At 51.7% G+C, this 60,948-nt stretch overlaps 1 protein-coding gene across 1 annotated transcript; it reads left to right on the top strand.

Moving 5' to 3' along the window:
* Positions 1-3,491: 3,491 nt before the first annotated feature.
* Positions 3,492-26,103, top strand: MATN1 (matrilin 1). Its single transcript, XM_058040338.1, has 8 exons — positions 3,492-3,579; positions 7,243-7,589; positions 13,025-13,247; positions 17,269-17,394; positions 17,637-18,050; positions 21,218-21,370; positions 23,489-23,569; positions 25,744-26,103. Exons 1-8 carry the CDS (start codon positions 3,492-3,494, stop codon positions 25,791-25,793), a joined length of 1,482 nt encoding a protein of 493 aa, XP_057896321.1. The 3' UTR covers positions 25,794-26,103.
* Positions 26,104-60,948: the final 34,845 nt, after the last annotated feature.

The following is a 60,948-nucleotide window of genomic DNA, read 5'->3' as shown; positions in this document are numbered from 1 at the left end:
GAAATATTCCCAGTGTTCTGGGTTTCCACATTAAAGCATCACTTCTGGAGTCAGGATCCACGGGTTTGAGGGTGCTGGAGGAGAGGCAAAGCCTCCCCCTGCCAGGACACGTGAAGGCCACAACAGTGGCAAGGGCCATGCTGGGGCCAGCACGGGCTGTTCACAGTTTATGTGTTTACCTTGCAGGAGGCTAAGGAAGAGCTCAAAATGCATATTTTCCTCTTGAAATATTGACTCCAGTGTTCTCCTTCTCAGGAGCCTGGGGAGAAATGATGTTTCATATTTTAAAAATAAACACTGCTTTTCCAGAGGCGTCAATGCAGCCCCAGAGCTCCCAGCACACCTTTGCCTCTCGCCCTCTTTTCAAAGCTTTAATGCTGCTTGTGTGCCACAAGCTCTGCTGGTGAAAATATCCACCTGAAATGTATTTATCTTTGCTAATTAACAGCAGAATGACACAGAGCAACTTTATATTTTCCCCGCAAGAACAGCCATAGAGGCTTCATTTACAGAGGGCTCTGAATGATCCCCATTCATGGGGAGCAAGTGCTGTCTGCACCAAGAGATCCTTGTGTGCAGGGCAGGAAAACAGGAGAAACCCCAACCCAGACGGGTCCAGGGCAAAATCTCCCAAATTTCAGGCTTTTATTTCACTCTGGGCCCCGACAGTCATAAATGGATGGGGGCAGTTTTATTTGGGGAGCAAACTCTACGTATGTGAACACGGGAGGGGATTGTTGTGTTTGCACTGCCCTAAATCCCTGATTTTATAAATATATCCATGAAAGCATCCACAGAGGAAAGGAAGGGGGTGGAAGGGACCTGAAATCCCACCCAGTGCCACCCCTGCCGTGGCAGGGACACCTCCCACTGTGCCAGGTGGTGCCAGCCCCAATGTCCAGCCTGGCCTTGGGCACTGCCAGGGCTCCAGGGGCAGCCACAGCTGCTCTGGGCACCCTGGCACAGCCCAAACCTCTCTAACCAGGCCTTGCCAGCCTACAAACCCCCTGTGGCAAATGGCACTGGGGGCACCTGGAACCAGCCAGGAAATCATTCTTTCCTTTCCTTTCTCCATTTGCTGCAATGGGTTTTGGTGCTGGTTTCCATCCTTGGTTCAGGAATGTGAATGCCAGAGTGGTTTGGGTGGGAAGGGATCTTCAATGGCAGCTGATTGCAGCCCAGGGACACCTGCCACTGTACCAGGTGCTGCCAGCCCCAATGCCCAGCCTGGCCTTGGGCACTGCCAGGGCTCCAGGGGCAGCCACAGCTGCTCTGGCAATTCCAGCCCAGCCCCTGCCCACCCTCTCAGGGAACAATTCCATCACAATATTCCATCCAATCCCATTTTTTTCAGTTTGAGGGCATTCCCTGTGTCCTGTCCCTCCATCCCTTGTCCAAAGTCTTTCTCCGTCTTTCCTGCAGCTCCTTCAGGCAGCAGAAGGTCTCAATGAGGTCAACCCAATCCTTGTCTTCTCCAGGCTGAGCAATCCCAATCCTGCCACCCTTTCCTCATGGCACAGCTGCTCCATCCTCACCTGCAGCATTTCCTCCTCCTGGCTGAAAATCTGTCAGCTCCAGAGCTGGCTGAAAGCTTGGGACTGATGCTGTGGCAGACAGTGGGACAATTCCATGCTGATTTTGCATGAGAACATTGCCAGATTTTTATATTTTAATTAAAATCTTTAATGTCAAAAAATTAAGAGGGGCCTGGGAGCTTCAGTGAGGACAGGTCCTTCTTTCCCCTCATCAAAGAGCCTTTCTCCCAGGGAGCTCCCAGGCCGCTGAAGAGCTTTTGGAAGAAAGACTCTGGATAAGGGAAGAGAAAGTGTGCTTTGAGTTAAAGGTACTTTGCATGGCCCTGCACTCACACAATGCAGATTAAATGGATGAGGGATCCAAGGATGTGCTGCTGGGAAAGGTGAGCAGAACCCAACCCATGCGAGGAGCAGGGCTTTAATCAAGTGACAGCAGTGTAAAACAGTCGTTAAAAAACCAGAAAAAGATGCACTGCTTTGTGACAAATCCATCATTAAATCTCTCTTCCCCTGCTCCCAAATCTCCCTGCTGCTCCTCCACAAAGGAAATTTCGCCTCATTTGCAGCACCCTCAGCCTTGGAGGCTGATTGAGACTGCTGGGTTTCTGTCAGGAGCTGCATCTCCCTCGTGTGTGCGGAGCTGAACGCTGCACTGCCAGCTCAGTCAAAGCCCGCAGCTGTCTGTCTGTCTGTCTGTCTGTCCGTCCCCAGCCTCTCCTGTTTATCTGCTTTGGGCTCTGGAGCCCGCTCTGCTCGCAGGGACTCAGCCATACAGAGCAGCGCCTGTTCCCTGCAGGTGAATTCTTCTGCATCGCGGATTGTGACCGTGCTCCCAAACCCTCCTCTGCCTCCCTGAGCCTCTCTCCGCTGCTCTGAGGGCAGCAAAGCCCCTGGTCCCACAGGATGCTGTCCTGGGCTTGGCACAGGTGGGATTGAGAGGGCACCGTGTGACACTGGTGCTGTCCCCTCCCTGGGCTCTGCAGGAGGAAGGACACGAGCCTGGCACCCCGAGCCCTTTTGCTTTCCTGAGCCCCTGTCCGCTACTGCTCTGAGTCTTCCCCCAAGGCAGAGATGCCAAAGGGCTTCCTGCCCTTGGCACAGGTGGGACTGAGAGGAGACCCGTGTGACACTGGCGCTGTCCCCTCCCTGGGCTCTGCCGGGAGAAAGACACCAGTCTGGCATTGCCAGCCGTCCTGTGCCTCTCTCCGCTGCTGTCCCGGCCTTGGCATAGGTGGGATTGAGAGGGGACTGTGTGAAATTGGCACTGTGTCCTCCCCGGGCTCTGCAGAGGGAAGGACATGAGCCTGGCACCCTCAGCCCTCCTGCGCCTCTCTCCGCTGCTGCTCTGAGCCTTCCTCAAGCCAGGGATCTCCAGCCCTGCCCTTGGCACAGCGGGGACTGAGAGGGGCCCCGTGTGACGCTGCCGCTGTCCCCTCGCTGTCCCCTGGCGCAGAGCCTGGCACCCAGCCCTTCTGCTTTCCCGTGCCTCTCTCTCCGCGGCTGTTCTGAGCCAAGCCCCTGGTCCCACAGGATGCTGTCCCGGGTTTGGCACAGGCAGGACTGAGAGGGACCGTGTGACGCTGCCGCTGTCCCCTCGCTGTCCCCCCGGCCCTGTTCCCCAGCCCTGCGGGCGGACAGCCCCTCCCAGGGCTGCTCTCAGTGCTGCCACTGTTCCAGCCCCGCATTCCGCACCTTCCCCCGCTCCCCAGAGCTCCCGGTGCCCTCGGCAGCAATGGGGCCATTGTGGGGGGCTGGGGGCCCCGGGGGTAGGGCTGGGCTGGGCATCGCCCCCTCCCCACCCTGCGGCAGCATCTCCTCCTGCTCCTTCTCCCTGCCCCTCTCCCCTCGCTGCCCCCCCGGCCCCGCCGTGTCAGGGGCTGGCTCGGAGCCTCCGCAGAAGGGCAGGTTAATACTCGGGGCCAGCGCTCTGCCCCGCACTCGCAGCCCGGCTCAGCCATGGCCAGGATTTGCTGTGCCCTGCTGCTCTCGCTGCTGCTGCTCCTGCACAGCCCGGCCGCCTGCGGGGCCCCGCCGCAGCCCCGCGGTGAGTGGGGACCGGGGCTGGGGGGGCTGGGGGGGCTGGGGGGGCTGGGGGTCCCTCTGTGCCTCCGGGGGACGGGGAAGGGTAAGGAGTGCCCAGCAACAGCCAGGGAAATGCAGGAGCTGCGTCCGGTGTGTCCCCAAGGCAGCGGGGCAGGGGATGGCTCCGTGGGGACAGCACGGGTGGCTCCGTGAGGACAGCACGGGTGGCCCGGTCACCCCTCGGCGCTGGAGGAGGCCCAGGTGGGACAAGGGCTCTGCCTTCCCTCCCCTCTCCAGCTCCACAGGGGCTGGAGCAGGAGCTGGCCCAGCACCGGGGTCACCTCCCGAGCAGGAGGGCTGGCTCGGGTTGCTGGGAATGGGACTTTCCCTGGATTTCCTTCATCCGATCCTGAGCGAATCCTGCTCTGTTTGGCTTCCCGGGTGGGCAGCCAGGAGCAGGGGAGCTGCCTGCTCTGCAGCTTGCACAGGCTCCAAACCCAGCCTGGAATGAGGGCCAGCAAGGGATGGACACCCAGGGAAAAGGATGGACACCCAGGGAAGGGATGAACATCCGGGACAAGGATGGACACCCAGGGAAGGGATGGACATGCAGGGAAAGGATGGAGACTCAGGGAAGGGATGGACATGCAGAGAAGGGATGAACACCCAAGGAAGGGATGGAGACCCAAGGAAGGGATGGACACCCAGGGAAGGGATGGACACTGAGGGAAGGGATGGAGACTCAGGGAAGGGATGGACACTGAGGGAAGGGATGGAGACTCAGGGAAGGGATGGACACCCAAGGAAGGGATGGACATGCAGGGAAGGGATGGACATGCAGAGAAGGGATGAACACCCAAGGAAGGGATGGAGACCCAAGGAAGGGATGGACACCCGAGGAAGGGATGGACACCCAAGGAAGGGATGGACATGCAAGGAAGGGATGGACACTCAGGAAAGGGATGGGCGCCCAGGGAAGGGATGGACACTCAGGGAAGGGATGGACACTCAGGGAAGGGATGGGCGCCCAGGGAAGGGATGGATACCCAGAATAGGGCTGGACACAAAAGAAAGGGAGCGTCTGATCCTCAGGAGCATCTTTGCTCTTTCCCGGGTTCCAGGCAGCCCAGGGATTCCTGGATTTCTCCAGAAATCACTGCAGGAGAAGCAAACTCAGCTGCAAGGACAGACTTGTGGGAATTCAAAATGTTTGGACGGTGTGCTGATGATGGCTCAGCCACAGCCATGGGCAGCCTGAGCTGTGCAGGTGTGACAGTGACTGCAGAGGCACCTGGGGCTGAGGGAGAGGGGATTGCAGATAAACTGAGTCCTTTCTCCACAGGAATTTGGGAAAGGAGGGTTCTCTTTGCACAGCAAAGAGAAACAGAGCAGTGACTGAGCTGAGCCCTGCTGTGAGCAGTCAGCTCTCTAAAATAAACCTCTTTTACTCCTGGGTTACTGAACTGTTCTCCCAGTGCTTTAATGGATATGACAAAGATGCCCTGAGAGGAATTTTCTGCTAAGTCAGGGCATTAATTCAGCTTTTCCTGAATGATTCCTAGTGTGGATATTTGTAAATATAGAGTAAGATTTTATTTCTGGTTTAATTCCAGTTTGAACTAAACTATGCTGAGTCAAGGTGCCAATCAGAGCAAGCGACTGTCACCCCCTGCAGAGAATGGGCCTGTCCTGCAGACCCTGACTGTGGCTGAAATCCCAAAAATCTCCCACCTGATACCCCTCCTTTACTCTTCCCTTCTCTGAAATAAACTCCACTCTCTCATAAAAAGAGCTTGAAAATGTTATTTAGGGCCAAATCACAGAGCAGAAATAAATAAAATAGATAGACTTCAAAATTTCTATTGGCTCCAGCTGTTCTTACGGAAATAAAATACCTTCTGCTGCTTGGTTTGTCACTAAATCCAGCGATGATTCATCAGCACAAAGGCGGACCTGTGTTTTATTTCTGGAGGAATTAATTGAGCCTTTCCCTGGACCTTCATTTCTCACCTGTAAACTGGCCCCCCCTGGAACAGGGATTCCAGTGCTGCAGATGGATCTCCCTGGGAGTTTTCCTTCCCTTGCAATGAATTATGGGGGGAAAATGAAATTCATCCATATGGGAATATGTTAGATTGGATTGTGGTGGGAATTACAGTTCCTGACAAAGTGACCACTGCCTGCTTTGCTCCCACCTTCCCAGACCTTTCTGGAGCAGATTCAGCCTTGATGCCTCTCAGGAAACAAACCTGATTATTTCATTTACAGATCCATCACTGAGTATTTATTTTTATCTGCCTCAAAGACTGAAAGACCCATTAGATCTCACACTGAGGACCAGCTGTAATATTTATGCCATCATTTGGAGCAGATTTGTTGGCCCAAAAGCTCCCATTTAAAAATCTGTCCACAGAAATCTCCTTTATGACAGGAACTCCCTGGGCCCTGCAGAAATCAAATATTAACAGAGCACTTGACAGAGACAGGCTAAATGAGAAGAAAAAAATTAAAAAGAACAGGATGCCATAGATCTGCTGGAGGAAATGGGGCCATTCATTTAGGAAATCATAAAAAAACACCAGGCTTTTTTTTTTTTTTATGTCTTGCCACAGCTGAAAATGAAGATGGAAAATGGCATGAAAGCGAGAAATTAAAACAATAATAATAATAACAATTTATTCAGTTTGTTGCATTGCTGATGCCTCCTGATAGCCTCTCCTTTTCACTGTGGGTATTTATGGGGCTGTAGAGATTAATTATCTATTATTAATTATCAATTATGGGTTCCAGATTTCTCTGTTGTTTCCCCCTGACAGATGTGAACCAGCTCTGTGCTGTTACTGGGGTTTATTATTGGTGCCATCATGGGGGAACAGGGCTCTGGCTCCTGCTGTGCTGGGAATGTTAACCCTTGACCTGGGAATGTTGTTCCCAATCCCAGCTGATTGCTGAGTCTTGTGCCTGGTGCTGGTCCCATTCCCATTGACTGACACCTGTGGGGATTGCTTATCCAGGTCTGAGGTGCAGTAATTCCTTTCCAGCCTTTTTTTGGATGCAGAAATGCAGCTCAGGTTTCAGACCACAGCTTTATCCTTCCTTCCTTCCTTCCTTCCTTCCTTCCTTCCTTCCTTCCTTCCTTCCTTCCTTCCTTCCTTCCTTCCTTCCTTCCTTCCTTCCTTCCTTCCTTCCTTCCTTCCTTCCTTCCTTCCTTCCTTCCTTCCTTCCTTCCTTCCTTCCTTCCTTCCTTCCTTCCTTCCTTCCTTCCTTCCTTCCTTCCTTCCTTCCTTCCTTCCTTCCTTCCTTCCTTCCTTCCTTCCTTTCTTTCCTCCTTTCCTCCTTTCCTCCTTTCCTCCCTCCGTCCCCCCATGCTGTCATTCCACAATTTTATCCCTCCCTCCTCTCTGTGCTGCCCTAGGCAGATGAGGTTTCCTCAGAGACAGCCTGGGTGACAAGAGACACCCTGCTCACCACATGTCCATGTCACCCCCCAGGAACTCATCTTCTTCCCTAGAAAACCATTAAGAACATTTAAAATATTCAGTTAAAGCTGTGAAACAGAGAACGGACCAAAACCTGATCCTCATCTCCACCCAGTGCTGCTTTACCAGCACCAATCCCTTCTTCTCAGGACACTTTTCCTTTGACACTTCCCCTTTGATTTCCCCTCTGTCCCTGCTGTCCCCAGGCACCCTGTGCAGGACCAAGCCCACGGACCTGGTGTTCATCATCGACAGCTCTCGCAGCGTGCGGCCGCACGAGTTCGAGAAGATCAAGGTGTTCGTGTCGCGCGTGATCGAGGCGCTGGACGTGGGCCCCAACGCCACCCGCGTGGGCATCATCAACTATGCCAGCGCCGTGCGCAGCGAGCTGGCCCTGCAGGGCCCCCAGAGCAAGGCGGCGCTGCTGCAGGCCGTGCGCAGGATCCAGCCCCTCTCCACGGGCACCATGACCGGCCTGGCCATCCAGTTTGCCGTCAGCCGCGCCTTCAGCGCCGCCGAGGGCGCCAGGGGCGGCGCGCCCGACTTCAAAAAGGTAAAATGGGGCTGGTTCCTCCAGCTCCTCGCTTGGGACTCGTGGTGGAGTGGTTGGGAAAAGCAGAAAGGTGGTTTTTTTTAGGTTTTGGTTGTGTGTGACACCTGAGGGTTGATTGTCGCAGGTGGAAACCTCTGGGAGGAGCAAATGGGAGGTTTGAAAACCTCCAGGAAGTTCATGTCCCTCAATTCTTATTGGAAACCTCTGGGGGGTGCAAACGGGAGGTTTGAAAACCTTCAGGAAGTTCATGTCCCTCAATTCTTATTGGAAACATCTGGGAGGTGCAAACGGGAGGTTTGAAAACCTCCAGGAAGTTCACACCTCTCAATTCTTCTTGGAAACCTCTGGGAGGCGCAAATCCCTCAATTCTTGAAAACCTCTGAGAGTTTCACACCTCTCAATTCTTGAAGACCTCTGGGAGGTTCAAACATCTCCAGTCTTCTTGGAAACATCTGGGAGGTTCAAACATCTTAATTCTGCTTGGAAACATCTGGGAAGTTCAGACCTCTCAATTCTTCTTGCAAACCTCTGGGAGGTTGAAACCTCTCTATTCTTGGAAGCCTCTGGGAAGTTCAAACCTCTCAATTCTTTTTGGAAACCTCTGGGAGGTTCAAACCTCTCAATTCTTGAAGACCTCTCTGGGAGGTTCCAATCTCTCAATCCTTGGAAACCTCCAAGAGGTTCAAACCTCTCAATTCTGCTTGCAAATCTCTGGGAGGTTGAAACCTCTCAATTCTTGGAATCCTCTGAGAAGTCCAAACCTCTCAATTCTTGGAAACCTTCAAGAGGTTCAAACCTCTCAATTCTGCTTGGAATCCTCTGGGAAGTTCAAACTTCTAAATTCTTGAAAACTTCTAGGAGCTTCAGATCTCTCAGTTCTTGAAAAATCTCTGGGAGGTTCAAACATCTTAATTCTTCTTGAAACTCATCTTTGGGGCTTAGTGAAAGAAAATACAAAACCCATTATAACACAGTCAGTCTTTGTCTCAGTTTTTGTTCTAAATGCAGTCTGACAGCTGCACACAGCATTGGCCGCTGCTGCAGATTGGAGAGACATTTCCACTGAGCTGTCCATGAAAGTGCTGGGTCCTCATCTCTGGAATCTCTTCCACACCATTCAACATCCCTCTCTCTTCATGCACTCTTTTCCTGCTGTCAGACAGCTCCCCCAAGCCCTGCTGTCTCCTGTCACTTCTGGTTGTGTGGAACAAACTGCCCTGGATTTCCAGGGTCTCCCTGAAACCTTTCCTTGACAGCTGAAAGAGCTGGAGCAGTGAGCTTTGGAATGATTTATCTGAGGCATTAAAACAAAGGGGAAAAAAAGGAAAACACTCCTTGTTTCCCTCTTGCCTTCCACTCTGGAGCTGATCCATGAGGCAGAATCACAGAAGGAGGTTGGGAGGGGGTCTCTGGAGCTGACCCTGATCTCCAGCGGGGCTGCCCAGGACCATGCCCAGGTGGCTTTTCAATGTCTGCAAGGTGGAAAACTCCACAACCGTTTGTGTTCTTGGTTCCCTGATTATTTTTTCACTTTTCCCCTCTGTCTTGAATTCCAGCCATCTTTTCCCTTCTGCTCAAGGTGACCCCATCCCCTGCCTGGGAAGAGGAACAGGTCGTACAGGGATTTAGGGAGGTGAAGCTTCCAGAAACACCGGACACGGTCCTTGCTCCTTCCCACAGCAGAAATCCAACAAATCCTCGTGCAAATCTGGTTGTCAACATCCCAAAACATCACACGGTGCTTTGCTCTTGCTTTGTGCAGCAAATGTCACCCCAGGGCAGGGAAAAGCACAATTTGTTTCTGGAGGAGCTCCGAGAAAAACCTGCTCCCACCTTCCTCAAAACCCGCAGGAAGCCCAATTACTTCCACCTTATCTTTTAGGGAAGAACAACAAATAAATTGGCAAATTGCTGAGCAAATCCAGGGCTTTATTCAGCTTCCTGCCTGATTCTCCTTGGAGCCTGCTGGAACATCACGTTCCCAGGGCATAATGAGCCATCACTCCCTCATTAGCTGGGAAATGCCAGCCCGGGCTGGGGATAGCTGGGAATGCTCAGGAATGCTCAGGAATGCTCGAGTGTCTGAGATAACCAGGAATAAATTGTATCAGACCACGTGGGATTTCGGTCTGACAGAAGGATGAGGAATCCAGAATGTCAGGAATTCACAGGGAAAGCTGCTGGTTAAATGAGCAAAAGGTTTGACCTTGAAAAGCAAAATTTCTGAGTTTTCCCCGGGTAAAACTGAGGATCAGGGCAAAATCCAGCTGTTGGAGGCAGCAGAAGCTTCACTTTTCATAATTCCCCTCAAATGGCTGAGCAGTGCCAGCCTCCCCAGGATCCAGAGACTGCTCCTTCCCTCCAGGCCTTTCCCAAACCAGGCACGCACCAGGACTCAGCTTTTTCAATGGCAGAGATACTCAGACTGCAAATAATTTGGAGGTAGGTTTGAAAATAGTAATAATAAAAAAAGGGACATTTTTTCATATTGACTCAGGCTGGATGCAGGGAAAATACTTATGGTAGGAATCCTAGGAAAAAAAAAAACAGGAATTCCTGATGATTGGGTTAACCAAATGTGATATTAAGAGAGATTTTTACACTCTTTCTGTCAGGTTGTCACAGACAGGTGCCCTGGCTTCCTCTCACTGTTACATTCGTTTTCCCCATGGGTTCTCTGATTAATTCCCAATCCCGACTCTGTATGCAGAAGTTTTGTTTTCTCCAACAGCAGAGCAGAAAGCAATGTGAATTTTGAGTCCTTTCTGGCAGATTTCCACACAGAGGCATTATAAGGATCTTCCCCATCACATCCACGTGTGGAATGGACTCTGCAGCCCCACCCCATCTGGGGTTTATCTGGGCTAGGGCTTATCTGGGCTTGGGTTTAGCTGGACTCAAGCTTAGCTGAAGATGGAGAGGAGCAGATAAAACCTGGAGAATTTCTTGATTTAGGAAGAAAATTGCAGGAGGACACATGGCTGCTGACAGGACCTGCTGGCAGGGTTTGGTGCCTGATTTGATAACTCTTCTGTTCCCTGATTTGATAACATCTCTGATCTCTGATTTGATTTGATAACTCCTCATTCCCTGATTTGATAACTCCCCTCATTCCCTGATTTGATGACTCCTCTGATCCTGGATGTGATATCTCCTCTGATCCCTGATTGGATAACGCCTCTCATTCCCTGATTTGATATCTCCTGTGATCCCTGATTTGATAATGCCTTGCTCCCTGATTTGATGACCCCTCTGATCCCTGATTTGATAACTCCCCTCATTCCCTGTTTGATAACTCTCCTCATTCCCTGATTTGATAACGCTTCTGATCCCTGATTTGATGACTGCTCTGATGCCTGATTTGATATCTCCTCACTCCCTGATTTGATATCTCTTCTCATTCCCTGATTTGATGACTCCTCTCATTCCCCGATTTGATAACCCCTCCAATCCCTGATTTGATAACGCCTCTGATCCCTGATTTGATATCTCCTGTGATCCCTGATTTGATAATGCCTTGCTCCCTGATTTGATGACCCCTCTGATCCCTGATTTGATAACTCCCCTCATTCCCCAATTTGATAACCCCTCCAATCCCTGATTTGATAACACCTCTGATCCCTGATTTGATATCTCCTGTGATCCCTGATTTGATAATGCCTTGCTCCCTGATTTGATGACCCCTCTGATCCCTGATTTGATAACTCCCCTCATTCCCCAATTTGATAACCCCTCCAATCCCTGATTTGATAACGCCTCTGATCCTGGATTTGATATCTCCTCCGATCTCTGATTTGATGACTCCTCTGATCCCTGGTTTGTTATCTCCTCATTCCCTGATTTGATATCTTCTCTGATCCCTGATTTGATGACTCCTCTGATCCCTGGTTTGTTATCTCCTCATTCCCTGATTTGATATCTTCTCTGATCCCTGATTTGATGACTCCTCTGATCCCTGGTTTGTTATCTCCTCATTCCCTGATTTGATATCTTCTCTGATCCCTGATTTGATGGCTCCCTGCCCTCCATGCTCTGGGGTCTCTCCCCGGAGCCCCTGGCGCTGCTGGCGCTGCTCGGGCGGAGCAGCCCGGCTGGAGCTGAGGCTGAGCCGAGGGCTCTCTCTCCTGGCAAAAGGCTCCACTGCACTCACGGATCCAATCCCACCCCAGGAAAACCCCGGAGCTCCTTGGGCACATCCGTTCCCCCACACCTGCCACAGGGGCTGCTTTGCCTTATTTTTGTCACACTAGAAGAGCAAGGCTTGAATTTGTTTATTTTTCCCCCGTGGAAGCACCAGTTGCAGAATTATGATGCTCCTGGGAATTTTTAATTGTGCAGCCCTTAGGAAGTGCAGAAAAACAGCTGAAATTAGATTGCAAAGCTCCACATTTTTCCTTTTTCTCCTGGTTTTTACAGAGGGAAAGCTCTTTCCCCATTCTGCATTCCAGCCCAAGCCATTCCTTTGGAGTCAACAGTGGTGTCACAATAAATTGGTTGTAAGGAAAAGTGGCAGGGGCAGTAGAATTGGCAAAGAGCAAGAATTCAGGTCTTGTGACAAAGTCTCTTTCAGAAGAAAAATAAAGAGGGAAAGGGATAAACCAGGAGCAGGACTCTGGGAGGCTTTTAGCTGGTTCAAGGCACCATTTAATCCAAGCTGAAATCCAGTTCCCACTTAAACCAGCTGCCACTTTAATGCTGGGGCTAGCAGGGGTGGGGTTTAATCCCTGCTGTTTATTTGGAACAGAGAATCACAAATCCTGGCAGGCCCTGACACACAGTGTGACCTCAGGCCTCTTCCCCTCTCTCCCCATGGAGATGGTTCCAGTTCCATCCTTCAGCTCCTCCACCTATAAATGGGATGAGCCCTTCATCTCACATTTCCGTGGCATTTCCTGAGAGGCTGTGAAGGCCCACACTCAGCTGGGCTTGTCCGGAGTGTCCTGAAGATCTTCAGTTTGGCTTGAGCTCAAGTTTGGCCATGAACAACATACATTTTAATTTAATCTTCTTAGAGGGGGATGCACCAGTTGTCCCTTGGTGAAACCATCAATCCCTGGCACTTGCCCCTTGGTGAAACCATCGATCCCTGGCATTGTCCCTTGGTGAAACCACCCATCTTTGGCAGTTTAACTTTTCCAGCTCAGAAAGAAACAAATTCCACCTCAAAAAACCATGGTTGGTGTGATCTCCAAAGAATGGGAAAAGCTGGTGGGATTCCCTTTTATCTTAATTTTAGAAATTCAAACCCTCCCCTCGTACCCCAGCCTGTCCCACCAGCATTCTGGGAGTACAAACAAGGATCCCAGTGCCCAGGCAGGCTGTCCCGTCCCATCCCATCCCATCCCATCCCATCCCATCCCATCCCATCCCATCCCATCCCATCCCATCCCATCCCATCCCATCCCATCCCATCCCATCCCATCCCTCCCCTGCAGGTGGCCATCGTGGTGACGGACGGGCGGCCCCAGGACGGGGTGCAGGACGTGTCCGCCCGGGCCAGGGCCGCGGGCATCGAGATCTTCGCCATCGGCGTGGGCAGGGTGGACATGGGCACGCTGAGGCAGATGGCCAGCGAGCCCCTGGACGAGCACGTGGACTACGTGGAGAGCTACAGTGTCATTGAGAAACTGACCCACAAGTTCCAGGAGGCTTTCTGTGGTGAGTCCTGGCCAGGGCAGCTGGAATTGGGAATGGTTTGGGTGGGAAGGACCTTGAAGCTCTGCAGAGAATCCTGGAATGATTTGGGTGGGAAGGGATTGGAGAGCACATCCCACCCCACCCCTGCCATAGCAGGGACACCTGCCACTGTGCCAGGTGCTCCAGCCTGGCCTTGGGCACTGCCAGGGCTCCAGGGGCAGCCACAGCTGCTCTGGGCACCCTGGCACAGCCCAAACCTCTCTAACCAGGCCTTGCCAGCCTACAAACCCCCTGTGGCAAATGGCACTGGGGGCACCTGGAACCAGCCAGGAAATCATTCTTTCCTTTCCTTTCTCCATTTGCTGCAATGGGTTTTGGTGCTGGTTTCCATCCTTGGTTCAGGAATGTGAATGCCAGAGTGGTTTGGGTGGGAAGGGATCTTCAATGGCAGCTGATTGCAGCCCAGGGACACCTGCCACTGTGCCAGGTGCTGCCAGCCCCAATGTCCAGCCTGGCCTTGGGCACTGCCAGGGCTCCAGGGGCAGCCACAGCTGCTCTGGCAATTCCAGCCCAGCCCCTGCCCACCCTGCCAGGGAACAATTCCCAATTGCCAAGATCCCATCCAGCCCTGCCCTCTGGCACTGGCAGCCATTCCCTGCCTCCTGTCCCTCCATCCTTGTCCCCAGTCCCTCTGCAGCTCTCCTGGAGCCCCTTCAGGCCCTGCAAAGGCTCTGAGCTCTCCCTGAAGCCTTCACCCTGTGCCAGGGCCTGCCCACTCTCACAAGGATGGATTCCTCCCCAGTATCCCATCTATCCCTGCCCTCTGGCAGTGGAGAGCCATTCCCTGTGTCCTGTCCCTCCTGTCCCTTTTCCAAAGTTCTCCTCCAGCCTTTCCCATGGAAGTTTTATCTGTGACCACCCTTCTCCCCTCTGCTTCCTTGCTTCCCTGCAGGATCAGAGCCAGGGGCTCTTTGAAGTTGCCTTTCCAGAACTGCAGGGTTTTGTTCAGGGGATTTCAGGTTTTGGTTAAAGAAATCTCCAGATTTCACTGGCACTGGAGAGTTTGTAAACACGATCCACACACTCCTGGAGGCACTGGAAAACAACCTGGAGAAGAGGGGTTTAGCACACTGAAATCACACCCTTTTGGGGCAGTGGAGAGAATTTTTTTTGTATTTCCCCCCCCCCCAGCATTGCCACCAGAATTCCCAGATCAGCTGGGGTGGTCCCAGTTCCTGTCAGAGGCTGAGCTGCCTTTGCCTAAAGCTGCTTTTGGGGTTGGAAGCCTTGTGGGGCAGGAATCTCTCCTGGCTGGAACAGGATCTAATTCCTGTCTGCACAGCACATCAAAGGAGCCTGAGCATCCTAAAAACATCATCTTCAAACCAAAATCTTATAAAAACAGCATCCTAAAACTGCCATCCTATGAAAACAGCATGCTAAAACCACCATCCTATAAAACCACCATCCTCCAAACTCAATCCTCCAAACCCCATCCTACAAAAACAATATCCTACAAAACAGCATCCTCCAAACCCCATCCTACAAAAACAATATCCTACAAAACAGCATCCTGCAAACACCATCTTACAAATACCACCCTACAAACACCATCCTAAAATGCAGCTTTGCTCCTACAGGAGCTGCTGAAGGACTGAGAATGTTTTATTGCTTCCAAATGTGCCCCAAGGCAGCAGGAATGGGCCATAAATTCCCATTTTCTGTCAGCAGGAGAGGCCCAGGGGCCTTTCCCTGGAAGGAAAAACGTGTGGCAACACTTCCTGAAAGGTGTGATCCACCTGGAACTCCAAACACACACGCCTGGGCCTGGAGATCTCCCAGTTTCTGACAGGTGTAAAATCTCCTGGTCCAGCTCCAAGGCTGAAAGTGATGAAGGGGAGCAGCTTTTTGTCATGGAAATTTGGCTCCTCTGTGGAAAGGAGGGAAATTTCAGCTACAGAGTGAGCCGTGGATTATCCTCAGGTGATAGCACAGAATGAGTCAGGCATTACCAGGTGTCACTGCAGCAGCAGCTCATGGCAGAGGGAACAAACACCTCAGACAAAGGGAGGGAGAGAGACAGAATTTGAGGAGTGGAATCCAGGCCGTGAATGTTTGTTTCCATGGGCTGCCCTGGGATCAGGAGGCAGCAGCAGTGCCGAGGCCTCACAGTGTGGTTTGAAGTTGTGGGGAAAATCCTTCCTGTGCCTCCCTGTGCAGATGGCGAAGCTCTTCCCATGGGAAAGCCCTGGGAGGTGAGGGAAGCCCTCGGGGCTGATGCAGGGAGCAGAGGACAGCCCTGGGGGAATGCCCGAGTCCCTGTTACCCTGCTCTGCATGTGCAGCTGCCCTAAACCATGCCAGGGATGGACCCAGACCCCCTGCTCGGACACAGCACAGGATCTGTGGGACTGAGAGCAGGGAAAAGTGCTTCCCACAGTGCCCAGCAAACTCATGGGGACACGGGAAACCCTTGGTGCTCCAGCCTGTGGTGAGATTAACCAAAGCACTGAACCACAGGCAGCTCCAGGGGCACTGAAATTCCCAATGATCTGGGCTGGGACAATCTACCAGTGCTGGCACAGTCACTGGAAGTGGAAAGGCCAAAAAAAATGTACAGAATATGAGTAGAGCAGAACACAAATGGCTCAAAATAACAAACCTGAGCTCAGAAAGACTCAGCTCCACCTCCCATTCGTTCACTACAACCCAGTGCCTGGATTTCTGCACATTTTCCCTGGCATTTGCAGCTGAATTTTCCTCCCCAGCCCTGTTTGCTCTGGAGTTTGTTTGCCATCTTCAGTGTGACAGCACTGTCACCCCTCAGCTCCCTGTGCTGCCACTCAGCTGCTGCTTGCTCAGCATCCCAGGAGCCACAGCAGGGCAGGCGGGGCAGCAGGAGGGTTTGGAGAGCAGGGATCTGAGAGCTGCACATGCAGAGAGAGCTCTGAGGTGAATCCCACACATGAATGCTGTGCAGGAAGGGCAGCTGAGCTCCCTGCTCAGGACTGTACTGCAGAGCTGCAAAAATTGGGCACTGGCCAGCCTGGGGGGCAGCTGGGACCCAAAGCTCACCCAGGAGCTTTGCAGAGTGAGGAGTGCTGTGATTTGCCCCACACCCAGCTGGGTTTGCCCTCAGGGAAGATTTCCAGTCCTGGCTGTGCCTTGGAGCATCGAGACTTGTGGGAATTTCTTCCTTGTCTTTGTGCCTGTCTTGGTTTGAACAGCCAGGTGTCTGCTGAGGAAGGCAGGAACCTTCCCTGAAATGGAAAATGCAAACCTCCACCCTCTGAATTATTGGAATTTTGAAATTAAGGGGCTCTCAGGCAAAGATATAGGAATAACAGTTCTTTATTAGGGAAAAATTAAAACTAAAATAAAAATAAAATAAAATGCAGTAATACAAAACAAGGCCCTGCCAGAGTGAGAGCAGGCCCTGGCACGCTGTGGCTCAGGCTGGTGGCACAGCCCCATGCCACGGGGGCTCAGCCCTCCTGCAGTGCCAGCTGTGGCTCTGCTGCAGCAGGGATCCTGCACAAGGGGGGAGTTTTCCTCTGCAGCTCCAGGGCTGCTGCAGATGGGCCTGGGCTCCCTCTGGCCATGCAGGGCAGCAGAAAGCTGCTCCTCTGGCAATGCAGGGGGCAAAGGCTGCTGTGCTGTGCCAGGCTCAGATTGCATCCAGGCAGGAATGCTTGGCTCCTGCCCTGGGCGCAGCATCTGCCCATGGGATGCTGGAATTGGATCAGCCCTGCAGGGACACTCAGTGGCCATGGACAGCAGAGATCTCCTGGAGGGAGGATTGGCTGTGGGAGAGATGAAGAAAACTGCCCCAAGAACAGCAGAGAACTGCCCCAGCTCTGACAGGTGGGCACAGAACACACAGCCCCATTTCCAGCCTCAGACTCTGCCTCAGCACTGTCCAGACTCAATGAGCTGTGTCCCATTGCAAAGCAGAGTTAATTATGGGGCCAATGTGGGGCTGTGCAGAGCTGGGTGTGGGTGGGGAGGCCCCTGCTTGAAGCCACCCCCTCCTCTCCTTGCAGTGGTGTCTGACCTGTGTGCCACGGGGGACCACGACTGTGAGCAGGTGTGTGTCAGCACCCCAGGGGCCTACAGGTGTGCCTGCAGGGACGGCTTCAGCCTCAACAGCGACGGCAAGACCTGCACTGGTACGTGATGGCTCCCTGAGGGGTGGTGGTGACAGCACTGGGATGTTCTGCTCAGGGAAGGCAGACAGGGAAACCCTTCTCTTACAAGCCAGAATCGCTTTCAAAACATTGCTGTGCTCTCTTGTTGGGTTTTCATTGATTAACCCTCAGCAATAAATGGCATTAGGGTTCTATTTTCCTACATCATTTACTGAGGCCTTTGCTGCTGTTTTCTTCTGCCTTCTTCTCATCTTTTCCTTCAGCTTGCAATGGTGGCTTGGGGTCTGCTCTGGATCTTGTGTTCCTTATCGATGGCTCCAAGAGTGTGAGGCCTGAGAACTTTGAGCTGGTGAAGAAATTCATCAACCAGATCGTGGATTCTCTGGAGGTGTCGGACAAGCAGGCGCAGGTGGGGCTGGTGCAGTACTCCAGCTCCGTCCGGCAGGAGTTCCCCCTGGGCCAGTTCAAGAGCAAGAAGGACATCAAGGCAGCAGTGAAGAAAATGTCCTACATGGAGAAGGGCACCATGACAGGCCAGGCTCTCAAGTACCTCGTTGACAGCTCCTTCTCCGTCATCAACGGAGCCCGGCCCGGCGTCCCCAAGGTGGGGATTGTCTTCACTGATGGGCGCTCACAGGATTATATCTCAGATGCTGCCAAGAAAGCCAAGGACTCAGGTAGGGCTCCTCAGCTCCCTGGGGCTTATTTCTCCCTTGGCCCAGGCAGGACTTTTTCCCTGGACCTGTGTCTTGGGACACACACAGATTATACTGAGTAATTCTGGGGAGATATTCCCTGGCTGTCCTTGCTCACAGAGAATCTGGAACACCTCAGTCTGGGTGTCAGGTGTACTTTGGTTTGCTAAGAGCTGGTTTTAGTTCCCCTCTGTGTCTTTGGAGGAGTTTCTGCTGGTCAGGGTGGAGTTTGAGATGGACAGGTTGGAGTTGGGATGGGATGGACAGGTTGGAGTTGGGATGGGATGGACAGGGTGGAGTTCCATCCCTTAGGATGGGATGGGATTGGATGGGATGGAGTGGGGTGGAATGGGATGGGATGGGATGGACAGAGTGAAATTCCAATCCCTGGAATGGGATGGACAAGATGGAGTTCCACCCCCTTGGGATGGGATGGACAGGATGAAGTTTTGCCCTGTGGAATGGGATGGACAGGGTGGAGTTGCACCCCCTGCAATGGGAAGCACCCAGGTCTAATTGCTCCACACAAACGTGGAAGGAAGCTGCGGGGGGAATTTGGAATTTGGAGGTTTCAGCACCATTAGGGTTGGACAGGGCTTGGAGCAATCTGGGACGGTGGAAGATGGTGGAGCAGAGGAGCTTTAAGGTCCCTCCTAACCCAGCCCTTACCCACTCTGGGATTTGTCTGGGGCTGGTCAGGAAGCCCAGCCCAGCACCAGAGGCACACAATGAACCCCAAAGCAAGGACAACTAACCCCAGGGTTTGTAGGGCCAGCACCAGAGGCCCAGCCCAGCACCAGAGGCACACGGGGGCAAACACAACCAACCCCAGGATTTGTAGGGCCAAGTGTGGCTGGGCTGCATCAGCCTCAAGGCCTGGAAAAGGCAGAGAAAAAGCAACAAAACAATAAACAAAGCCCAGACATGGGTTAAGGAGGAACCTCAGGCACATTAATAAGGATTTTTCCTCAGCTGCTGTTGTAGGAAAAACACTCAGTGGCCACACACTGATGGATTCCTGTGCCTGAGCCCCATGAAATATTAATGACTTGAGAGCTGCCCTCTGCTGACCCTCCGAGCACATTCCCAGGCTCTGACACCCCGTGTTAAATGCATCCAGCCCCTGGGAATTTACTCAGGAATTGCTGAATCCTTCCCTTCCTTTTAACTTCGCTCTCCACCACTAGATGGGACTCGGGGCCAGCACATAACCAGAAAGGTCAGGGAGCTCGTGAAAAACCAATGTTTACAAAGCAGTCTGACATCTTATGGGGCTGTTCAGCTCTTATAAAACAAAAGGTTCTTATGAAGTGCATTTATAGAATTTATTCCTCTCTGGTGATAAAACTTTGTGCCTTGTCTCTCTCTCCTCTCTTGTCCCTGCAAGGAAATCTCTTATCTGTCCATGAGTTATTGCTGTGGGATAAACAAGTGCTTAAAATGAAACTGCAAAATTGTTCAGTGAGCTGAGCCTCGGCAAAACAACACATATTGGATATATCCAGAGAAAGAAAGGCACAAAGGGGATCAGGGAAACATTTCCTGTGCCTGGGCATGGACAAGTAGAGACAAGTATTTCAAATCAGGGCTAATTAATACCACCCAAAATGGGAAAATTACATTTCAGTTCAACAGAAACAGGTTTAATGCAGATCAATCTCCTGACAGAGCAGGACAAGTTGTGAACTCTCAGTGGGGGCAATTTTGGACAGAGACTCAGCTCAGTTCTGCTCCACTGCAGGAGGACTTTGCCACTCAGGGGCTCGTTAACAGGGATGATTAACAGTGGCTGAGCTGTTCTGGAAACTCCCACAGGTCCCTTTTGCTACATTATCACTTCCACACCAGAGGGATGGTGTTACCATCACCTGCCCTTTCTTGCATCTCCAAAACCTTGCTCTTGTTGTCATTGACTGGGAAATTCTACTTAAACTCTGTCTGCAAAAATATTTTGGCCCCTGTTTGACCTGGCTGAAAGGAGCATCTCCAAAATCTTGTTCTTATGGCCACTATGTCCATGGCCTGGTAAATTTTGATAAAATTTCTGCCTGTAAAATTATTTTTTGCCTGTTTGACCTGGCTGAAAGGAGTCTGGAATAGTGGGGGTGGAGGGGGTGTCACGATCTGTCCTCACAGACAGGTTTTGTGATGGTTCATGGATTTGATCTCAGGGTGCAAAAAACCAACATGGCACAGGGTATAATACTAAAGGTGCAGTAATAATCAAAACAAATGCACCTTTATTGAATGACCATAGCAAAATGCGATAGAGGGATTAAGGGAGAGAAAGATAGAGAAAGAGAGAGAGAGAGGGGGATATAGCTACCAAATGTAGAGACGAAATCCTTTGGTCCAGTCCAGTCGAGGATCCGCCTGTTTTGTCAGGGAGATCTCAAAATCTCTCCCTAACTCAGAGGTTTTTATTATGATAATTCTATTGGAAATTGTGAGGCGGGGGGGGAACAGATACAATAAGGAGTAGATGTAGCAGGCAGTCCATGTTCTCAGCAGTAAACGAGAGGCATTGTATTTGTGGTCCAGTGGTCACAACCTGCAGGCAAACAACCCGCTTTGGTCAGCTTGCCTCCCCCACACACCTGCCCCGGGCTGGGGGTTTCAGTCCCAGCCCTTGGAAGGAGCAGAGGAGCCTTTTCACATGGGGGTTCCATGTCTCAGTCCTTGATAGAGAGGCTCCTTACATCTCAGTCTGTGTGTCACGGTTGTAAAACAGGTGAGGGTCTTCTGTGGGAGACCACCTGAAACTCAGGAGAAGTCCAGCCAGGCCGAGAGGTGGGACAGCTCCCAAGGCTGTTGTTGCACAAAGGGCTGGGTGCCCCCTTCTTGTTGTCATTTGGCTCAGTGTAGCATACAGCAAACACCTGTGAACAATAGCTTAGCACTGTGCTCTCAGGTCTCAGGACCTTGTGGCGTGTGACTTTCTCCTACAGAGAAGACAGGGGAGTCTTCTCTTCAGTGGTCCTCAAATGACAATCGTGAGGCAGATGAGGGAAAATTCAGACAGACTCTCACAGGGGGCAATTCTCAGTGAGGATCTGGAGCTGTGTGGGGCTGGGGGCTCAGGGATGCCCAGCCTGGCAGGGTGGCCCCGTGCCAGCCCCGTGGTGCTCACAGGATCCCGTTCCTGGCAGGATTTCGGATGTTTGCCGTGGGAGTGGGCAACGCTGTGGAGGATGAGCTGAGGGAGATCGCCTCAGAACCTGTGGCTGAGCATTATTTCTACACTGCTGACTTCAGGACCATCAGCAAGATCGGGAAGAAGCTGCAGATGAAGATCTGTGTTGGTGAGAGGGGGCTGGGGTTCAGCCACAGCATCTGAAGGGTGGAGCAGAGGGGGAAATGCCCCTCCAGAACCCACCAGGTGAAGATCTGTGTGGTGAGAGGGGACTGGGATGGTGGGGCTTTGTCCCAGTGTTTGAAGGCTGGAGCGGAGAGATGAGAATGCCCTTGGAGAAGCTGCAGGTCTTCAGTCTGTGTTGGTGAGAGGGGATTGGGATGGAGCAGAGGGATGGAAATGGCCTTGGAGAAGCTGCAGATCCTCGATAAGGACCCTTGGTAAGAGAGGACTGGTGAGAAAAATGATCCTCACTTCCAAAAATGTAAAAGCTTTATTAAAACCTTATCAAATCCACAACAGCAGACTGAATAGAGAAAATATCCCAGCACCAGGAGCAGAGGATGTTTCCCACCATGTGCTCACCCACACCATGGAGGTTTCACCTTTTAACCCTTTATCCCCCCAAAGTTCTGTCCATGGACTCCTCCTTCCCTGCCCAGGGGTGGAGATCCCTGCCTGACACCTGGATTGGGGGGCAGCTGTTGCCATGGGCACGAGTGACCCTCCCCAATGTCCCAAACCCACCCAGGGCACCCCTGAGAACAACACAAGGGGTTGAAACACAACTATAAATCTATAAAACTTCTCTTAACATATTCATAATATTTGCCTTTTAGTTGTGAGAGTCAGCCATTTAGTGACTCATTTATCCCAGCTGGGATGGAGGGGTTCAGTCAGTGTTCAAGGCTGGACAGAAAGGGTGGAAATGCCCCTGGAGAAGCTGCAGCTGAAGGTCTGTGCTGGTGGGAGGGGGATTGGGGAGGGAGGGGTTCAGTGACAGCATTTGCAGCCTGGAAAAAAGGGATGAGAATGCCCTTTTAGGTGGATGTGATAAAAATCTCCAGCTCCCAGTGTGTGGAGCTGGCAGAACACACGGGAGCATCAGGAGACATTGATATTTTGGGTGGTTACCTGAGGCAAAGCAGCCTCCACACCTCAGACGTGTCCCCCTCTCCCAAATCTCCATCGCCTTCCTTTCTCCTCCACCTTTCTGCCCTTCTTTTTCTTCAGAAATGATGAATTTGTCTCCAGGTTCCTTAAGATGGGATTTCCTTTCCTCCTGGAGAAGCTGGAGAGGGATAATCCCCATGTCTGCAGAGCCAGGATTGCAAGGCAGAGACTCTTTGACAAGTCTCATTAAAAAAATTAGGATCCATCCAAGAACAAAGGATGGGATATGTATGAAACCCCCAACAAATTGTACTTTAAAATCATTCAAATACATTTAATCTTCAGCCTTCAAAGAAAAAAGTAAATTTCAGAAAAACTGTTTGTTCGTAAAATATTAATTTGGATAAATATGTTTACATTTAAGTATTAAAATAAAAAGGAAGGCAAGGAGATATTTGCATTTTTTCCATGCCCAGTGCCAGCTTGTATTTCTCAGCAGCTGCCATAAAATCTTCTGGTAATCTCCAGCTTTAGGTTACACCTGGCTAGTTTAGACCTGTTGAGTTTTGGTGTAAGTGATTAATTTCCTTTAAAAATTCTGTCTTTTATTTACTCCTCCTTTGCTCAGCTCAGAGTGGCCTTGTAACCCCTCCCTTTCTTTCCCAGGCATTTTTTCCCTTCTGTTCCAGTCTGAGTTAATTTTCCTTGAAGAACAGATGTAAATTAGTGACATAAATTAGCAAAGTGATTAACGCTCGTGGTTCCACCCCCTCAAGGAGTGGAGTTACTGAAGCAAAGCTCAAAGCAGTCCTGATGGCAGCAGTGCCTCCAGTTTTTATTGGATCTTGTTGGGGAGACAGAGGTTGGTTTTATTTGGTCAAACTTCAATTTTAGGGCAAACTTGAAGCATCAGGAGCAGAGCTCAGTGGGTTTCCAGAGAGATGGAAACCCAGGAAAGACTTCCATGGCTGGAATAACAGAAAAACGTGACATTCTCTGTTCATCTGAGGTTAAACTAGAAGACATCAATCAGATAACTAGAAATAATTATATTTTGATTTCCTTCCTGTTTCTGACATAGAAAATAAGAATTGTGCCGTTTCACTGGGCTCAGGGATTTTGATTAAATCCATTTTTTTTGTGCCACTCATCCTCTTGCTGTTGTGACCCGCAGAGGAAGATCCGTGTGAGTGCAAATCCATCATGAAGTTCCAGACCAAAGTAGAAGAGCTCATCAACTCCTTGCAGCAGAAACATATCCTTTGGGAGTGTGGCCAGGACTGGGTGGGCTGGCGATGCAGGGGGACCATGGGGAAGGTCTGTCCTGGGGGAGGGAGTTGGGTTGGGGCTCAGGAAGGTGGGAATGAGGCACCAGGGGGTGAAATCTGGCACTCAGAGCTCCAGGCTGGTGACAAGGTAGGGGATGGTTGAAAGTTGGATTTGATGGTCCTGGAGGACTTTTCCAAGCTTTTCCAAACTCTGGGATTCTGAGATTGTGGGGAGATGGGTCCTGAGGCAGTGGGAATGGGAGGCAGGGTGTTCCTTCAGAGCAAACATCCAACACAAATTCTTCACGGACTGCAGGGACAGAGGGATATCACAACACCTCAGAGTGTAGGAGGGTGGTGTGGATAATCCAGATGGACACATCCCCCTGTGATGGTGGTCACAGGGGTCTTAGGATGAGGGAAGAGACGTAGATCTGACTCTATGTTACAGAAGGCTGATTTATTATTTTATTATATATATACTATATTTTATCATATATATTTTTTATTTTATTATAGATATTAAAACTATACTGAAAAAATAGAAGAAAAAGCTCTCATCAGAAGGCTGGCTAAGAATAGAAAAGAATGATAACAAAGGTTTGTAGCTTGGACAGAGAGAGAGCCAGCTGTGCCGTGATTGGCCATTAATTCCAAACATCCACATGAGACCAATCCCAGATGCACCTGTTGCATTCCACAGCAGCAGATAATCAATGTTTACATTTTGTTCCTGAGCTTCTCAGAAGGAAAAAAATCTCCAAGAAGGATTTTTAATGAAAAGATGTCTGCGACATCCACCCATCCCAGGTTCTCCCCGATGGCCAAAACTCAGTGCTGGGAGATAAATCCTGATGGGATTGTTCCCTGGAAGCATCTCCAGCCAGGGGAGTTGGATCCCATCAGAACCCACCTGGTGGGACTGAGTCCTGCCATGCTGGGCCTTTCACTAAGTGGCAGAAAGAGAGAAAAATCCACCAAAAAATTGTGAGTAGGATTAAAACTTTTGAGAAACAGAATTCATGGAGCCTCGGGGTGGCTCGCAAGGGCAGGGGAGATGTCTCACCACTGAGGATCAGGAGAGGATCTAATTTTAAAAGGAACATTCTGATTTCTTCACACATTTCTGAGCCCTGCTGTGGCACAGCTCAGTTCCTCCTCCCAGGAGTGAGATCTGGGTGAGATTTGTGACCTGTGTGGTCCAGAGGCCACGGGAAGTCACAGCTCCCACCTGGTGGGTGGCTCTCCAGGCGCACCATGAACAGGAATCAGTGAGAGGAGCAGAAAATTGTTCTGGAACGCCAGGAAAAGCTCTTGCTGCTCTTCTCAGAGTCAGGGGCTCTGTCAGCCCCTCCTTTCCCTCCTCCTCTGGGAGTGAGCCTGGGCAGTGGGAGGATGTGTGAGCACAGGAGCTGCTTCCTGCAGGGAGCTCCACCAGCCTGGGAGCTCTGGGAAACCAGAGGGGATGGGCACAGATCCCCTCTGCTGCTGCTCCCATCCTTGCCCAGCCTGGGACTGGGGAATTATTGAGTGGTTTGGGTGGAAGGGACCTTAAAATTCCTCCCACCCCACCCCTGCCATGGCAGGGACACCTCCCATTGTCCCACCCCAGCCTGGCCTTGGGCACTGCCAGGGCTCCAGGGGCAGCCACAGCTGCTCTGGGCACCCTGGCACAGCCCAAACCTCTCTAACCAGGCCTTGCCAGCCTACAAACCCCCTGTGGGAAATGGCACTGGGGGCACCTGGAACCAGCCAGGAAATCATTCTTTCCTTTCCTTTCTCCATTTGCTGCAATGGGTTTTGGTGCTGGTTTCCATCCTTGGTTCAGGAATGTGAATGCCAGAGTGGTTTGGGTGGGAAGGGATCTTCAATGGCAGCTGATTGCAGCCCAGGGACACCTGCCACTGTGCCAGGTGCTGCCAGCCCCAATGTCCAGCCTGGCCTTGGGCACTGCCAGGGCTTCAGGGGCAGCCACAGCTGCTCTGGCAATTACAGCCCAGCCCCTGCCCACCCTGCCAGGGAATAATTCTTTCCCAAAATCCCATCTAAATCTCTCCTCTTTTAGTTAAAACCTTGGCCCATCACTCTGTGCCCACAGAAAAAGTCTCCCTCCCAGCATTCCCAGAAAAATTGCTGCTTTTCCTCCTTAATTCCTCCTCACTGGAAGCTGTGGCCAAAAGAATCGAAGCCCTGGAGAACAAGATCATCTAAAACCCCACTCCAGCAGTTTTTCACCTCCTTCCCAAAGTAACAGAACCAGAACTGCTCCATTTTTCAGGGAGGGCAGCTCAGCCCCAGGGCTCTGGGCAGCTTTTATTAAGGTCTAGGCTACCTGCATTTGTTTAAAAGGAAGAATTATTACAGTAGAGCAGACTTTGTATAAAGGGCAGAGCACAGGGTGTGACTGAGAGTTAGACCAGGCTCGAGTTTGCTGCATCCTATAGAGTGCATATATTCAAAGAAAAAAAAACCTTGAAAGATTTTTTATTTAAAGCTTAATATATATACAGTGTGTTACCGAGTACTTGATGATGAGTTCTGTGAATCCTCTGCTGCAGCTTTTGTTCCTATGCATGAAATAATTTAATTTAAAAGTCAGAGTGACTCAGAGTCACCCTCAGCTGCTGGGTGTAAAGGCCGAGGCTGAGCTCCTGGCGGTTGTCAGTGATTAAGGGGAGGTTTAGTCCTCATCTGAGTGTGCTCTGTAGGCAGGCTGGGCCAGGCTGCTCCTGCCTGGGCTCCTCCTGAGCTCTGGAACTGGAACGGGAAAAGCTTTCTCAGCAGTAAATGTGGCAGTGTCCCAGTGCCTGGGCTGAGCCTGCTCTGGGTGATGTGCAGGGACCTTCTGTGGCCCTGAGTGCCACCAGCCAGGAGATGTCCCCTCCTCTGGGTGACCCTGACATTGTGCCAGATCTGTGACTCTGAGTGCCATGAGGCACGAGATGTCCCCTGCTCTGGGTGACCCTGACCAGGCTCAGGGACCCTCTGTGCCTCTGTCACCAGCCAGGAGATGTCCTCCGTTCCAGGTGGCCCTGACATTGTTTCAGGTCTGTGGCTCTGAGTGCCACCAAGCAGATGTCCCCTCCTCTGGGTGATGTACAAGGACCCTTTGTGGCTCTGAGTGACACCAGCCAGGAGATGTCCTCTGCTCTGGGTGACCCTGACCAGGCTCAGGAACCCTCTGTGGCTCTGCCACCAGCCAGATGTGCCCTGCTCTGGGTGACCCTGACATTGTGCCAGGTCTGTGACCCTGAGTGACACCAGCCAGGAGACATCCCCTGCTCTGGGTGACCCTGACATTGTGCCAGGTCTGTGGTCCTGAGTGACACCAGCCAGGAGATGTCCCCTACTCTGGGTGACGTGCAGGGGACCTTCAGTGCCCCTAAGTGACACCAGGCAGATGTGCCCTCCTCTGAGTGACCCTGACATTGTGCCAGGTCTGTGGTCCTGACTGACACCAGGCAGGAGATGTCCCCTGCTCTGAGTGACATGCAGGAACCTTCTGTGGCCCTAAGTGACACCAGGCAGATGTGCCCTGCTCTGGGTGACCCTGACATTGTGCTGGGTATGTGGCCCTGAGTGACACCAGCCAGGAGATGTCCCCTGCTCTGTGTGACCCTGACATTGAGCCAGGTCTGTGGCTCTGAGCACATCTGACAGGAGATGTGCCCTGTTTTGGGTGACCCTGACGAGGCTCAGGGACCCTCTGTGGCTCTGCCACCAGCCAGATGTGCCCTGCTGTGTCCCCACACCCTCAGCTGGAGCTCCAATCCATCCCCCAGCCCGGGAATGCTGCCCTGGGATCAGAGCCTTGGTCCCTGCACCCTCCCAGGCTCACCCCAGACCTCGCAGCACCTCCAACACCTCGGAGCACCTGCCAGGCTCAGCCCAGACCCTGCAGACTCTGCTGCTCCAGGATTCCCTGGCAGTGTGGGCTGGGAGCACCTCAGGCTGTCCCTGCAGCTGTACCTGGCCATGGATCCCCACGGATGCCTCGGGGGAGGTTGATGGGGCTTTATGGGTTTCTTTACGGGGTTTTATTTTTTGTATCAAAATATTTATACTTGAGACTACGTGAGAAAAGCTTTTTGGGGCGTCTTGGCCCGTTCAGAAGCGTCACCAGAGCAGATGTGTTTTGGTTTTGGGGGGAATATTAAAAGTTTGCTGGAAATTTGGGAAGCCAGTGTCGTCCTTTGTGTGAGTGCTGAGGAGGTTGCCTGACAGCAGCAGCTCCCCAAAGGCTCCTTAGCAGGAGGGAATCATCTCATGTCACATCCTCTTATCTCTGTGAAAGGGAAGAAATGGGTTCAGAGAGAAAGGCAGACCCTTCTCTCCAAACAGAGCCTCTTTTACAATAAAAATCATTTCCTTCACTCCTGGAGATGCGGGGATGAGTCGGGCCCTGAGTCAAGGGCTGCAGGCAGCTCCTGATGGCCAAACCTCCCCCTGGCAGGCAATTCCTGAATATCCCAGATCCAGGGTAACCCCTCCAGCCCCTGAACTTCTTGGGATGAGTTCTTGTCTATTTTTCTACATAAATTGCAGATGTTTCAGATTTGTGTCTCGACAGGAGCAGATCCTGTTGTGATCATTTGTGGGATTATTCCAAGTGCACCTTTGGGAGCCCATGAGCCATTTCTCTTTATAAATTAGAACAAATTCAGATTCAAATTGCTCTGGTAGGCCAGGGAAAGCTCTCGCAGCCCTCTCCCAGGGGAGCCCTCTCCCAGGGGAGCAAGTCACCCCTGCTGCCATCCAAGGAATCCTTTTCCTCATGTGGAATCACTTTCCATCTTAAATATATTTAAAATGGGAGCAGAAAAACCCCTGCAGACAGTAGGAGTTATCTCTGCATGTTCTGGCTCTCAGCTTTTTTCCCATCCTTCACTTTGTTTTTCTCCTCTTCCATTTTCCTCTCTCTTCAATCAGCTGATCAGAATTCATCCCCAGCTGATGAGGTTAATCATTGATTAATTTTCTTTCATTTCCAGCCATAACCCCTTTGTCCATCATGGAAATGAGCTCCCGTGGGTAATTTCCTCATGTGCTTATTTATTTATTCTTTAAATGCCCTAAAAGTAAAAATTTAACGTCCTCAGGATCTGGAAGATGGATTTGATTTTAGTTCTTGCCGTGGCACCATGGAAGTGCCCACATTTGAGGTTTTCACTGTTGCCATCCTGCAGCTGAAGCCCTTTCCCTAATTTTGCAGGAAATGGGAAAAATTCCTGGCTGGATCTTTGCCTCCAGCACTCAGCCCACTTTGAACACATCAACTTCCATAAAACTCATTTTTTGGGGAAAGAAAACAATTTCCAGCCTTTTCTGGGGAGGCTGAGCCAGGCAGGGCCATTCCTGGGGCAGGGGTTGCAATCCCAATTCTTGGGCCGATCCTGAGCTTTGTTACTTCAAGGCACCTCCAGGCAGGACCTGGGGGATTGGATCCTCTCTAAATCCTGCAGTTCCTTGTTTCAGGAGTGCAGACACAGCAGATCTTCTTCCCTGTGGTTTTTTTGGGGGGGGGAGAAGACCATTCTATCCATGTTTTGCTCAGCATTTCCCCCACTTTCTCTGCCCATCCATCCCCTCCATCAATCAGGGAGCAATCTCGAGATTTCCCTGGTTATTACTCATTAAAACCCCAATCCCAGCTAAACTCTGGATCACCCCTCACCCAGGAAAATCCCCTTCAAGGAGCCCGACCTCAGAAGTAGACATAAAGAACAAAAACAAAACAAATTTTCCTCCCAGTGCTCCAGGGCCAAGATCATTGTCAGGCCCAGAACAGTTTCTGTGAGGAATATTGTGGTTCAGATAAAGCAGAACTAAACTAATTAACAATCCTTCTTCCTCCCTTCTCCCATCCCCTTAAAACAACAAAAGTCAGCGCAGAAGTCAATTAGTCACCGGGTTCTGATGTCCTAATTAGCGTCATTAATGGATTGCCCAGGGCAGGGGGATGGAGCTGGCAGAGGAGAATCCTCAGCTGGGTGTGGCTGATCTGGGAAACAAAGGATCCTACACAGCCAAACACAGCCTGATGTCCCCAGACATAACCTGATGTCCTGAGAAGAAAACTTTCACTATCCTGTGAAAATTTACAAAGTTTAACGTTTACAAGTTTTAAAAGTTTTAAAGTTAAAACTAAAGTAAGTAAAAGAAAGTTTAAAAAAGGACAATAGGAGGCAAAGACAATAAAGCAAAGATTATGGCCGGGTGCATCTTGGCACTCAACCAGGAGCCCCCCTGCTATTTTGGAAACCCTTTAATAACCATTTCTAGTGCATCAGCCTGTTACAAATTCATAAACAATTATGCACAGTAAACTGTTCCCCAAACTAGTTTCCATATTCCAAGAACTGTTTAGCCTGGCTCCTCCTCGGATCTGCCTTTTTAGAGCATGTGAGTTCCTTGGCTGTGGTTTCAGTCCATTCTCATCCCCTGCAGCTCTGGGCCCTGGCCCTCACTGCCTTCAGCCGGTGAGTGCTGATGGTGGCAGATGTGTCCAGGTGTGCTCATCCTGTGTGCATTGGGTGTTATCCCATCCCAGCAGGCATTTTAACACAGCACACTGATAGCAGCTATTGCACTGAGCTTCATGAACAACCAAAATAATAAAAACCATATAACAAAGTTACTTTAACACCACACAGATAAAATCCTTTTTAATATTTGTGAAAAGCCAATATTATAATGTGTATCTGTAACATCCCAAATCCTGCAGGGATGGGCTGGGTGCAGGAGGGTAAGATGATCCTGCTGCACACAGGGAGCTCCTTTCCCTTCCATTCGCTGCCTCATCTTTGAAGGACGTTTTCCAGAGAAAAATGTGGCTGATGCCACATTCCTGGAAATATTCCAGGCCAGTTTGGTTGGCGATGGAAGCAAACTGCTCTCCTTGAGGATGTCCCTGCTCACTGACCAGATGACTTTTAAAGGCCCTTTCCAATCCAAATCATTCCATAATTTCATGACCTTACACATGCCCCACTCCTTTTCACTTTTCCACCATGTGCAAGTTCCTTTAGACTTTCAAGCAAAATGAGTTATAAAATGTTGTCTCCAAAATCCCAAGTTCCTTTAGATCTCCAGGCCAAATGATTCATAAAATGTTGTTCTCAAAATCCCAAGTTCCTTTAGATTTTCAGGCCAAATTATTTATAAAATATTGTCCCCAAAATCCCAAGTTCCTTTAGATCTCATGGCCAAATGATTTATAAAATGTTGTCCCACCAAAAGTCCCAAGTTCCTTCCAGTCTGCAGGAAAAAATAATTTATAAATTATTGGTTTTTGGGCATGGGAAAAATGTTCTTGGCTGCTTTTCCCTTGCCTCCCATTGGTTCCTGAAGCCACAGGAAGCCTGAAGCTCCCCAAGGCACAGGGAAGCTCTTTTCCCTCAGGAGAAGCCATTTCCTCCTGCAGGGCACTGATATCATAACACAGGGCCATTAGTAATCAAATTAAAAAGTGCTTTCAATTAAACCCAGGGCTGGGAGCTCGCTGACATCTTTCAGCAGCAATTTGTAACACACACACTGTAATTGCTGCTAATGAACAGGCAGGGAGCACCAGCACTGTTGTGGTTTTCCTCCAGGCCCTGGAATCAGGCTGGGATCCCAATAAATGGAGCAGTTCCCTGTCCTCTGGGGTTCCTGGGGAGGATCAGGTTGGTTTCCCCATTTCCTGGCTGGAGAAAGTGAACTCCAGGAATTCAGAGCATCAGGAAGTGCTGGAGCATCCAGGTTTTTCTCCAGGGCCTGGAATCTGTCTGGGGCTGGAGGAGTTTCCTGTTCTTTGGGAAGAGCAGCGAAGTTCCTCTCCTCACTCCTGTGAGGTAATTCAGTGATCAGGCAGCTGAAGGTGCTGCTGGATTTATGTTGTGCTGTCCTGGTTTGAACAGCCAGGTGTCTGCTGAGGAAGGCAGGAACCTCCCTTGAAATGGAAAATGCAAACCTCCTCCCTCTGAATTATTATAAATTTGAAATTAAGGGGCTCTCAGGAAAAGATATGGGACCAGGAATAACAGTTCTTTATTAGGGAAAAAATAAAAATATAAAAATGCAGTAATACGAAACAAATCCCTGCCAGCGTGAGAGCAGGCCCTGGCACGCTGTGGCTCAGGCTGGTGGCACAGCCCCATCCCATGGGGGCTCAGCCCTCCTGCAGTGCCAGCTGTGGCTCTGCTGCAGCAGGGATCCTGCACAAGGGGGGAGTTTTCCTCTGCAGCTCCAGGGCTGCTGCAGATGGGCCTGGGCTCCCTCTGGCCATGCAGGGCAGCAGAAAGCTGCTCCTCTGGCAATGCAGGGGGCAAAGGCTGCTGTGCTGTGCCAGGCTCAGATTGCATCCAGGCAGGAATGCTTGGCTCCTGCCCTGGGCGCAGCATCTGCCCATGGGATGCTGGAATTGGATCAGCCCTGCAGGGACACTCAGTGGCCATGGACAGCAGAGATCTCCTGGAGGGAGGATTGGCTGTGGGAGAGATGAAGAAAATTGCCCCAAGAACAGCAGAGAACTGCCCCAGCTCTGACAGGTGGGCACAGAACACACACCCAGACACGTCTTGCATTTCCAGCCCAAGCCATGCACAAATTATTATTTCTCACTTAGACTCAGGGAGAAGCTTCACCAGGGCTGAGAACACTCTCTGGAATTCCTGCAGTGAGGAACCTCCCAAGGATCAGAGCTCAGGCCTGAAACTGGAAGTGGCTCTGTAGTGCAAGCAGTCTCTGGCATTTATTGATGTTTTAGTCACTGCTCAGGGCAGAAGTTGTTCTGTGGGGTTTGCAGTGTTTATGGTGTTTGGCTGCTCCCCCCATCCTGCACAGATCAGTCTGGATCCCAATAAACAGGAGCAGTTCCCTGCCCTCAGGGCTTCCTGGGAGGATCAGGTTGCTTTCCCCCATCCTGGCTGGAGGAAGAATTCCCCAAGAATTCCAAATGTTTAGGGAAATGCTGGGAGTGTCCTCAAAGGGCTGTAGGGATGGGCAGGAAGGAGGAATTCCTGCCCTGGAGACCAAGGGCTGTCCTGAGGCAGCTCCTGAGCATCCTCATCCCCTCTGCTTCTCCATCCTGCCTGCTGGGACCTGAACATGTGTGACAGTGCTCACAGGGGTCTCAGTTTGAGGGAAGAGACGAGGATCTGACTCCATGTTTCAGAAGGCTGATTTATTATTTTATGATATATATTACATTAAAACTACACTAATAGAACAGAAGAAAGGATTTCATCAGAAGGCTGGCTAAGAATAGAATAAGAAAGAATGATAACAAATGCTTGTGGCTCGGATAGAGAGTGCCAGCTGAACTGTTATTGGCCATTAATTAGAAACAACCACATGAGACCAATCCCAGATGCACCTGTTGCATTCCACAGCAGCAGATAATCAATGTTTACATTTTGTTCCTGAGGCCTCCCAGCTTCTCAGGAGGAAAAATCCTAAGGAAAGGATTTTCCATAAAAGATGTCTGCAACAAACATGACCCCAGCAGCAGCTCTTGGCATGGTCTGAGCTGGCAGGAGTGGCCCTGGGGTCACAGATGGAACATCCCTGAGGTGACAGCAGGAATGTCCCTTTGGTGGCAGGGTATCCCTGAGGTCACCAGGGTGTCCCTGGGATCACAGCAGGAATGTCCCTGAGGTGACAGCAGGGATGTCCCCCTCCCTCCCTGTGTCCCCCTGGTGTGACCTTATCCTGGTGAAGCAGTTCCCATTCTGGAGAGAGGGAAAAGCAGAATAAAAGCTGCTCTGCCTTCCAGACCCAGCTGGTGTCAGGGCTGGAAACTGAGAACTCCACACTCCTCATGAACTGGGAACAGGGGATTTGGCACCCAGCACAGCCTGGCAGGGCTCAGGTGGCACAGGGAGCTCCTGGCCCAGAGCTCTGGGGAATCTCAGAGGTTCCCCCTGGGCTCCCTGGAGTCTCAGGGATTCTGTTGTTGGACCTTCCAGAAGAGCACAAAATTAATAATTCCCATGGGAAAATCACTCCCTGCCCTTTCCTGCACCTCCAGTGCAATCACCTGGATTTGGGATTTTATCAACATGCCCATAAATTAGCCACTGTCTCAGCAGCTAATTGGAAAAAAGTTAATTACTGATAGCAAGGTCTGCTTAGGGAAATAAAGGATTAATTTCAGACCTGTGTGGGGGAGATCTTGATTGCAGCAGGTGGAAAGGAAAAATTTAAGGTGGATGTGAATTGGGGCAGAGAGATAAAGTGGTAAAGGTGGAAGTGATTTTGGAGCTCAGTGCAGCCCTTAGGGCAGAGATGGAAAATGCTCAGCCCACAGAGCCTTTCCTGCTGGAAATGGGGGAGTGGGGTGAGAGTTCCCAGAGGGCAGGGACAGTGACAGGGACATGGGTTTGTCATAGCCCCAGGTGCTGCTCCAGGGGGCCACTGGGGCTTGGAGGGCAGCTCTGGTCCCACCTCTCACTCTGTGGGGTCATGGGGGGCACGTTCATTTCACCAAACCCTCCAGTTTGTCCATCCACCAAACTGCTCTGGAAAGAGCCATAAACTCATTTCTTGTTAGGGATAAGAACATTTTCACCCTGGCACATTTTGTCCTATTTCTCTGGACCCTGGCACAGATTCCCAGAGCAGCTGTGGCTGCCCCTGGAGCCCTGGCAGTGCCCAAGGCCAGGCTGGGCATTGGGGCTGGCAGCACCTGGCACAGTGGCAGGTGTCCCTGGGCTGCAATCAGCTGCCATTGAAGATCCCTTCCCACCCAAACCACTCTGGCATTCACATTCCTGAACCAAGGATGGAAACCAGCACCAAAACCCATTGCAGCAAATGGAGAAAGGAAAGGAAAGAATGATTTCCTGGCTGGTTCCAGGTGCCCCCAGTGCCATTTGCCACAGGGGGTTTGTAGCCTGGCAAGGCCTGGTTAGAGAGGTTTGGGCTGTGCCAGGGTGCCCAGAGCAGCTGTGGCTGCCCCTGGAGCCCTGGCAGTGCCCAAGGCCAGGCTGGGGCACCTGGCACAGTGGGAGGTGTCCCTGCCATGGCAGGGGTGGCACTGGGTGGGGTTTAAGTCCCTTCCCACCCAAACCATTCTGGGACAACAGCAGATGCCCAGCACAGGGAGCTGGGCTGTGACAGGGACAGTGACAGATCCAGGGGGGGAAGCTCCAGGCCTGGAGCAGCATAAAATGCAACAAGAGCTGGGTTTGTCCTCTGCAGGTGAGGCTGTGTGAGCAGGGGACATTTGTGGCAGCAGGGATGGGGGCAGCGCCCCAAACAGCAGCTGCGGGGTCAGAGGTGCCCAAAGGACACCCAGCTCCAGGTGACACTCAGCTCTTGGTGACACCTGGGTCCAGGTGACACCCATCTCCAGGTGACCCCATCTCCTGGTAACACCCAGTTACAGGTGACAGTCCTCCAGAGGACACTTGGCTGTAGGGGACATCCAGCTCCAGATGACACCCCACTCCAGGTGATCCCCAGCTCCAGATGACACCACGGCCCGGGCCGTGCACAGGACGAGGCTCAGTCCTGAGGGAGGCCACAGGAGCAGAGGTCAGGCTGACTCTGTGGAGAGATTTATTAATAGTTGGTTAGCTGAGAAAGGCCATACTGACATAATGCCACTGGTTAAGCTCAGAGAGGGAAGTCAGCAGTCAGTAAGCTGAAAGGAGAAGTCAGCAGTCGGTGACCAATGACAGGCAAGGCCAGAATGCCCTTGCCACAACATGAGGATAGGGAAGAGAGATTCTCTCTGAGAATATGTAGAAAGTATCAAAAGTAGAACCATAGGAATGCAGAAGTAGGCGTAGGTGCTGATATGTAACTAACCAATCCTGAGCTCAACTTTTGCAATATGTATGAAACTCATTATTAACTGTATTTAACCCGCCGTACTGATCAATAAAATCAGGCCTGTGATGATCTAATTGATGTCCTGGTCTCCTTCTGTCGACATGACTCTGCCATGGGGTTGGGATTTATCCGGAGCTGAGGGGCACTGGGACCTGCAGGAGTCTAACTGGGAGCACTGGGACCCTCGTGTTGCCCAGTATCACCCCCGGTGTGGTCAGTGGGGGCTCAGGGCTGTCCCCTGTCCCTGTGGCTGCCCCTGGGCACCAGAGGAGCCCAAAGCTGTGCCAGGCTCATCCCTGCCCCATCCCATCCCGCTGGACGGAGCCTGGCAGGGATCCCGCGGGGGTGGCACAGCTTTGGGGGTGCCCTGCCCCATGGTGAGACACCCGAGACCAAACCCATTTGGGGACACGGCCCGAGGGTGTCCTGGGGTGACAGGGAGCGGGAGCAGCAGGAATTCCAGAGCTGGAACGCAGGAGGCCGGAGCGGCTGCGATCCAGGCTTGCCATCCCCGGGATGCTCGCACTTGTCGCCGCTGTCACTAGATGTCCCCACGCGAATACAAATCACGGCTGGCGCCCTCCCAAAGCCCGCGCCTGGCTCCCGTCCGCGACACCGACGGTAATTAACGACAGCAGCAATTAGCCGCTCCTCATCGGCGCCGCAGCGCAGAGCTCTGGTTCGTTTAACCCGCCGCGAGCAAAGTGGAACGGACAGATAAATAAATAAATAACGAAATAAATAAATAAATAAATAATGAAATAAAGAAATAAATAAGGAAATAGGCAGCTCGGCGGGGTGTACGGCGCCAGGAGGCTGCGGGAGGCTGGGGTCGCTCCCGGGATCCAGGGATGCTCCCCGTTCCCTCCCGGGCCATGGGAATGCCCTGCCCTGAGCTGCCTCCTCAGCCCTGCCCGGGGAGCTGGGAAACGGTGCTGGATCCTCCCGGGATGAGCCAAAGTGGGCTGGATTGGCGTGGGAACACTGGGAACACTGGGAATGCTGGGGTGGGAACATTGGCAACTGGGATGGGAATACTGGGAATACTGGGAACTGGAATGGGAACACTGGGAACACTAGGAACTGGAATGGCAGTACTGGGAACATTGGGAACACAGGGATGGGAACACTGGGAACTGGAATGGGAGTACTGGGAACATTGGGAACACTGGGATGGGAACACTGGGAACACTGGGATGGGAACACTGGGAACTGGAATGGGAGTACTGGGAACATTGGGAACACAGAGATGAGAACATCGGGAACATTGGGATGGGAACACTGGAAACTGGAATGGGAACACTGGGAACACTGGGAACTGGAATGGCAGTACTGGGAACATTGGGAACACTGGGATGGGAACACTGGGAACTGGAATGGGAGTACTGGCAACATTGGGAACACTGGGAACACTGGGAACTGGGAACACTGGGAACTGGAATGGCAGTACTGGGAACATTGGGAACACTGGAAACACTGGGAACTGGGAACACTGGGCACTGGAATGGCAGTACTGGGAACATTGGGAACACTGGGAACACTGGGAACACTGGAAACACTGGGAATTGGGAACACTGGGCACTGGAATGGGAACACTGGGCATTGGGATGGGAACATTGGGAACACTGGCATGGGAATGGGAATGTTGAGTGTTGGATTGGGGAGCATTGGGATGGGAACACTGGCACATGGAATGGGAACATGGGAAACCTGGGAGTAGGAATACTGGGCTTTGGGATGAGAACATTGGGAACCCTGGGCACTGGGATGGGAACACTGCACATTGGAATTGGAGCACTGGGCATCGAGATGGGAACACTGGGAACGCTGGGCACTGGAGTGGCAACACTGGGCACTGGGATGGGAACACTGGGAACATTGGCATGGGAGCACTGGGCACTGGGATGGGAGGGGTGGAGTCCCCGTGCCTGGAGGTGTTTGAGGGAAGCCTGGATGTGGCACTCGGTGCCCTGGGCTGGTGACAAGGGGGTGTTGGGTCTCAGGTGGGACTCGACGATCCCAAAGATCTTTCCCAGCCCAGCTGATTCCATGATCCTGTGATAACCATGGCTCCCACGGCCCTGCCCGTGCCTGGAGCATTTGTGAACCCCGAGGTGATCAGGGCAGGCCAGAGAAGGAGGAGATGTGAATTCCCAGGGTTAGGGGACTGCCCTGGGGGCGGGAATGAGGATGGGCAGAGAGCAGGCTGGGAGGGAGAGAGGGAGAGTGACCCAACTGCATGGATTGGGCACAGGTAAAGGCTGGATGTGAGAATTCCAGGGCTCAGGGGTCCAGTTTTGCCTGGATATGGCAATTCCAGGGCTCAGGGGATCAGTTGTGGCTGGATGGAGATTTCCACTGCTCAGGATCCAGCAGTAGGATAGTAATATTGGACATTAATTGGATATTGGATTGGATATTAATATTAACTCCCAGCTCATTAAAGCTGTTTTATTTCCTAGAGGAGAGGACAGTGCAGACTGTGACTGGAGCTGATCAATCCTTGTGCTTTGCACTCCCCATTTCTCTGCTGGGGCTGCTGCTCTCATTTCTCCAGGCTGGGAGCTCAGTTTTCCTGGGAAACTGAGGATGATCCTATGGGAGATACTCCTCCTGCTCCTGCCCTCCTTGGGGTTGCTGCTCTTTGGGGTTGCTGATCTTTGTGGTTGCTGATCTTTGGGGTTTCTGATCCTTGGGCTCAGGGTTTATTCCCTCTCCAGTGCCTGATTTTGTCACACTCGACATCCCCAGGGCATATTTTGCTTCTCCCTCCCTCCAAAGAGAGCTCACAGAGGTGCTTGGGCTGTGTGACAAGGCTGACCCCATAAAAAGTCTGGGAACTGCATGACATGGTTTCCCACATCACAGGAAAATGGCCCACAGCCATCAGAGGGGAAAATATAAAAATTGAAATCCAAGCTGCTGTAACAGCAGCCCCTTATCTGCTGCCAATGGTTCTGGTAACCCTTGGGCCCTTCTGATCTGCCCAGAAATCCCAGACTCGAGCCCAAGGTGCCAAGGGGAGCTCAGTGCTTCTGTCCAAATGGAGAATTGGGAAGTGGGATTGGTCCTGCAGGCTCAGAGGAATGGATTGAAAAATGCATTTGGAAAGCAGGAATGGCCCCAGCCGTGCTGCAGGTGGGCTCATCTGGGATTCCAGGCAGGCTGGGCAGGATTTCACTTGCCAATCAACATCTGATTTATTTCCTGGGAATGCGAGATCTTCATTCCGTGGCTGCCTCTGCTCCGACATCTCTGGAGATTGCAAAATGAAGCTGTGTGCTCTTTTTTGTTTTGGTTTTGGTTTTTGTTGTGTCCAGAGCATCAGGAGAAGGAGGAAAACAGGGATTCAAGGAGAGCTCCTGGGCAGGGTGGGGTGAGAGCAGAGTCAGCTCTGGGTCACCCCTGTGCCTGCTCAAACACTGGGATCACCAGGGTGAGGCTGGAGCTCAGATCCCAGGGATCTGAGCTTGATCCTGGCTGGAAATCTCCACCCAGGAGGAGAAAAAAGGCTGGGAAAGCAAATCCACTTTTCCTGCCTTCCATTCCCTGCCCACATCAAGGGATCCCAGGTGGTTCATCCTGGTGGCTGCTGTGACAGGAGAAACCCAGGGCTCCTGCAGGGAATGCTCTGGAAAAATGGGGAAAAATCCCTTGGGAAGGGCTGGGGCTATACAGCCAGAGCCTGGGGGCTGTTTAAAGCCCAGCCTCTGCCCTGTGAGAAGCATGGTATCCAAGGAAACACAAGATCCAAGGAAATGTGGTGTCCAAGGGATCATGACATCCAAGGAAACACAAAATCCAAGGGATTGTGGTGTCAAAGGGCTGGTGGCACCCAGGGGAACCCAATATCCAAGCAATTGTGGTGTCCAAGAGATCATGACATCCAAGGAAACACAAAATCCAAGCAATTGTGGTGTCCAAGGAATGGTGGCACCCAAGGGAACCCAATATCCAAGGGAATGTGGTGTCCAAGGGATCAAGGTATCCAAGGGAATACAATGCCCAAGGGATTGTGGTGTCCAAGGGATGGTGACACCCAAAGGATGCCCCCATCCAGCCCCTGGAGCTGGAATAGCTGTGTCCCTTCAGGACCACTTGGATATCTTCATGGAGCATCCCAAGGCCTTCCTGGATGCTCCCAAAAGTCAGAGCCAGCCCTGGTGCTCTGCAAAGGCGAGGGTGGGACGAGGGGAACAGGCTCAGGTTGTGCCAGGGAGGTTTGGGCTGGACATCAGCAGGAATTTCCTCATGGAAAGAGGAGTCCATCACAGGAAGGGACTACCCAGGGCAGAGCTGGAGTCACATCCCTGGAAGTGCCCCAAAAATGGGTGGATGTGGCACTTGGAGATTCGGTTCAGTGGGATTCAGTCAAAGTTTGGCCTTGATGCTCTTGGAGGCTTTTCCATCCAAAACTGCTCTCTAATTCCATGATTTCCCCAGCAGTCTGGGCATTCAGAGGCTGGGGATTGTTTCAGGGAAGAACAAACCAAACCATTTCTAACAGAAACAACTCTTCTTTTTGTTTTGTTTTATTTTGGTTTTGTGCTTTTTAAAGCTCCTCCACCAGTCCCAGTGTGCGAGAGAGCATTCAGATCCTCATTTTCATTCTGCTCAAGACAGAAACCTTTTCCTGCAGTTGTTTCATCAGAAAAGAATCGGATTTTTTTTTCCCCCCACTCACCCTCCCTGAATCAAATAAAGAAAAAAGGTCATTTAAATGAAAGCCGGTGCTCAGAAGGTTTAATACATTAAATTAGATGCAGGGAAATAAAACCACACCGGAGCTGTTTCCTCAATGAAGGATTTGGATAAAAGAGCTCCCTATTAAAAATGTTTAGCCACTGTTTTGCTCTTAAAATATTTGAACTCCAGTACAAAAGAGACAAAAAAAAAATAAAACACTTTCCAGAAAGAACCATCAGAAAATAACTCAGAATTCAAATTAATGTAGCATGTTTTGGTTGGGATTTGGGGACTGAAAAAATGTTATTTGGGAAAAAGAAGCTAGGCTTGCAGACAATGGGGAAGAAGAGCACAGACAGAGACATTTAAAAATGATTTTTGCTTAAAACAAAAAATCAAAATGCACAGATTTGGGTGAAAACAAACAACCAGCACCATTCAAGGCTGGTTGGTAGAGCCAAGGGAGTTCTTTGTGTTTGGTTTTCCAAAGCTCCCTGTTCCTCACCCTTTAAAAAAGTGCTGTAGGTTAACAAAATATTCCCCTCACCTGGAACTCGCCCAGCCAGAGGTTTTCCTGCCTCATTTTCTTGGGAAGCTCTGGGATGGGCTCTGGGCTCTGCTCCAGACCTTCCACACCCCTACAGAGACCAGCACCAGGAATGGGAATTTCTGCTCCCTGAAGGTCTCTGTGGCAGGAGCTGGGAATTGCTCATTTCCTTCTGTTCCCCTCATCCCTCCCATCACCATTGCAGCACCGCTCCAGTGCAGCTCCATCCCCACTGCACCAGCTCTGCCTCCAGCCCTGCTCTGCTGCAGGGCCCAAAATGCTGGAGGTGCCACCCCAGGGCACCATCCCTTTCTTGGGACTGTGGAATCCCAGGATCACTGAGGCTGCAAAAGATCTCTGAGACCATTGAGTCCAGGCTGTGCCCGATGCCCACCTTGTCTCCAGCCCAGAGCTATGAGTGCCACCTCCAGGCTTTCCTTGGGCACCTCCAGGGATGGGCACTGCAAACCTCCCTGGGCAGCCCCTGCCAAGCCCTGAGCACCCTGTCCATGGAGAAATTTCCCCCCAATATGCAAAAATGGGACTTTAAGGACTTTTTGTTGTTGGCGTGAGGGGTTTGGAGCTGTGGGGAACAGGAAATGTTCCCTGCCAGAAGGGGCTGGGGCAGGGACACCTCTGCTGCTGGGCTTGCAGTGGATGGATATTCCCTTGTGGGAAAAGCCTTTGGGATTCTGGTGTTCAGGATGCAGAGATGAGGTGGGAAAAGAGCTCCAAGGACATCGAGTCCCAGCTGATCCCACCTTGTCCCCAGCCCAGAGCTCTGAGTGCCACCTCCAGGAATTGCTGGGGCACCTGCAGGGATGGGCACTGCAAAGCTCCCTGGGCAGCCCCTGGCAAGGTCTGAGCCCCCTTTGCATGGGGAAATTCCTGCTGTGCCCACCCTGAGCTGCCCTGGCCCAGCCTGAGGCCGTTCCCTCTGCTCCTGTCCCTGTTCCCTGGGGCACAGCCCGACCCCCCCGGCTGTGCCCTCCTGGCAGGAGCTGTGCAGAGCCACAAGGGCCCCCTGAGCCTCCTTTGCTCCAGAATAAAGGAGGATTGGAGGAGATTTCCTTTTAGCCAGGCCTTGGCAGGGGCTGCCCAGGGAGCTTTGCAGTGCCCATCCCTGCAGGTGCCCCAGCAATTCCTGGAGGTGGCACTCAGATCTCTGGGCTGGGGACAAGATGGGCATTGGGCACAGCTTAGACTCAATGATCCCAGAGGTTTTTTCCAACCTCAGTGATCCTGGGATTCTCAAGGCTACTCTCAGCTTGGGGAAGCAATGAAAACCAACTCACAGGAAGTTCTGAAGGGAAAAAACGCTCCGTCCTTTTATTGGGAGCACAAAATCCAGCCCAGACCCACCCCAGCTCCATCTGAGCTCCAGAAGCTGCCTGGCAAACCTTCAGTGGAGCCGGTGTGACCCAGAATTCCCATTCAGCGGGAGCCGGTCCCACCCAGAGCGGCTGCTTTCCCTTTCTTCCCTTTCACTCCTTCCTTTCATCCTTCTGGGAAGGAACCCAAGATGAAATTTCAGCCCCTTTAGAGCGCGGGGCAGGAGGGAAGGAGCCTCAATGCGGATCGCGAGTGCTGATGAGGAGGAAGCACATCTGCAGAGGAGCCTTCCAATGGAGCATTGTCTGCGGGGTGTCGCCGGCCCATTTCCTCCCATCGGAATTCTGCTGCAGGAAGCACTCCCGGGGAGCGGCCCCGCTCCACATCTGCAGCAGCCCCCGAGCTGCGAGCTCTCAATCCTGCCTTTCAAACGCCGGGCGGGAGGGAGGAGAGCGGGGGAGGCGAAATCGCCGCTTTTATTGATGAGATTCCCCCTCCCTTCCGCAGCCATCCCGCACCCGCAGGGGCCGGGAAGCTCCGGGCATCCTTTGGAGGAGCAGCCCCGGGGACTCAGTTTGGCAATGCCGGGGCTCTGGCGGCTCCTGGAGAGCTCTGCCCGGCTGGGGTGATCCACGATCCGTGGGCAGGACAGGGATAGGGGAGCGCTGAGCTGCGGAGCATCGGCGATCCCGGGGCCGTCCGCGCTCGCAGCAAAGCGGAGCTGCCCGAGGGCAGCGCGCAGCCCCGGGCGGAGCGGGCTGGAAAAGAGGCAGCTGTCAGGAAGTACAAGGGAAGAGCAAATCAGCCAGGCAGGGGCAAGGTCAGCAATCAAAGATCTCCTAATGCTCCCTGGCAGCGCTGGGAAAGCAGCTGCAGCTCCCTGCCAGGGAACGGATAAAATGAGGATGTCTGCGCAGGAATCAGGGCAGCGATGATGCTCTAGAGCTGGGGCAGGGATCAGCCTGATCTCAGAGCCTGATCAGCCGTTCCCGGGAACTCAGAGCACCGGGAACTCCTCGTGCGCTGTAGCTGGGACCAGTAAGGACCAGTAAGGATCAGTCTGAAATGTCCCGGTCACATCTAAGGGTGGCAGCTGCAGCACGGCAGGAGGAGGTGACCCGGCTGCTTTGGCACCACCCAAACCCATCAGCACCGAGCTGGGGCTGGGTTTGAGCCCGGGGATCCCTGAGCCTGTCCTGGGCTGGCTGCCCAGTGATCCTGGAGATGACACTGGGGACAGTGTCCCCTACAACCCCACAGTGACCCCAGGCCCTGAGCTCATTCCGCAGAGAACTGCTCAGAACTGCTGCTGCTCGCTGCTATCCCTCATCATTCCCACCCTTTTTTACTTTTTCCCTCTTTTTTTCCATTTTTTTTTTTTTTGAGATTCCTTTGACAAGCCAGTGGGCTCAGCTGCAGAGCAGCAGCTTCTCCCAGGCCTGCCAGGGAGGAAATTCCTCCCCTCAGAAAGGAGGCAGCTGGGAGACAGTCCAGGGATCAGAATGGGAATTTCTGCACTGCAGAGGGGCAGCAGGAGCAGACACAGGAGCACCCAGGATCCAGGGAGGGCACAAGGAGAAGGAGCTCAGGTCCTGCTGCTCCTCAGAGGGTGGAGATGCTGGAGAGCCCCAGACAGGCACCAGGGACCACTCAAATCATTGGAGGAGCTGATTCTGAAGGGTAAGAAGGACTAAGCATCAAGGGAAGTGGTTTGAGCACTTCTACAGGTAAAAATCTGCAGTGAAAAGGGCCAGACTCACCCCAAACCCCCCCAGGGCTCTGTGGCACAGATTCCCTCCAGCATCCTGCAAGGACTCCTCTGACTGAGGCACCCCATCCATTCTATTATTGAGGACAGAGCCGTTTGCAGCTGGACTCGAGGGTAAAAGGATTTGTGGAGCTCTGTGGTGTCAGCCAGGACCTGGGATTCCCAGCAGCAGCAGCAGCAGTGATGAACCCACAGCCCCAGGGGGATAAAACCCAGCACATCCCCGGATAAAAGTGCCCCCGTGTCAGGGATAATGCAGCAAAGCTTTTAATCAATCCCATTAGGGAGAAGTGGAATGGAGCCTGCCCCTGTGCCAGGCTGCCTCAGAGCAGCCTCTGCAGGTGCAGAGATTGCCCTGTGCTGAGGTGAGATTGAATTGAGCCAAAACAAATCCGAGGATGTTTCAGGCATTAAAGTTCCTCGGGAATGTCAGTGGTTATGTGGTACAAGCATCTCCTTTTCAATCTCCCCTCGAGTTTCAATTTGGAGGAAGATGGAGTGCTCTGATTGCTGCCTTCAGAGGGAAGTGGAACAAATGAGCCCTGGCAGGAGGGTTTGGATTCCCTGGAGCAGCTCCTGGGGTTGTGCTTGGAGCTTGGATCTCCAGGCTCAAAGCTCATTCCTGGCTGGTGGGAGCTGAAAGAAAACACAAAACCAAAGAAATTTTGCTGCACTTGGGTCCTTGACAGAGAATCTGGTGCTGCTCCTCACCCCTGGGGCCTTGGGAAGACCAGGGGGGAAGGAGAAGGGAGAGAGGGAAGGTGGAGACTGCAGGTGAGGCCTGAGAGACTTCAAACTCTTGCATGAGGTGCTGTAAGAAAGCTCCTACACTGACCCTGACCCCTCTGAGGAGCTGCTGGGATGGGAATGTGGCAGGGAATGATCCCTGGTGTGACACAGCCCCAGGGAGCCCTAGCAGAGGCTGGAAATCTCCTGGAGGAGGATGATGAGATGGAGGCACTGCAGGGGAACTCAGAGCAGTGCTCTGAGAATTCCATGGGAACAAGGTTTGCCTGGAGAGGGAACAGCTCCTGTCAGAGCAATTGGTGTCACTAGGGGGGAAATGGGCAGCTGGGAGCAGCCAGAGCTGGGGGACAGGAATGGGGTGAAGGATTGGGGCAGTGGAGGAAGGAGCTGAGGCTGGCAGGGGCCGTTCCCATCCCAGCCACAGCCCCACAGGGATGTCCTTGCCTCGTGTGGGTCTCCCACAGCCACAATGTCCCTGCCCCACGTCACCCACAGCCCCCAAGGTTGTCCCTGTCCCAGAGTGGCTCACTCATGGCCACAGTCCCCAGGGCTGTCCCCATCCCTATGTGTGTCACCCCCATCCACAGTGTCCCTGTCCCAGTGTGCGCTGCCCCCCAGCTGCAGTCCCCAGGGCTGTCCCTGCTCTCTGTGTGTCACCCACAGACCCACAGGGTCCCTGTCCCTGTCCCAATGCGTGTCACCCACAGCCACAGTCTCCAAGGTTGTTCCTATCCCAGAGTGGCTCACTCATGGCCACAATGTCCCTGTCCCTGTGTGTGTCACCTACAGTCCCCAGGGCTGTCCCTGTCCATGTCCCCCCAGGCCACAGCCCTGCCTGCCCTTGTGTACACCCTGATCCAGAGCAGGGCTGTTCTCCCAAATCCCAGTGAAGGTTTCCTACTCCCTTGTTGCCTTCTGGATCAAGGCAGGCGACCTGGTTCTGAGGTACAGCTCGACAGCCCTCTCTCTAGGGCCGTTCGGGCCAATGACACACGCAGACACCAATGTGGTGGACGGTCAAAAGGCATTTATTACTTCTTCTCATGGGGTCTTATAGTCTAAGGGGTCTCTACGTCAAAAGGGGTTTGTCCTTCTTACCTATGGTTAGTAGGGAATGGAAAAGTACTGGGTAAGGAGTGGAAAGTTACTGGCTTCAGTGGGGCAACATTCCTATTGTTAGTGGGGCCACATTCCTATGTTAATTTCTTATCTATGAGTAACTGAGGGTCTTATCTACGGGGAACCGAGGGTCCTGGCTTTCTGTGACATCGAGAAATCTTCCACAGCGCCTCTTCCCTAGCTACCACACTCCCTGTGGTACCCTGGGAGGGAATTGCGGCATTCCCACCCTCCGGCTGTCACCTCAGTGTGGTGACAATCGGCTGATGGCGTTTAGCACCCCTCAGCTCCTCATTAGGCGCCTAATTGAAGCCTGTCAGTGATGAGGTTTCCTTTAATTAAGGCAGGATAGTGGGAGCTGGATGTGGAGCAGGAGACTCTGGGTCCCTGCAGGGCTGAGGGCCCTGTCCTGTCCCCTCTGTCCCTGTGGCATTCACATTCTCTGAACATAATCCCTTTGCCCAGGGTTTTCCTCCTGGGAAGCTGAGAAGCCTCAGAGAAAAGGAAAAATTCTTATCTCATTCGCTTCTCCTGTGTTGTGCTCATGTGGAATGTGTTTGGAGATTGTTTACCCACAGGTGATTGTTCCATTGGATTCTGCTGGGAGTTGTTTTCACTCTTTGGCCAATCAGGGCCAAGCTGTGTCAGGACTCTGGAGAGAGTCACGAGTTTTCATTATTTTCTTTTTAACATTCTGTCTGTATCCTTTCTGTACTCTTTAGTATAGTTTAGTATAGCATTCTTTAATATAATATAGTATAATAAAGTAATAAATTAGTCTTCTGAGAACATGGAGTCAGATTCATCATTCCTGCCTGCCACAGGGCCTGCTGTGCATTTACGATATGTCCCCTCTGATTCTGCCTGCACGGAGAGTCTTAATTAAGAATAGTGTCCAAGGTTCATCAGCTGAGGCTCATTTTTAATTAGCAGAGCCCTGAGCAGTAAAACTGTCCCCCAGACGGGGTGTGACACCTCCCACCCCTCCAGCCTGGCCGTGGGACAGGAATGAGCCCAGGCGTGTTCAGCTGAACTGCAGTGAGAGTTTGGGACAGCCCTTCCTGCCTGAGTGTCCCCAGTGTGTGGATGGGGGACATTCCAGGGGTGTCAGTGTCCCTGGGACGGCTGGGGTGGCAGTGGACACAAGCTGGGCACGGGGAAAATCCTTTCCAGAGGGGCCCCAAAAGCCCAGAGCAGCCGAGAAAAGAAGGAATGCAGTCAGTCAGAGATGGATGTGCTGGGGCTGAAGTCTGTGATCTCTGCACCCGTCACCTCCAGGGGACAGCCAGGACCCTGCTGGGGATCAGGGCACAACATCCAGGTGTTCCAGCAGGGATTCGAGACAGAAATGTGGAATTAGGCTTGGAAAATGCTCTCAGGGACAGGATGGGATTTTGGGGTGCCTATGCAGGGCCAGGGGCTGGAGTCCATGATCCCTGTGGGTCCAGCTTAGGATACTCTGATGTTCTGGGATACTCCACCCCACTGTGCAGGGCCAGGAACTGGACAGGATGATCTCTGTGGGTCATTTTCCAGCCTGGAATATTCTGGTGTCCTGTGACCTGTGTGTGTCCCCCAGGTTGACCCTGTCCTGTGTGCAGGACCAGGGATTAGATTCCATGATCCCTGTGGGTCCAGCTTGGCATATTCTGATATTCTGGGATACTCCACCCCACTGTGCAGGGCCAGGGGCTGGACAGGATGATCCCTGTGGGTCCTTTTCCAGCCTGGAATATTCCCATATCCTGTGGCCTCTACCCAGGACCAGGGCTTGGATTCCATGGTCCCTGTGGGCCCCTTCCAGCCTGGAATATTTTGCTATCCCATGATCTCTGTCCCACTGGGGATGGACTCTGTGTCCTTCCCTGGCTGGGTCCCCAGGATAGCCCCAGGATGTCCCAGAGGTGTCCCCAGGATGTCCCCATGATGTCCCCAGGGTGTCCCTAAGATGGCCCCAGGGTATCCCCAGAGTGTCCCTACAATATCCCCAGGATGTCCCCAGAGTGTCCCCAAGGTGTCTCCAGGGTGTCCCCACGATGTCCCCAGGATGCCCCAGGATGGTCCCAGGGTGTCCCCAGGATGCCCCAGAGTGTCCTAAGGGTGTCCCCAAGATGTCCCCAGGGTGTCCCCAGGATGCCTCCAGGATGCCCCAGGATGGCCTCAGGATGCCCCAGGATGGCCCCAGGATACCCCAGGGTGTCCCCGGGATGCCCCAGGGCGTCCCCAGGGTGTCCCCACGATGTCCCCAGGATGTGCCCAGGATGGTCCTAGGATGCCCCAGGATGTCCCCAGGATGCCCCAGAATGGTCCCAGGGTGTTCCCGGGATGCCCCAGAGTGTCCTAAGGGTGTCCCCAGGGTGTCCTAAGGGTGTCCCCAAGATGTCCCCAGGATGTCCCCAGGATGGCCTCAGGATGCCCCAGGATGGCCCCAGGATGGCCCCAGGGTGTCCCCAGGGTGTCCCCACGATGTCCCCAGGATGTGCCCAGGATGGTCCTAGGATGCCCCAGGATGTCCCCAGGATGCCCCAGAATGGTCCCAGGGTGTTCCCGGGATGCCCCAGAGTGTCCTAAGAGTGTCCCCAGGGTGTCCTAAGGGTGTCCCCAGAGTGTCCCCAAGATGTCCCCAGGATGCCCCAGGATGGCCCCAGGATGTCCCCAGGGTGTCCTAAGGGTGTCCCCAAGATGTCCCCAGGGCATCCCCAGGATGTCCCCAGGATGCCCCAGGGTGTCCCCAGAGTGTCCCCAGAGTGTCCCCAGGGTGTCCGCAGAGTGTCCCCAGGATGCCCCCAGGATTCCCCCAGGATACCCCAGGGTGTCCCCAGCATGTCCCAGGATGTCCCCAGAGTGTCCCCAGCATGTCCCAGGATGTCCCCAGAGTGTCCCCAGGGTGTCCCCAGAGTGTCCCCAGGGTGTCCCCAGGATGTCCCAGGGTGTCCCCAGAGTGTCCCCAGGATACCCCAGAGTGTCCCCAGCATGTCCCAGGGTGTCCCCAGAGTGTCCCCTGGGTGTCCCCAGCCCTGCAGCCTCCTGTGCTGGCAGCTCCCCCATCCCAGGGCTGAGGATTCCGGGGCAGTGCCTGCGGCTGTGAATGATGGAGAGTGGCAATTCCCGAGCTCTCCGGAGGAATGCAAACCCTGATATGATATTCCAGCACACAGCCACCAAGCCCCTATTAAGAGGCTTCTCTTCATTATTCTTTGATTTGCATGGTGCTGTCTGAAGGCAGCCAAAATGTGATTATTCCTCGGTGCTGCCTGTGTTACAGGGAGCCAATGCCACGGGGCCTTGTTCAAAAACCGCCTGGATAAATATTGTTAAAAATAAATGCATAACATTAATTCTCCATCGTTCATGTCGCTGTTTATTTAATGCTCTAAAAAGCTAATTACCACTAATTTTATTCTACATCTTCTTCAGGTCTCCCAGTCTCGGCACTGGAAGATAAAAGAATTAATTGTTAATTAGCATCCCTTTCTGGGAGAACACTTTTTTCTTTATCAAAGATTACAAGAGGAGGGAGAGAGGGAGGGAGGAGGGAAGGAATGAAGCTCTCAATATTTCTGCCAGCCACGGTGCCAAAATGGGATGTTTTTTCTTAAACAGCAGCACTGAGCTCTTATCTGGCCCTGGGGAGGAGAGGGCTGAGCTCTGGGGTGTGAAGGCAATAAAATCATCCCTGTCAGAAGAGTTCTGCTGCCCTGGGTGCCTGAACACGCTGCACTGCTGCTGTCTGCAGCCAGGGAGTGGAAAAGGACATTCCTGGAACCTGAGATTGCCAGAGGGCCTCAAAAAGGAGCCAGGGCAGCTCAGGCTGGAGCTCAGGGCAAGGCTCTTCCCCCAGAGGGTGCTGGCACTGCCCAGGCTGCCCAGGGAATGGGCACGGCCCCGAGGGGGCCAGAGCTCCAGGGATGCCCAGGCTGGGCTTGCTGGGGGCTCTGGGCAGGGTTTGGGGTTGGGATTGATCATCCCTGTGGGTCCCTTCCAGCTCAGGATATTCCAAGGTTCAATGAGGGGCAATGCTGAGCTGGGTTTAACCCTGACAGAAATTTCCTTGCCCTTCTCCCAAGTTTTCAGCCATCCCTTGGCAGCAATCCCCCATTCCCTTCCCCTGGAGCCTCCTCCATTGATGGGAACCCTCCCTTTGCTCCATCCTCACTGGCTTTGGGATGTTTTTAGAGGTGCTTTTCTCTCCAGCTAATTGGAAATGTTGGGGAAGTTTTAATTTGTAACAGTGAAATGAAAACTCCGCCGCCTCCGTATTTACATAAATTAGGGAGACTTTGCACACAAACGTTTCCTCGACGAGAAGACAAAAAGGAAACAATTTCAGGATGAGTTTCCAGCTCAGAATATTCATGAAGTGAGGCATAAAAATATGGAAAGTGACTGGAGAGTGTTGTCAAAACATAAAATTAGGGACAGAGGGGTAGGGATGGTTCATAAAGATGTCCTGGGTAAGGCTGGGAGAGCTGGGGGTGCTCCCCTGGAGAGGAGAAGGGTCCAGGGAGAGCTCAGAGCCTTGCAGGGCCTGAAGGGGCTCCAGGAGAGCTGCAGAGGGACTGGGGACAAGGATGGAGGGACAGGAGGCAGGGAATGGCTGCCAGGGCCAGAGGGCAGGGCTGGATGGGATCTTGGCAATTGGGAATTGTTCCCTGGCAGGGTGGGCAGGGGCTGGGCTGGAATTGCCAGAGCAGCTGTGGCTGCCCCTGGAGCCCTGGCAGTGCCCAAGGCCAGGCTGGGCTTTGGGGCTGGCAGCACCTGGCACAGTGGCAGGTGTCCCTGCCATGGAACTGGAGTTTGAATTCCCTCCCAACCCCAACCATTCCAGGATTGTTGCCCTTCCCGCTCCTTTGGGGTGCACTCTGCACGCCCAGGGTCCCTGCTCAGCCCCAGGCAAGGCTAAGGAGCTGGAGGAGCTGACAGATTGTGGGGCTGGAAAATGGGAATTTGTTCCATAGCAGAAACTGGTGGATTCTGCTCCTCCTCAGAAGGATAGGACAGCCTAAATTATTCAGTGCTCAGGGCTTGTCCTGGCTTCATCTGCTCACATCCACGTCCTCCAACATATTCCCAGTGAATTCTGAAATCTCCCATTCTTGGTTTGGGAAGCCAGGTGTCTGCTAAGGAAGCAGGAGTCTCCCCTGAAATTGAGAAAATGAAACCCCCCCCCTTCCAAATTGCTATAATTTTTAAATTAAGGAGCTTTCAGGCAACAAAAATTATGGGAGAAGGAATAACAGTTCTTTAATAGGGAAGAAAATAAAAAGATAAAACAAACAATGCAGTGAACTAAACCAACGGTGCCAGAGTCAGAACCCAACCTGACACCCTGTGGGTCAGGCTGGTGGCAGCAGTGCCATTGGAATTGTGGCTCAGCCCTCCTGCAGTGTCAGGGCTGGTTCTGCTGGAGCAGGGATCCTGGAGAAAGGTGCAGTCTCTGCCTCTGAAGATCCAGGGGCAGAGGCAGCTGCTGTTCCTCTGGGCAATCCAGTGCAGAAGCCGTGCTGGTGTTCCAGAATCTCCAGATTCTATCCGGGTAGGAATGCTTGGCTCCTCCCTCTGGGCTCCCATCTCCCAATGGGATGCTGTAGTTCTTATCAGCCATGCAGGGACATTCCATAGCTGTTATCAGCAGGTGTCTCCCTGAAGGGAGGAGTGATTGTGATCACTCAGAGAGAGAGATAAGGCAAACTGCCCACTTGACAACAGATAATCTGCCATCCAGATGATAACAGAACATATGAACACATGTTGCCTTGCAAGCTGGAACATCCCCCCAATTTGATCTCAGCATTTGGGGATGGTTTTGTGGCTCCTGCAGGCAAAGCTCAGCCAGGGCAGGGATTCCTGGCAGAGCTCACACCCAACGCTCTCCAGCACCATCCCATGAATCTCCCACCAACCTGAATAATTCCATTAATTCAATATTTATCTCTCTGCTGGTAATGGAGTGTTTGATTTAACAGTACATGAATATTGCATCCAGCAGGCAGCAGGGAAAGAGGAAAAAAATTTTAAAAAGGTGAAATTAGAATTTAAACCCAGAACAGGGTGATTGCCAACCTAACACATTTGCAAAATTGTTAAACACAAATGGTGCCAGGCCTCTCCTCACCACGGGGCTGACATTTCAATGGAGATGCAGCAGTTTGGGATTCCTTCAGAGGGAGCCCCCAGACATTCACATCTGCTCCACATTTCCTGGGATTTGCTGCAGCTCCACCAAAAAAAAAAAAAAAAAAAAAAAAAAAAAAAAAAAATCAAATCTGAGGCTAAAAAAAAAAAGAAAAAAAAAAAGAAAAAAGAAATATGTCTTGGAGGAGCAATAAGAGCTTGAGTCAGTCTGGAGCCTTTGGTGGCAGGACACGAGGACACAAGGCCTGGCCCCACACGGACTGCCCAGAGGGAGGAGCAGGGCTGGGGGAACAACTCTGATCCCTTTTCTAGATGTTCCTGGTCTGGGGGAACAACTCTCTTCCTTTCTTTAGGTGTTTCTGTCTCCAAAATCACTCAGAATTTCCTGCTTGCGTTCCCTGGGAGTTCCCTGCTAGACTGAACTGAAGCAGAAAAATGGGGAGAGAAGAGAGAAAATGGGGGGGGGGGGGAAGGGAAAAACAGGGAGAGAAAAGGAAAAATTAAGGAAAACATGAGAAACTGGGGGAAAGGAAAATTAATAAAGGTATAAATGTGGGGTTCTGTGACTCTGCCTGTAGAACGGTGATTTTGCATGGATCTGGGGGCTTCTGGGGGAATTTGGAGGATTTTGTGGGAGGAGAGGGGTGAGGGCACAGCCCTGCCATGTGAAGCACAAATATTTATTTACCCCTCAGGCCTGGAGAGAGCTCTGAGCTCTGTGCAGTTCTGATCTGGGGCAAAAAAATGGGCACCCAGCAGATGTTTGACCAACAACCCCCAGATGTGCCATATTTTTATTGGAAACTGCTAAAAATTGAGCTTTTCACAAGGGATGGAGTGACAGGGTGGGGCGAATGGTTTTAAACTGACCAAAAGTGGATTTGGAGGGGATATTGAGGACAAACTGCTCCCTGTGAGAGTGGGGAGGCCCTGGCACAGGGGATTCCATGGGATTCCATCCCATCCCATCCCATCCCATCCCATCCCATCCCATCCCATCCCATCCCATCCCATCCCATCCCTGGGAGTGTTCAAGGCCAGGGTGAACAGAACTTGGAGCAGCCTGGAGGAGTCTGACATCAGCTCACCTTGAGGTTTTCACCTTTATCACCTGATTAGATCTTAGAACTGGGCTGAAATGTTCGAAGAAAAGAAAAGAAGAGAAAAAGAACAAAAAGTGGAAGCTGCTCCAAGGTGCTGCCCTCTGACCCCTTTGTTCCATGGCTCAGGTCCAAACCCTGCAGAGCCTCAGGGCCACCCCACACTGAGTCTGTTCCAGATTGTGACCCCAAAACCTTCCTGGAACCCCTGTCCTGCCCCAGGGACATGGGAGGGGACCCCTGCCCTGCCCCTCCCGCTCCATCCCTGAGGTCCTTGGCCACCTCTGCTTCCTTTTATTGGAAATATTCCTGCAGATTCCTGGCTGGGGTTTCCCCAAGGTGTCTGCAGGGGATTCCTGCTCGGTTTTGTCTTCATTCCACACCTGGGGACGGGACCCGGAGCTCTGTGGGCACAGCTGGGTGAGGGAGGCTCATCCACCCCTCACACGCTGCCCTTGGCTCCAGCCCAGCAGAGAACACCTCAGGCAGGTGAGTTTGGGGCAGGAGGGACCTGTCCCTCCCCTCCCTGCTCCGTGCTCGGGATTTGCCTCCAATTAGCGCTATGCCCCTGTTAATTACCGAGCTGATAAAGCAGCAATCTCGCTCTTCTGCCGCTTGCCAGAATATTCATGAGGAGTTTGTGCCGTGTTCTCGGAGCTGATCGAGCGTGTAATGAGGCGAGGTTGGGATTTTATTGGGTTTTTATTTTTGGTGGGAGTTGAGATTCTCATTCCATCAGAGCCACATTCCTGCACCCCGGGGGAAGAGGAGGAAGGGATGTTTCTGTTCCTGAAGGATGTCCCGAGCTGGGGGACGCATTTCCAGGTGAACATCCCAGAGGAAACACCTCTGGATGAAGGTCTGATCCCCTGGAGCTGAAGGGAAACCTGCCCCAGCTCTCCTCGGTGCCATTTCCTTCTCTCTCCTCCTGCTTTGCTCTTATCACTCCCTAGAAAATCATTAATGAGGTCAAATTCAGGGGGGTTTGGGGTATTTGTTATTGGATATGCACTCAGCCCTTCAGCCCTCAGTGAAGGGTGACTCCACTCAATATTCCCATGGAAAACCATTCCTGTCTCTCATTCCCATTCTCACGAGAGACCTCTGAAGGGAATTCTGATTAACCATTAATTCTGAAGGGAATTAATGATTCCATTTTTCCTTCAGGTGGAGGGAGCCAGGCAGAACCTGGGAGTCTCCCTGGAGGTGCGGTGAATGCCAACCCCACTTGGAAAAAGTGACAATAATTGAGGCTTTGGCTCCTTGGTCAGCCCTGAGGAATCCTCCCCTCACCCAAAGCACCCCCAGAAATACAGGTCTGACAATTCCAGGTTTGACAGTTCCAGGTTTGACAGTTCCAGGTTTGGTGCTCCCCTCCCAGGATGAGAAAAGCATCAAGACCCAGCTGGGAGATCACAGAGCACTCTGGGATTAAACTGAGAGGAATCAATTCAGGGTTGAGGTTTCTTTGAACCTTTAGAAAAGTTAAATTTAGGTCACTATCAAAGCCAAACCCCCTTGCACCATGTCAAGCCCAAGCACTCATTTTGCCTGGGTAGAAAGAGACTTCGCACATTTTTATGTGATATTGTCTCTCTTTGCCTCTTTCTCTCCTCTCTGCTTGGAAATCTCAGACTCATAACTTGTCATTTATAGTTATATATTTATATAGTTATATATATATTTATATATAGCTATACTTCTATAGTTATATATAACTATATTTATATCGTTAATTATATTTATAGTTATTTATAACCTGGGCAGGAACAGAGAGAGCAGAGCTGCCCTCATTCGCCATCATCCCCTGACTCAGGGCTTGGAGCCACATGGAATTCTGAGCCTTGGAACAGCAGCAGGATGGACCCAGGGTGGTTCAAAAGGGGAATTTTCCTCTACTTTGCCCCTCTCAGCTGTTTGAGCTCCTGGCAGGGTGGAAGGCCATGGTTGAGGCGTGGCAGGTGATTCCTCCTGCCTGTTCACTAACCCAGCTGCCCCAGGAGAGCAGCCAGAGCTGATCCCTCCCTCCCTGCAGTGAGGAACACTCAGAGCATCCCCCTTCCCACCAGGAATTCACCTCCACGTGCTGTGGCTGTAATTAGCACAGCAATTAGCACATTCCTGGCCGGGCCCTGCTCTCCACAGCTCATTTTTCATCCCTCTGATGATTCCCTGCTGCTGGCAGGGGCCATTTTCCACCTCATCAGTGACAGGAGCCTTGTCAGCACTGGGAATGTCTTACATGGAAAAGGAGCCCCCAGGTGTCGCAGACATCTTTTCATGAAAAATCCTTTCCTTAGGAGTTTTCCTCCTGAGAAGCTGAGAGGCCTCAGGAACAAAATGTAAACATTGATTATCTGCTGCTGTGGAATGCAACAGGTGCATCTGTGATTGGTCTCATGTGGTTGTTTCTAATTAATGGCCAATCACAGCCGAGCTGGCTTGGAGACAGAGCCACAACAAAGCCACAAACCTTTGTTATCATTCTTTTCTATTCTTAGCTTAGCCAGCCTTCTGATGAAACCTTTTCTTCTATTTTTTAAATATAGTTTTAATGTAATACATATCATAAAATAATAAATCAGCCTTCTGAAACATGGAGTCAGATCCTCGTCTCTTCCCTCATCCTGAGACCCCTGTGAACATGGTCACACCCAGTGAGCTGGGAACCAGGGAAGGGAGGCACGGTTTGGGTGGGATAATTGTTCCCAAGGATTTTCCCACGTGGATGTGGCCTCACAGGGGATGTGCAGAGGTGATAAATTCACTGTCAGACCCAGGAGTCAGGAACATCCTTCTCCTTCAAACAGCACCATCCCAGAATTGTTATTTCTGCAGCACAATCAGCAGCAGGATTTTCCAGGGGCTCAGTGGGATCTGAGCACTCCCACAGGGACAAACCCTGTCCAGATGTGCAGCTCCAGCAGGACTGAGAATCCTGGGATAACCACTGGAATAGCTGGGGCTGGTGGAATGCATTCCACATTCCTGAATAATGGATGCTCCAGCAGGGAATGTGTCACAATAGGACACGAAATAAAACAGGGACACTGGAATTCCAAGGTAAGAAGAAGGGAAATTTATTTTATTGACTCCAATATCTATAGACTTTCAAAAGTGACAGTGGATTGGAGGGTGACAGTGCCACTTCTCCAATGACACTGGACAAACCAACAGTCCATCAAATTTCTCCTCCTCCAGAGAGGAGAAGAAAAAGAATAAAACAATAATTATTTACATAAACAAAAACAATATTTGTTTAAAAACAATTATTTTTTACATAACAAACCCAATAATTATTTACAAAACAAAACCAATAATTATTTACATAAAAGTGCGTGAGAAACTCCATTACAAGAATGTAAACATCAGAAGGCTTAGAAGAATTTAAAAGAACAGGGTGACAGGAATGTTTCCAGTTCTCCTGTCATGGGGTTTTATTGGCACTTCCCTGACTCTGACCTGGCCTGGTTATGGACAAACCTTTGGAACACACTGAGGTTGCTCCTCTCAGTGTCCCCTCAGCCTCACTTCCAACATGCCTTCGTCTCCACCACCATTCCCACTAGGAAATTCCAGAGCAGGAACCATCCCAAAGCTTTGCCAAATGCTGCCCAGGTGTGGATCCTGCAAGGGCAGGAGCTGGGGGGATGGAAAATGTTCCCAGACTGGGAACTCCGTGCTGAGCACCCCACGGAACACATGGAAAGGACATTTCCTGCCTCCTGCATCCCACCCAAATCCCCCTCCCTCCCCCTGACAGAAACGCCATGCAGAGCCACTTTGGGTTGACTCTGCCCCTATATTTGTGAGCACATTTAGCAGCTCCAAGCCCTGAGCTGGTAATTAACACCTGTCTAATTAGCTGGAGAGACACCAGGAGGGTGATCATCACCTTGTCCTGTCCCTCTCCTTCCCTGGGTGAGCAGTGACCCTGTAAAGCCACACAAACAAACAGGAGCAGGGAAAATAAAGGAGAAACCATTTCATGTCTTCAAAAAATCAGGTTTTCAGTGGTTCAGAATGGGCTCTGGATCAGCAGCATCACCCAGGGAAGATCACAGCTCTGTCCTCTATGACGTGGAAAAATCTGACAAAACATCCCCTTATCCCAGAGTTCCTTCAGTGATGCTATTGAGTCAGGGATGGAGAGAAGGCTCCAGTCTTGAGGAGGATCAGAAGGCAAAGGCATTTAAATCAAAAGTAGCAGGTGTGTGTTTAATGAAAGTAGTAGGTTTTTGTTTAATGAAAGCATCAGGTTTTTGTTTAATGAAAGTAGCACATTTTTTTTTATATATTGTGACTCACTAAGGTGAGACTTGATTGGTCTCAAAGTGAAAACTTCTCATACTATTGGTGACTATGAATAGCACACTCTGGAGAACCACAGCTGTAAACAATGGTTACAGAAAGAGAGATAATAATTGTTTGAATTCTTTCCTCTAAGTTTTCCACAGCTTCCACACAGCTTCCTATTGGAAAAAGGCTCCCAATATTCCCAGTTAGATTGTGCCTGGGCCGGTCTGACCCTCGCTGCTGGGCCAAAGGCAGCAACTGCGGTGTATCACCCCAGAGATACCTTGGCTTGCTGGAGATTGCAGCTGGGCACTGAACAAGTCCAGGCTTGTTAGGAACCCCGTTTACCTCAGGAGGAATGGCTTCAGGCGATGGTGAAGAGAAAAAGGAGAGGATTCTGCTGGAGGGTTTAATGTCCAGAAGTTTATTCCATGGTTACAGAGGTCTGAACGTGAGCAACTGCTCCAACAGAACCTCGGCCGCATGGTCTGATCACCTTTTAAGCTCAGGGACAGGGGGAGGGGAGGTACAGGTGAGCACCAACCAGGTGAGAGGGGCAGGGTCTCAGGGGAAGATGACACCCAGACAGGCCAATGACCTCTGGGCATAGGGGCATCCTTTGAACTTGACCAACCACACGACGCCTTGCTGGAATGTTCAGCCTGATTGACAGGACTCACTCAGCATGGGGGCAAGGGGGAAGGGAGAGAGGCAAGGCACACCTGGGGGAATGACCTGGAAGGCCAAAATGGGGCATTACAGCACACCACAACAGCTTCCCAGGATTTTCCTGGGAGAACCACGTCTCTCTCTGTTCACAGGATCTGTAATTACTGCACTTCAGTTCTTGGGAGAGATGGAGGCAATACAAGGAGCCCCCACCCTCATTCCCTCTGCCAGCCCCAGCAGGATCCAGCTCCCCATAAATTGGGGGCATTTGGTGATTTTACACCAAGGTCGAGCTGCCCTCTGCTCCTCCTCACCCACAGCCCATTCCCTGCGTCCAGAGCCTGGGACAGCACTGGGAAAATATCAAAAGGTGTTAAAGCTATGAAACAAAGGCACTGGCAGACTGTCACCTTTGAGAGGAATGTTGGATTTATATTTCCAAACAAGCTGTGGGTCTGCTGGGAGACAAAACCAGCACTGGCTGATAGAAGAAACAATGGAAAGGATTCCACTGATTGATGAATGGAAAAAGATATTTGCCTTTACAAATACACTTTAGGTTTGCTGATAAACGAAATTAAACATTGAAAGATGAAAGAAACAATGAGGAAAACCCCAAAATTCCATAAGAATTAAAAATTAAAAGGGAGGGTTATACATTACAGGGGAATCTTTGGGATCAGGTTCTGGGAAGTCTGAACCTTTCAAGTACCTCAGAACTGGGGAAAGAGAGAAGGGAAATGCAGCTGGGAAATTGGGATAAAAAGGAGGCTGCGCCCTCAAAAAATTGGAGAGACCCCAGGGGAATGTCCCATGGCCTCTCCTTTTATTGGAATAAAGCCAAAAAGAACTCCTCTGTCTCCTTTTTAACCTCTAGTGTTTGTGGAATAATTTTCCTAACATCTTCACCAGGAGGGAAAGCAGAGAAATATTTTTATTCCAGATATTCCTGCTGGCTGTGCACTTGTCTGAACCCACCAGCCTGATTTAGTGCTCAGTTTTATCCCCCCTCTCCTCCCCTCCTGTTTGAAATGTTACAGGTTCGGAATTGGAGGCAATTTTGGGGAATTGATAGTTGGGAGGTGCTGGAGGAGGGGGACTGTGCAGGTGCCAGCCAAGGAAACCCTTGGCTGTCCCAGCACGGGGACAATAAACACAGCCATAAACGTCAATAAAGCCAAAATGCTCCATTTTTCCTGGAGATGGATCCCAAGGAAAGACTTGTGAGGATGGGGGTGATTGGTCCCTCCTGGATATTCCAGTCAATTGTAGAAACACATCAGGAGTTGCACTCTGGGTGCGTTCCAGGGAGAGATAAATAAATAAATACATTTTGATAGGATTTGTTTTGTCCACGGTAAATGCAGGCTAGGAGAGAAAATCTATGGCTCTTCCTTTTATTGCTGTCATTCCCAATAGCTGGGAGATGGGAACGGGGAAATATATCCAGGGAGTGATGGGCTCTGCTCTGCCAGAGGTTTCAGAGGTAAATAAACAAGTTTTATTGGCTGCTCTTACATCTCGATGTAGCATTTAATGGATATATTAAACACTGATCCAGCTGCCAGATATCCCAAGGAAATATTGTGTGCATCCCAGCTCAGCCTCGCAGTGCCACAACAAATCTGGATTTTCCTAATGAGAGCAAGCTTTGCTCCCATAAAGCACTCTGAGCTTTCAGAGCTGATTTCCTGCCAGTCATTTCTCCCCACATCATGCCAAGGCTTTGCAATTCCACCCAAATGACCTTCATTCCCCCATGGCTGGGGGAAAGCAGGGATTGGGATGGAAATTTGGGGTGGTGAAGGACTTGGATGAAGAAATCCAATCAGAAGGACTCTTGAGGGGATGCAGGAGCAGCCCTGTATCAAAGCCAAGATTTAAGAAACTAAAGCCGGATCCCTGTGGATGCAGAGTCAATGTCTGAACAGAGAAATAAAATAGAAACAGGATGAAAGCGAGGCAGAGTCACCTCATCCCTGTGGTGGCCAGGCCTGAGGAGGAAAAGGCAGCGGTGCTGAGGAGCAGCCCCAGGCTCGGGCTCTGTCCCTATTTATATCCTCTGGCAGGGCAGGAGCAGCTCAGGGGGCTGCTGTGCCTTTGGAACAAACGCTCTCAAAACAAGAATAAATCTCCTCTGCTCTTCCTTCCTCTCCTCAGGCAGCTGCCCTGTGCAGGAGGGTTCAGGTCAGGATCCCCAGTGCTCCAGGCTTTGTTCCCTGAGCCCAAATCAGCCCCAGGGGCTGGACCCAGCCTGGTGTGACCTCTGGGACTGGGCTTGGTGCTGGGCTCCTCTGCTTCCCCTGAGCTCTGGGAATGCTGCAGCCTCTTCTGTTGGGGAAGGTGAAACAGGAAAGCCTTATAAATATGATTGTCTGGCAAAAGATTTTGAGAATATGGAAACTCTAAGCGAGATTGAAATGAAAGCAAGCTTTGAGATCCCTCAGTTACTGAGCAACTGGAAAACAATGGCAGGGCCAGCTGAAGGTGATCCCCTTTTGAGCAAACAATCCCCTCTGCTTGCAGACAGGCCCAAGGCTCAGAGCAGACCCTGCCAGCTTGGCAGAAGGGCCCAAAGAGGAGTTTTTAGGGTTTAAAATGTAACCCAGTGTGGGAATGTAATGATTCTTATAGGCTGTATGGAAATGCTGTAGGATTTGTATCTTGTACTAGATTGGTTAGTGAGAATGAGAATATTCAGCACAGAAGAAGATTTATTGTATTGGAACGGGAACCTCGCTCTCTCACCCCTTTTACTCTCTCACCCTCTCACCCTCTCTCCCCCTCTCTTCTCTCAGCCTGCTCTGAGCTGTGGCTGGCAGCTCCCAGCAGGGCCCTGCACCCAGGCCCTTTGCAATAACCCACAAGTTCCCAGCCCTGGCTGCAGAGATCTCTGGTCTGTGTCCATCCCCACCGTGCTACCCCCTAATGCTCCTACAGTGTCTCATGGAAATGCAGCTCAGGGCAGGTGCACCTTCAGAGTTCCACTGCATTGCTCTGGGAGGAATTCCCTGACGAGGAATTTTCCCTAAAAAAGCCCCCATGAGAACCCCAAATTCCTGGCACCACAGCCACACAGGAAAACTTTGGGAAATAGTGAGAGAGACAAAGCCCAGTGAAGGCAGAGGATGAAAAATGCATCAAACA

This window comes from Melospiza georgiana, chromosome 24 (genome assembly GCF_028018845.1).
Source record: "Melospiza georgiana isolate bMelGeo1 chromosome 24, bMelGeo1.pri, whole genome shotgun sequence".
In the NCBI taxonomy this organism is placed as follows: Eukaryota; Metazoa; Chordata; class Aves; order Passeriformes; family Passerellidae; genus Melospiza; species Melospiza georgiana.
This window is presented reverse-complemented; position numbering and strand designations above follow the sequence as displayed.

Coding starts and splice junctions, on each gene's coding strand:
- MATN1 (XM_058040338.1), top strand. CDS start 3,492: ATGGCCAGGATTTGCTGTGCCCTGCTGCTCTCGCTGCTGCTGCTCCTG. Junction 13,248..17,268: donor GTTCCAGGAGGCTTTCTGTG/GTGAGTCCTGGC, acceptor CTCTCCTTGCAG/TGGTGTCTGACCTGTGTGCC. Junction 17,395..17,636: donor CGACGGCAAGACCTGCACTG/GTACGTGATGGC, acceptor CTTTTCCTTCAG/CTTGCAATGGTGGCTTGGGG.